Source organism: Vitis vinifera, chromosome 1 (assembly GCF_030704535.1).
Source record: "Vitis vinifera cultivar Pinot Noir 40024 chromosome 1, ASM3070453v1".
NCBI lineage: Eukaryota > Viridiplantae > Streptophyta > Magnoliopsida > Vitales > Vitaceae > Vitis > Vitis vinifera.
The window spans coordinates 21,626,936-21,699,024 of NC_081805.1; the positions used below are offsets into that span (position 1 = coordinate 21,626,936).

General features: G+C 34.8%; 3 protein-coding genes and 1 non-coding gene across 8 annotated transcripts; 2 read left to right on the top strand and 2 right to left on the bottom strand.

The window, feature by feature from the left end:
* Positions 1-9,367: 9,367 nt before the first annotated feature.
* Positions 9,368-12,841, bottom strand: LOC104880195 (uncharacterized). Its single transcript, XR_786524.3, has 3 exons — positions 12,491-12,841; positions 9,668-9,704; positions 9,368-9,551 (listed from the first exon to the last, which is right to left on the bottom strand). It is a non-coding gene; the product is annotated as an uncharacterized LOC104880195 (transcript).
* An 11,618-nt stretch (positions 12,842-24,459) lies between these two features.
* Positions 24,460-39,354, top strand: LOC100249684 (protein S-acyltransferase 11). 2 transcript variants are annotated; one of them, XM_002270335.5, is made up of 4 exons: positions 24,460-24,978; positions 29,274-29,496; positions 34,896-35,194; positions 38,648-39,354. In XM_002270335.5, exons 1-4 carry the CDS (start codon positions 24,973-24,975, stop codon positions 39,128-39,130), a joined length of 1,011 nt encoding a protein of 336 aa, XP_002270371.2. In that variant the 5' UTR covers positions 24,460-24,972; the 3' UTR covers positions 39,131-39,354. The 2 variants fall into 2 exon arrangements, with proteins under 2 accessions (XP_002270371.2, XP_010654355.1); XM_010656053.3 differs by having other exon boundaries at positions 24,478-24,978; positions 29,274-29,412.
* Positions 39,355-39,977: 623 nt separating this feature from the next.
* On the top strand, positions 39,978-42,440 carry LOC100244373 (uncharacterized). 2 transcript variants are annotated; one of them, XM_002271477.4, is made up of 2 exons: positions 39,978-40,413; positions 41,840-42,440. In XM_002271477.4, exons 1-2 carry the CDS (start codon positions 40,279-40,281, stop codon positions 42,326-42,328), a joined length of 624 nt encoding a protein of 207 aa, XP_002271513.1. In that variant the 5' UTR covers positions 39,978-40,278; the 3' UTR covers positions 42,329-42,440. The 2 variants fall into 2 exon arrangements, with proteins under 2 accessions (XP_002271513.1, XP_019076971.1); XM_019221426.2 differs by lacking the exon at positions 39,978-40,413 and adding an exon at positions 40,420-40,593.
* A 382-nt stretch (positions 42,441-42,822) lies between these two features.
* Positions 42,823-52,186, bottom strand: LOC100263292 (anamorsin homolog). Of its 3 annotated transcripts, none has more exons than XM_010656075.3 (9): positions 51,909-52,186; positions 51,720-51,824; positions 47,317-47,464; positions 44,506-44,672; positions 44,332-44,433; positions 43,898-44,057; positions 43,660-43,796; positions 43,219-43,293; positions 42,823-43,132 (listed from the first exon to the last, which is right to left on the bottom strand). In XM_010656075.3, the coding sequence occupies exons 2-9, from the start codon at positions 51,720-51,722 to the stop codon at positions 43,094-43,096; spliced, it is 831 nt and encodes a 276-aa protein (XP_010654377.1). In that variant the 5' UTR covers positions 51,723-51,824; positions 51,909-52,186; the 3' UTR covers positions 42,823-43,093. The 3 variants fall into 3 exon arrangements, with proteins under 3 accessions (XP_010654377.1, NP_001384756.1, NP_001384755.1); NM_001397827.1 differs by lacking the exon at positions 51,909-52,186 and adding an exon at positions 48,879-48,992 and having other exon boundaries at positions 42,825-43,132; positions 51,720-51,817; NM_001397826.1 differs by lacking the exon at positions 51,909-52,186 and having other exon boundaries at positions 42,825-43,132; positions 51,720-51,813.
* Between the last annotated feature and the right edge of the window lie 19,903 nt (positions 52,187-72,089).

Sequence of the window (72,089 nt, forward strand, 5' to 3'; positions counted from 1 at the left end):
CTGAAGAAGAAACCCCAAAGCTCAAATTGAAGCCTCTGCCCGTGGAGCTGAAATATACATACCTTGAAGAAAATAATCAATGTCCTGTTGTTATATCTTCATCTCTTACTAGTCATCAGGAGAAGTCTTTTCTTGAAGTTCTCAAGAGGTGTAAGAAAGCAATAGGATGGCAAATATCTGACTTGAAAGGCATTAGTCCTTTGGTTTGTACACATCACATATATATGGAGGAAGAAGCTAAACCAATTCGTCAACCTCAAAGAAGATTGAATCCTCATTTACAAGAAGTGGTGCGAACTGAGGTACTGAAGCTACTCCAAGCAGGTATTATTTATCCCATATCTGACAGCCCTTGGGTGAGTCCTACTCAAGTGGTACCAAAGAAGTCAGGGATTACTGTGGTTCAGAATGAAAAAGGAGAAGAAATTGCTACACGCCTCACTTCAGGTTGGAGGGTGTGTATTGACTATAGGAAATTGAATGCTGTGACAAGGAAAGATCATTTTCCACTCCCGTTTATTGATCAGGTGCTGGAGAGAGTCTCTGGCCATCCTTTTTATTGTTTCTTGGACGGGTACTCAGGGTATTTCCAAATTGAAATTGATGTTGAAGATCAGGAGAAGACCATTTTCACATGTCCGTTTGGAACATACGCCTACAGAATAATGCCTTTTGGTTTATGCAATGCACCTGCAACATTCCAAAGATGTATGTTGAGTATCTTCAGTGATATGGTGGAGCGAATTATGGAGGTTTTCATGGATGACATCATCGTATATGGAGGTACATTTGAGGAATGCTTAGTCAATTTGGAAGCGGTTCCTAACAGATGCATTGAGAAGGACTTGGTGCTAAACTGGGAGAAATGCCATTTTATGGTACGTCAAGGAATTGTCCTTGGCCATATCATCTCCGAGAAAGGCATTGAAGTTGATAAAACAAAGGTGGAACTTATTGCCAAATTGCCATCCCTAACCACTGTGAAAGGAGTGAGGCAATTTCTTGGCCATGCAGGGTTCTACAGGAGATTTATACAAGACTTCTCTAAGCTTTCAAGGCCTCTTTGTGAACTTTTAGCTAAGGATGCTAAGTTTGTCTGGGATGAGAGATGTCAAAAAAGTTTTGATCAATTGAAGCAATTTTTGACAACCGCTCCAATAGTAAGGGCTCCTAACTGGCAATTACCCTTTGAAGTAATGTGTGATGCCAGTGACTTTGCTATAGGAGTTGTACTTGGCCAAAGAGAAGATGGGAAGCCCTACGTGATCTACTATGCAAGCAAAACATTGAACGAGGCTCAAAGAAACTACACAACTACAGAGAAAGAATTGTTAGATGTGGTGTTTGCTTTAGACAAGTTTCGACCTTATTTGGTAGGGTCTTTCATCATTGTTTTCACTGACTATTTGGCCTTGAAGTATTTATTGACAAAACAAGATGCAAAAGCAAGGTTGATTAGATGGATTCTTTTGTTACAAGAATTTGATCTCCAAATCAGAGACAAGAAATGGGTGGAGAATGTGGTAGCTGACCACCTTTCAAGGTTGGCTATAGCACATAATTCCCATGTATTACCTATTAATGATGACTTTCCTGAGGAATCACTTATGTTGTTAGAGAAAGCTCCTTGGTATGCTCATATTGCTAACTATTTGGTTACTGGTGAAGTTCCAAGTGAGTGGAAAGCGCAACATAGGAAGCACTTCTTTGCAAAGATTCATGCTTATTATTGGGAAGAGTCCTTCCTTTTCAAGTATTGTGCAGATCAAATCATAAGAAAGTGTGTCCCTGAAGAAGAGCAACAAGGGCTCCTCAGCCATTGCCATGAAAATGCATGTGGAGGTCACTTTGCCTCTCAGAAAACAGTCATGAAGGTGTTGCAATCAGGGTTTACTTGGCCATCGCTTTTCAAAGATTCCCACATCATGTGTAGGAGTTGTGATAGATGCCAAAGACTCGAGAAGCTTACAAAAAGAAACCAAATGCCCATGAACCCCATCCTTATAGTTGATCTTTTTTATGTTTGGGGTATTGACTTCATGGGACCTTTCCCAATGTCTTTTGGTAACTCTTATATATTGGTGGGGGTGGACTATGTTTCCAAATGGGTGGAGGCAATCCCTTGTAAACATAATGATCATAGGGTGGTTCTCAAATTTCTTAAAGAGAACATCTTCTCAAGATTTGGGGTGCCCAAGGCCATAATCAGTGATGGAGGTACTCATTTTTGCAACAAACCTTTTGAAACCCTATTAGCCAAGTATGGAGTGAAGCATAAGGTAGCTACACCTTATCATCCTCAAACTTCCGGGCAAGTGGAGCTAGCAAACAGGGAAATAAAAAACATACTGATGAAAGTGGTGATTACAAGCAGAAAAGATTGGTCTATTAAGCTACATGATTCATTATGGGCATATAGAACAGCTTATAAGACTATTCTTGGCATATCCCCCTATCGTCTCGTCTATGGCAAAGCATGCCACCTCCCTATGGAAGTTGAATATAAGGCTTGGTGGGCAATCAAAAGGTTGAACATGGACTTGATCAGAGCTAGGGCAAAGAGGTGCTTAGACCTTAATGAGATGGAGGAATTAAGAAATGATGCTTACATCAATTCCAAAGTTGCAAAACAGAGGATGAAGAAGTGGCATGATCAACTAATCTCCAACAAAGAATTGCGGAACGAACAAAGAGTCCTACTCTATGACTCAAGGCTCCATATCTTTCCAAGGAAGCTCAAGTCAAGGTGGATAGGTCCTTTCATTATTCACCAAGTACATCTCAATGGAGTGGTGGAATTACTTAATTCCAATGGCATAGACACCTTTAGAGTCAATGGTCATCGCCTCAAGCCATTCATTGAGTCGTTCAAGCCAGAAAAGGAGGAAATCAACCTCCTTGAGCCACAAAAAGCCTGATCAGAGAAGGGTTAGATGGACTTGGTTTCACCAAAGTCCATAATTTTGTTAAATATGTTAATTTTTAAGTTTTGTAAATTATTTGATTGTAAATTTGGTCATAAATTATGTTAATTGTAACTAACTTTTTTTTTTTTTTGAATAATTAAAATCAGGAGGAATTGCAAGAAAATCGAAAGAAGATGCTTCGAGCTTATGCCATTCCACTCCTTTTCCCCAGGCTGTTATGCCAGATATTGAAGCATCGGGGATACCCAGTAGAGCCTCAACATGAGCGTAAACGTTTTTGTCGAGAGATTTTCACTCTCGACAAATGGACTAGTATCATAGCTTATGGTGGTGCAGACCAGGGAGCACCAGCTGGACCAGAGCAGCCAGAGCAGATTCTTACCACTCAGGCCCAGCACACTGCCATCCTGAGGCAGATCCAGCATCATCTCGGCATTACATCAGCTCCTGAGCATGTCATTCCCAGCTCATCAGAGCCATCACAGGCCCCTCCTTTTGTTGATCAGCCTATGCCTCATCAGGAGCCTCCTACAGAAGAGGCAGTTAAGCCATCATTTCCACAGCATCACTCCACGTCACTCAGGAGGTACCACTTCCTCCCTATTTTTCAATCGCTTTTGTCACATTGAGGACAATGTTCAGCTTGGTTGGGGTGAGAGTTGAGGAAGGAAGTTTTTGTTATTAATGCTAAGTTATTTTGGTAATTTAGTTACTTTTTGCTTAATTTTAAAAGTTTTTCTCTAATCTCCATGGTTTCTAAGGAAAAATTTTCAATTTAAAATGGGAGAAACTGAATTTTTGTCTTTTTACTTGACTTAGAGTTTGTATTATGCTTACTAAAGTTGATGAATTATTGAAACTTCTATTGAATTCAACTTTAGTTCTTCCACTTTAAGCTATTCACACACTATGCATAATGGTTCTGAGTATAAGATGAAAAACTATTTCCCTCTTGACTTAGGAAAATTTAGACTTGATACCTTTGACCTCATTTAATAGTGTTGGGACACCTTATAAAAGGCCAATGAGCCTTTGAAAAAAAGAGAAAGAAAAATGTTTACTTGCCTTGAAACCCGAGCAAGGTCTGAGGGGTATATGGTGAAAATCTTTAAAACATGGTGCCCTAAGCCTTCATTGGTTGGGAGTCACAGACCTCAATGCTCATTACAAGGGTGAATAGATGGAGTTTAACATACTGTAGGTGCTTGGGTATTAAAATTTCACTCTCTAAAGTCCGGGGTAAAATCCGAGGAGTTAGTGGTTGAAAGATCCTTAAAGCTTGATGCCCTAAACCTTAATTGGTTGGGAGTCATCGATGGACCCCCGTTACATGGACAATTTAGAAAAGAATACCTTTGAGCCTTGTACTCCTACAATGAAAAAAAAAATTGTGAAAAAGGAGGTGCGTTCTTAGCCTATTGGAGGTTGACCAGTTTGCAACTTTGAAAAAGAACTAGGTTTGGGGGAGAGATTAGTTCAACATACTATATTCGGAAACTAATAAATAACACTTAGATTTTTGTGGAAGAGTAAGGTTTGGTCTTTTGGAAGTGGAAATGATTTTAAAGCTTAAATTTGCATAATGCCTTCTCTTTAAGAATTGTGATTAGATAAGTTATTTGATAACTCTTGTTGAAGTTTGAGTTTTATTTCTTTAATGTTCCATGTGAGAGTTAGATCATCATGCCACTTGAAAATTGTTTTTTGATTAGCATGATGTTGTAAATTATAATACTTTTTATTTTTATTTTTCTCTCCTTCATTGCTAAGGGACTAGCAATATGTCGGTTGGGGGGAGTGATTACTACTCAAAAAGTGTTATTTCATAGCTTGTAATTAACTCTTTTAAACACTTTTGAGTAATAGTTATCACCTTTTAACCCAATTAACATATTAAGGACCCTTGCAATCAATTCTAATCAAATTGTGTTAAGTTTTGGTGTTTTGATAGCTTTTTTATCACCAAAGCAATCTGAGATTAAGGAGAGTTCTTTGGAATCCATGGCAAAAGATGTCCGGACAGGACGTCCGGACACACCATCGGAGGGCGGCGGAATATGGGCTGTGGCAGGCTGTCGGAATGACGTAGCAAGGCTTGTGCACTTTAGTCAATGTTTCATATCCGGACAACATATCCGGATAGGATATGCTATCGTCCGGGGTGTGATAGACGCGAGTGCCGTGTGCTTCTCCCTAAGGGAGTCCGGATAGGGGAGCGCGCCACGTGTCCTCTTGGGGAATCCGGATGGAGTTGCTCCGCCGACATTCCACCCGGATGTCTCACATCCGGAATTCTGCTCCGCCAACATTCCACCTAGATGTATCACATCCAGAATTCTTCTCCACCGACATTCCATCCGGATATTTCACATCCGGTGCCTGACGCCGGATGAGAGAGGAAGGCATTTCAACTTCCCCAATCAGACATATCCGGATCCTCTGATAGCGCTTACCCGGAGAGTTTTGCAGCCATTTTGCACAGTGTCGCGGTGTTCTCCTAAAGCTTCCCGATATTTGCGACCGACATTTTGAGATGTTTTGCTTTAGATATTTGATGTCTAAATCCTCAAACTCTCCTTGTAACCCACCAATTATAGGATTCCTTAGTTATTAAGTTTGGAAAAAGGATGAATAACCTTGTATATATTATTATTGTAATTTTCATATAAATATCTCTCGGGAGCCTGTTCTCGGAGGGAGGACGCATCTTTTGTATAGTTTTCAAAGGAAGAAAAATACAGAGCTTTGCTCTGCTTTACCTTCTCATTTTGATTGTATTTTCTTACTAGCCAAACAAGCTCTGAGGATGTTTCCTCATAGAATGAGTGGCTAGACTTTTAGTTCCTTGGAATTAAGGTTGCCGGGAAAGGTTCCAAGTGCAAGAATTAGTAGCTTTGTGGTTTCAGCCATTAATGAAGAGAAAGTGTGATCCTTTAATGATTTCTATGTTTTTAGTTAACTTAAAATACCTTCAATTCACTTGAGCCAACACTTGGTAAGGCAAGTGATCTCCGTCCATGGAGATGCACTAGTTTACCTCTTGCGAGCTTTTGGGAAGTGACTTGAAGGTAGGATTTTCTAGTATTGCCAACACTTGGTAAGCTTTTGGACTCCAATGAGACATCCATTAGTTATCTCTTGCGAGCTTGAAAAGGGAAGTCCAAAGTTAAAGATCACCTTGAATGGCAAATGCTAGGTGAGAGGCAGGAGCCATTGCAAGTTGCATCAGTGGGAGGGAATTAGAGCTGAAATCCATTTAAAGGATACATCTGTACAACACCGGTTAGAGAATTGACTATATGTTAATTCTCTAATGCGAGGAAATGAACCAAATGACCGGAGCTCTGTTTTTGCATAAGGAACCTCCCCTGTGAACCTAAACCTCCAATGAATGTTTTTCTGCATAAGTAATTTCCATTACTTCCTTTGCCGTTAGCTTAAACCTAAACCTTTTTCAATCAAAGTTTGTGTTTTATTTCTTAAGCTAACCTTGAAATGAAAAAACACCAATTCACTTTGAATTGGAATCATTTATGAATTGAAAACCCTTCCCAGTGAACGATCCTAGAGCCACTATGCTATAGTAGCTTTGTCTTTGCTACCCTAGTTCATGGTGTAATAGGTTATAAATTTTGTTGATTACTCCCTCAATCAAGGAGCACCAGCTAGACATGAATCAGCTGATACACCAATTGGGCACGAATCATGGAGAGTTCCTTTATCTCATACAGACACTCCTCATTATGTGTTGGTCCCACACAGAGATGAGTTTGATAGACATCGATCTGATCAGGTTTGGGCTAAATATTAGTATTCTTTAACAAGATTATTAATATTAATATTATAATTTAAACTTTATTAAATACATACTAAGATTTGAATATATCAGGTATTATGGCAATTTTACATAGATGATATACTAGCATTGCTTCCAGACATTTGTTTAGCTTATCAGGATATTTGGCGAATGATGTCACCACTTTTTTTTTTTTTTTTTTTTGTTGAGTGGCATCGTCCTAAGCGTGTATTGCTACAGTTTGGACTCATACAGGGTATTCCTTCGACATTCTATATAGATTCTGACCTTCACTCCATAGATCGACGTGGTTGACCTTAGTTTGATTGGAGGTTGCATCATGAGCACTAAGTGGCATTATGAAAGGCTAGGAGGGACCACATTGTCACTACGAAGCCTACAGAGCCTCATATGGACTACCATACTCCGTACATGACATGGTATCGTCATATTACACATCGTTTTATTGCACCTATGGATAATTTTGGACCTATGTGGTACCAAGCTACTTCCTTATATACTCACTTATTGGTTTGTATTACTTTAATATTAGGTACATACTGTGTATAATATTTATTCCAACAAATAATTATATATCCTTTTATGTGACAAATTGAGACTATGACATCGATCATATCCCGAGTAGGTCATGCATTGGAGGACTCTTATAGTGATGCTTGCCACACTGGTATTGCTGATATTATTCGTATGGCCACTGATGTTATGTGCATTATTCGGGAGGATTATTATATCTCACATGTAGAGCATGGAGGAGGTAGGTCACCAGCTTAGTCTATAGTTGCTCGACTACCACTTGTTCAAGGTCAGTCGACATCTTAAGGGAGAGGTAGATATATTAGTTGTCAGTCCATCACCTCGTCAGTATCAACAACATTACAGCCCCTACCTTTTTATCCTCACGATTAGTACAACCACCCATCTCTTTAGAACTACCATCAATGCAACCTCCTACCTCTTCAAACCTACCATCAGTGCAACCCCTTACCTCTTTGAACCTACCATCAGTACAACCCCCTATTTCTTTAGACTTACCTTCATTTCAGACCCCTATTTCTTCAGACCCACCATCAGCACAACCCTTACCTCTTCAAACCCACCATCAATACAACCATCTACCTCTTTAAACCTACCTCCATTACAACCTCCTATCTCTTCAGACCCACCATTAGTGCAGTTTGACACATCTACTCAACTAGATTTATCGCCAACCATTCCGAAGGGTAGGTGGGACCTACATCGGTCTAGATTGCTACCTCCACCACCACCTCTATTTCCAACTCCATCACAAACAGATGTTCTTCATGTATCACATGCAATACCTGCTACAGTTAGAAATGAGAAACCAAAAAAGAAAAGAGTATCAGTTACACATAGGTTCTCTCCTTGTGGAGGCATGTGAGATTATATATATATATTTTTCCACTATATTAATGTTTCTGGGTATTTTTTGTGACTTTGATTAAACTACTAAAAAATACATTTTCTAGTAGACTTTTTCTAATTAATTTCATTAACTAATTTTGTCAAAAAATCTATATATGGCAACTGCGGCTTAAAAGTATATTATTATTTCGATAAAGATAAATTTTTCATAATGCAGATAATTTAATATCTGAAAAAATAAAAAATTAAATATCTTAAATTAATAAATTATACAATTTTATATATTATTTATATGTTATATAAGTTTATTATTTTAAAATTATTAATTTATTAATAAATAAAATATTCATTTATAAATCTTCTATTTATCAATTTATGTTTGTTGAAATAATATTAAATTCTTAAGTTTAAATATAAATAATTTATTATTTAAGTATATTTTTTTAATTTCAATAATAAATTATAATTTAATAATTTTTAATTAAAAAAATATTTTTTTTATGACATGACTCTACGTGGCACCAAAAAGATCAATTTGAACATAAATTTCATAACGTGGTTAGATCCTATATTTTTTTAATAAATGAGCCATTTTGACCCAAAACTCCCACATAAGACTTGTCACGGTTTGGTCGACCACTTGTTGCTCAAACAAAACTAAGCAAGAAATATTTCATAATTTTTAATTATTTTAATAATAACTTTTAAAATTGAAACCATATAAATTATGTCCTAATAAAATAAGTATCCTTAAAGAATAGGCACTTGAATTCAACAAATGAAAAATTGATCACATTTATTCTAATTTTCCCTTGATTTTAAAGTTAGAATTGATGTTTAGAATTGATGTGAGGGGATAGGGATGACTATATTTCTAGGCGTGTACTCCATGCGAAGCTAATATGAAGTGCATGCATATAAGTTATGCATGAGGATGAAAGACAATTTCGAATCAGCGTCGTATGAACAAGGAAGCTAAGTAATTAATCCTGTCTCAAGATGAACGTTGGCGACATGCTTAAGTTTACCCAAACCCAAAATACATATCCCATCAAAATCTCCTCTACAAATTTGCTCCTTTACTACCCCACACCTTGGACTGCAAGGAAATGAGAATGGAAATCATCTCATCACTGTCTGAAGACCTCCCAAGAAATATTTGATACCTAAGACTAATAGTAGGATTGTAGCACCTGATATACCAAATCATACACAACAATATGAACTCAACACTACAACAAGAGTCTAATGTCTCCAAAGACTTTTATTAATTGTTGAACACTGCATGGTACATTCTCATTGATACAAGTGAGCGAGAGTTTCAGAGAGGGAACTCGGTCTATGTAGTGGTTAACATATTCTTGTAGCAATTGCAGAGAAGTACTGCATTTCAACATTTCATCTATGTACCTCCTTGGAAACACCTGAAACAATTAAATCAGATGCACAGTTATGTTTGCCTTTGAAGGGTGCCAAATCGCATATTCGAAAGCAGGTGAGAATCCACATGAGATTTAATACAAATGTAAAAACACATTACCATTTATTCAACTTAGCATTATAGTCAATATTGATTCCTACAATGACAAACAAGAATATCAAAATTAATAATCATTCACTTATTCCCTTTCACAAATTGGTTTAATGACACAACATGAGATGAACCTAACAATATATCAAATCACGAAGAGATAACTAGAACAGACTAGAACAGCTGTCACAGACATAATGCTGATTTTGCTGGAACTTCCATTTGGACAGCACATTTTGTAGTAAATCTGTAGTGATATCAATAGCCAAGAAATTAGTGTAGAAGAAAGAACAGGGCGTTTTAAAGTTTAACATTCTGCATAATCCATATCATTATATTCTATTACGCCAGTTTTACCATAGGGCTTGCTCCTCACTATTGTATAATTTTAATCTGAGGATCTTAACACATGGGATATTAGGAAATATCACAGGCCATTGGAAATATGAACAACACTAGAATTAGTCTCTTTGGGACTGCAACTACTTGCTTGAGTGATCATCTAAATGATGCAAGCTCCTTCCAGACACTTCATCTTTCTTGGTTCATATTCATGCTGACTTCAAAGTTCAACCCACCCTCTAAAATATAAGTAGAAAGTGTATCAATTTTCTTCTTCCTTAATAGCTTTTACCCAAAATATAAAAGAGGAGACAAAATTCTCAACCATTTTCTTTTATCTTAGAATTCCAAAAGTGACAGTTTGATCCTTCTCCCCAAAAGATTTATCTATCATTTGTCAAATCCTTTTGCAACCATGGAACATCAAACCAACTCAGGATATTGAGACGGCATCTTTTCTTACATCCCTTGAACTGGTGAAGGGAACATGTAGCTAGTGCATATGAATTTCATCTAAATCATAGATGTTGTTTTCTCTAAACTAGAGCAGCAAAGGTTCAGTGACTTATTGAAACTCCTGTGGCCAAAGTCCCCCACCCCCTCATGTGCACAAAAACACTACCCATGAAAAAGCTAAAAGCTCTAGCAAATATAGTTAAAGACCTTTTCAGTTGGTTTAACTTTTGAAAGTTCAGTTTAAACTCTATCATCTTAATGAGGAACAGGTGGGAAAGAAATAAAGAATGATGGGGGAGAGAGCAATATCCTAAAACATTGTTAGAAGGGACATCATTAAATGAATAAAAATGTAAAATAAATAATAGTGGACAGCATGGCTTTTGCCTTCACCTTACATCATTGGCATTTTAAAAATATGTTAACATGACCAGTGGTGGAGCCAGAAAATTAGTTTGCACAAGGGGCATGAGCGGCTCAATAATTTAGGAATTTATTTCAAGTGGAGTGGGGGGAAGGCAAAACTGCTCAGTGTAGCTTAATGGTAACTTATGAGTCCTTTTAGTAGGGTTTCAAATCCCCCATTATGCATATTTCTTATGCCGAATCTTTCCGATCAGACATTTCACTCGGGTGGGTGGAAGTGGCCCTTGGGCCTATCATAACTCTACCACTAAACACAATTGTATTTCATTGGCAAAGTAAGGCATGGCTCGTTACTTGAAATGGAGACCGAGGAGTGGTGAGTTGAATGCGGTCCTTATTTTTGGAATTTTTGCTTGAATTGGCTGCTCTCAAGACCAAAGCTTCCCATTGACAGTTGACAACCTAAATCCTTTACCACTGCACCAGAGAATGGCCCAAGCAAGGCAACTGTAAGTTCATTGTCTCAGTTTACATGTTACCACAGTTCTCTTTTGAAGATTTAAATGATTACTAATTTTGAAGATCCATTAAACTTCCTCAGCATAAGAAGTTCTACCTCTTCCAATAATTTTCCTTTTCTTTTCCAAATTACAATACACAAGCAAAGCACATGCACGATTAGTTGTGGTGCTTTGGGGATGGTCACAGTTAAAGGAGGAAGGACGCGATGACCTGCCACTGTGGTGGTGGTGGTGGTGGTGGTGGAAAATGAGACAAACAGGCGAGGCAATGATATAGGTGAAGCTACTTCGTCAGTCTTGGTGTTGGCCACTGTCATAGTGCAATGGTGGCAAGAGTGACGCTTGGGAGGTGGACGAGAAGGTGTTGGTATTAATGGTGCCAGCTGACAGGAGGCAGTAAATTTTCATGGTTGTCGGTGGCCAGGTAGGTATGATCTTGTGGCAATGGTGCAGTTGTTGATGACCATGGCACTAGAGGTCATGGAACAGGTAGTGTAAATTATCTTCTCCAGGTTAAGTAATCAATGATGTGGATTAGGCTTTACTAAATTTGCAAAGCTGCAGTTTCAATATGTAAGACCAAATTTGACAATAAGACAAGAACTAATCCCTCAAGTGCCTCTTCATCTAGATAGAAAATGTTCAATACACTTGACTTTAATAATATTCTCTGGGAGTTAAAAAATAAATTCATGTCAGTTTGAGTAAACCAAATTTCAGCTATCAAACCCACAAAAATGGACGACAAGAAAATTGAAAAGCCAAAAGAACAAATGAATACAAATAAAAGGTCCAAAGGCTGATCTAACTCAAAAGGGTATCTCCCTAAAAACCAAACTATGATAATAACTCCAGGAAAATGAATCAAGCCTGAATCAATCCACTAACAACTGACAAACCCAGAAAATAAAAACACTTGAAAGTCCAACGACAGAAACACACATTCACAACAGAAATGTTCAATTAATTGAGAAACAAATGCATCGACCTTCAATTTTTCCTAAAACCCACCATGAAAGGCCTCGTGACTCAAGAACCCCATGATAAAATTACTATGGATGCAGCAGTATAATACAATGAAACCAACAAAAAAAAAAAAAAAGCACGATTCTGATATGATTTGGGTAAATTTGAAGAAAGAATATACCTCGGATGCATGGATCAAGAGACCTCCTTGGCATGGTGGAAGAAAGCAGCAGAGCAAAGAATAGAAGCAATGAATGCAAAAATTCCCAAACAAATCATCAAAGAAATCCCTGCTACCACTAAATCAATCAAGCCTTGCACACTAGCAACACCAATCATCATCATCATCTCTCCTTCTATACTTCAAAATTCGAAGAGGAAATACAAAACTCTGAAGTGGGTCTTGTGATTGAAGCTTGGATTGAACATTATAGAAGCAAATGAGATCCTTCTATGGTATAAATATGCAAGGGGCTGAGACAGACAAAGCACAAGGAGGCGAAGGTACAAAAGTTACAACAGATATGTCTTGGGAAGATGAACAGGTAGTCATTTGGTTGCTCCTGGTGGGCCTGGCCCTCCTGCTCCTTAGCCCAATCCTGTGGGCTTATATTCAAAGGGCAGTAAAAGTATAGAATTATGTGTCTTCTTTTAATAATAGGGTTAAAAATAATAATAATAATTAGTTAATAGAGATGAAATACTCCCCACTTTTGTGAATTTATCTACTCCAATATTTTTATTTGAAGAATAACATATTTTGACATAAATGCTCTTTACTATTTCAAATATTTATAATATATATAAAAAAATATTATTTTTACCAAAATAATAATAATAAAGGCATTTTGTCAAAATCGGGTAAAAAATGAAATGTTAGATTTCCAAAATTGGATTTTCAACGAACTTTTTAATCAAATAATCCGAAAGAAGAAAATTTCCATCCTACCTAAAATCTACATTATTGAATTTTTGTATCATCATCCCATTATTTATATATTAGTTATATTATTCCTCTATTAATCATTTTTTTACTCTTGCTAAATTATTTATATCTCATCATATTTTTTATATTATGATTTTTATGCCTTAAATATAATACATCACAATCAATTAGATCGTGTCACATATGCATTTAGGTTTTATTTCTTTAAATTTGTTCTTTTTTATACTCATTTAATTTATTTGTACTTTAATCTCATTTGTTGTATACTATTCCATTTTTTTACGTTAAGTCCATCATTTGTACACCTTTATCAAATGGTTTAGATTTTTTTCTATATTTATTCAACTGTGGAGATTGAGAGTTTAGTATATACTAAATTAGTACTTTGAAATTTGTTTAAGAATTATTTTTCAAAAAAAATGTGTAGACAATTAAGATTTTTTTTAAAAATATATTTTAATTATTTTTACTTTTTTTTTTAAATTAATTATATAAATATAGAGAATAGTAGAAAATAAGGTATTATAATTTGAAGTTAATTTTAAAAATACATAAAATAGATTAGAATATTTCAACTTTTGGATCAAATTTTGTTTTAAAAAATATTATACTATTTTTTTAAAATAATTTGGAAAGAAACAAGTCTATCTCCTCGTTGAAAGTGATTTTATCTCTTCTCAAATGTCCCTATTTCCTTGTGTTTCTTGGGCTTTGCTCACATTTTCTTGTCTAGGGACATGTATCAAGTCTCACAACTCCCAACTTTATCCTTTCTTTTTTCAAAATAATAATAATAATAATTTATTATTATTATAAGATGATATATTTAAATATAATATAATAATATAAGATTATCTTTCCAGTTTCTTTGAATTATTTATATTTTTATAATTAAGTAATTAATTTAATGATATTTGTTTTTTACTTAATCCTAAATAAAATTTAAAACTAAATAATGTTTAATAGTATTAAGTGTTAAGTTGTTTATTTTTATAACATTTTATTTCTATTAAGTATTAAAAAGTAAAGAAATATCAATATATTACTTTTTTTATTAAAAAAAACTAAATATTTTAGATTTTTCTATTCAGCTAAAAATTTATAATAAGTAAAAAAAAATAGAAAAACAAACCATTTAAAATCTTAAAGCAAATTGCTTTAAGTAAAAAGTGAAAAAAAAAAATTAACACCGTAGTTTTTATACTTATCATATATTTATTTTTTTAATCAATTAAACTTTTAATTGTATCACTATTTTATTTAAATTATTTAAAAATTAAAATTTATTATGATAATTTTAGATATAGAAAAAGCATGGCATAATTGGTCGACAGAGCTTCAAAGTTGATTGTCCCACCCTACTCACGGTAGTTCTTTATATCAAAATTTTTATCTGTTTTCAATTTTTAATGTCATAGGTTTCAAGAAAATTGATCAAATAAAAAAAATAAGAAATTATTTTTTCAAAAACTATATATCCAACTTATAAAAGCTTTGAAATTCAAATACACTATATCATAAATACCTGGAAGAGAAAGTTCTCTTATTCCCGGGATCAGGGCATCAACTGCTTCATTTATAAGTTCACACCTCGCGGTCGGAATGGGAGCTGCTCTTTCTCTTGTTAGAATATCCCCTGCGGTTGCCGTTGAAGGAAGAAGGGCTATGTTATGTGAATAGAAGGCAGGAACCCAAGGGCGGGCTGGAAGGCGACAATACCAATAGAGGGGCTGGAAATTCAAATACGAATAAGCCGGTCAAGTAGAAGGAACTCCCATAGTGCGAAGAGATGGTGCTATCGTATACTTTCTCATGCTTGCTCTGAGTCTTCGTTCCCCTTTAGGGTAGGGTGACTTTCACTCGCTTTCGAGAACCTTCATTCATGGTGAAAATGCCCCAACTCTCCTCTTCAGGGCACCCTTATAAACACCAAGTCAATCCTTAATTATCAAATGTTTTTAATATTAAAGAATCAAAGTCACATACTATCATGATTATAAATAAATAAATAAACCAATAATATTGTTCATGTAAATGCTAAAAAACCAACAAACATTCCTACAATTAATAAAATATCAAGCATGATAAAGATCAATTATTATCATGAATGCAAAAAATCAATAATCTTGTTCATATGAACAGTCAATTTAAAGTTAAATTTTGTAAATAATTATTTAATAAATTACTAATAAATTTGTTTTTTATAAACTCCTTTTTCACATAAAATTGATAATAGTTTTTTTTTTTTAATTTCAAAGTGAAAGAAACAAAAAATAATAGATAAATATTATTTATCTTATAAATAAAAAAATATAAAACTAAATTAGTTTTATTAGTTATAATTAATTGAATTAATTTAAAGAAAAAATTGAAGATAATGAACAAAATATTTTTTAAATCAATATCTAATTTAATATAAAAAATTTAAATATCTAATGTTAAACATAATTTATATTTTTATAAATATTATTGTTGATAAATATCTCAATAATTATAATTATTTTTATATATTAAATTTAGTAAATAAAATTAATCAATTTTATAATAATTATTTTATTGTATAAATATATTATTAGTTAAAATATTTTTAGGAAATGGAAAAATGAAATTTGAAAACCATCTCTTAAAAAGACCATTTCTCTTTTTAATGTAGAAATCGTCTCTTTTCTCCTTCTCCCCTTATTTTTTTTCATCCCAAAATTCGACTCTTATTTTAGCTTATAAATTTTTTTTAAAAGGAATTTTAGAAATCATACATTGAAAAAACGATTTTTTTTCTTCAAAGGAAATAAAACGTCTTTTAAAGGGACGATATTAAAATAAATTAATGTTTTTTTTTCTCTTTTGCAAAAACTACGATAAATTTGAAATTATTTTTTTACACTAGGGTAGTTTAAGAATTATTTTTTAAAACTACCATAGTCCAGTAAAATATCCAATGTAATCCCCCAAATCTTGACACCTCATGTCCATAGACTAAGCTTTTATCAATTAATTTTTAGGGTAAACTTTATGACTATGTCTTTTGAATAAATAATCATATAGATATTTGCATACCATTCAAGTGATCAATTTCCCCACTAAATTTTTTGAAGAAGTTTAAACAATCTAAATTGGTTATGTCCATAGTATCAAATCTATTAACCAAATGGATCTCTTCTTCATTCCTTTTATTTTCATTTCTTTTGTTTTTATAGAGGTTTAGTAAAAGTTAATTAAAAGATGCCACCAAAGATGGGTATGCATCCAATGCATTTCATGTCATATATGTAGGAATCACTTTCATGATTCTTAGGTTATTTACTTTGTATACTTTTCCCCATTTGAAACTACTTCTAGTGGTTTAAATGAGATTAATTTACATAAGTGGCAACTTGAAAATAAATAAATAAAAATCATTTTTTAAATTAATTAATTAATTAATTAATCATTTTTAAATAAATAAAAATGTATAATCTCATCGGGTGGACGAGGTACACAAACCCTTTTCCTTCTCTTTTGTTGTATTCTTCATGTGAATACATACGTTAGTTTCAAAATTAGACTTCAGTTAAAATGATGAGATATTTGATTAAAAGAACTTAAATATTCTTAAAATTGAAAAAATGACCTCCCTTCATCATTCTTTAGGAAACTAACCTATTTTAGACATTGTTTTTTAAGAAATGATTCTCCCAATGTATTTATTTCATGGCTCGATCTACTTATGGGATGTTTTTAATGTCCTACTTTTCTATTTTTTTATGTTAATTTTTAGGCACATTCAAAAATGTCTCACATACAAACTTATTAAAAATTATGATAAATAGTCTATTCTCCCTCCAAAAAGAGTGGGGAATGGGAAGCTTGCTATAGGTACAAAAGAAAGATTTCAGTAGGCGATGAGAAAAGATTTGAATTTTAATGACAATCTCCTCGAGATCACCGGTGCATGGAGTTAATATTGAACATTTACAAGCTTTATTGTTGAGGAGTCAACAATTCAAATAATGTTCTCATGTGCATAATGTGCTTCTACATCAAAGTCAAATAAGGAAATGAAGAAGTAATAATCTTGATTAATGCAACAACTAAAATCACATACAAGGACAATTATTTGAAGAGATTTCTAAGGTTGATGGTATGAGTGATGTATCTCATGTGAAAAATATTTCAATCTTTTACGGCTGATGTGAGTGTAAATCAAGTTTTCTGATCTATATTTGATCTACCCGAATTTGCTATTTTTTTTTAATATAAAGTAAGCTTGTATAATAATATTTAATTTAGAATATTTGATTTTTTTTAATTTAAATTAGTGATCTTACTAATAATATTTAATGTATATAACTTTCAAAAGTATTTCAACTTCGTAAATAGATAATGAGTATCATAAACTTTATTTGTATTTGAATTTTATTTAGGAAATGTCGGTAAGTTGGAAATACATGGTCGATTCACTTGAATGTTAGAGCTTGTTTCAAAACATTAAACTTAAAATAGTTTTAGAAGGTATGTCATAATGTTAGTCGTGGAGTATTGATATTTGAGGTCCTTTTCATATTTATTTTTCTTCCCTTTTTTTTCCAAATTAAAGGAAAGAGCATTGTTTAAAAATTTAATTTTCTTTTATTCATCTTTTCTACAAAGAATTTAAAAAGATAAGCCACCCCATAAGAGTCTCTTTCCCATATTCGACTTCTGTGTTTTGCTTCTCAATTCAACCTCTATAATCTCCATACTCCAATGACTACAATACTTTTAGCCATTATAAACTAATCTCCTTTCTTGCTATTGTAGTCCTCTACTATTGCCACTACAGACTCATCTCCCTACTCCAATAACCGTAGTCCTCTACCATTGCCACTGCAAACTAATCTCCTTGCTCCAGTGATTGCAATCCTCTGCTATTGCCACTACTATAGTCCTCCACCTTAGTCCTTGTTGCAGTCCTTTGCCATAGCCACTATTGTAGTCCTTCACCATAGCCATTGTTGCAACCGACCTTCGTATAAAAATCTACAGCCCTTGTTGTTTAACTATATTTCTTCTCCTACTATTCTGAGTTGTATTATACCTTGTCCAAGTAATGCATCTTAAATGAGTCTTTTGGCTATTGAATCTCAGAGGTAGGATACTGGCATCTTGTTACATTGAGATTGATTTCGAAGGATCGTAGATCTACTTTAAGGATAGTGTTTGATCACACTTTAGCCACTCCAATCCATTAAGTGCATAAATTCTTCTTTTTTTTCCCCTCTTTTGCTTGTTAGTTTTGGGCTCGGTTTAGTTCTACATTAGTTCTTACCATCTAGTTTTTTTTTCCCAACACATTCTTTGATCTAAGGTGGTGCAAATGTTGAAAATTGAGGTGGGAGGTGAGGTATCTCCATTCTTTGGACATGCTTCTAAATTTGATATTGTGTATCACATGTTGAGGGAGGGCTCTAATGGCCATATAGATATGTTGGATCTATCATTTTGTCTATATTATAGAATAATTAGATACAAATTCTACTCATAATCTCACATTGATTTTGATTATGTGGCTATGGATTAAAGAAAGATGTATTGAAAATAAACATGAATAATTGCAATAGAAAATGAATGATGACAATTTGTTGAAGAAAAAAAAAAGGAAAAATTAAGTTCCTATTTCATGGTTGTTTTCGAAAACAGTTCTAAAAAATAGTTTTATAGAACTAATGTTTATTTGGAATTTTTTTTAAACTTATTTTCTATACTTTTAAATATGTTCTAAAAATAACTTTTATATAGTGCTTTATTTTTAATTATTTTTCATATTTATATAATTATTTTTTAAAATAATACTCATAAAACAACTAAAAGATGTTTTCTAAAAACATCATTGTGGACCCTATATTTTGGCTCGATGTGTTCCCACTCGATGGTGAAACTCTCTTTTTATTTATTTATGAAAATTTGATTTTTTTAGAAAAAAACTTGAAATCGCCACTTATTTTTGTTTTATTTTTTTAAAGGGAAAACAAAATAAGAAAGAAAAACTCTAAATGTGACTCCTTATTTGGAAAAGCAGGTCTGTGAAAAACCGAGTCGGGGTTCGAAGGTCAGGTTACTTATCAAGAAGGTACGATAAAGATCGTGGTATCCCTCTAAGTCCCTAAAAACAGGTCTCTACTAATAAGATTAAGCAAACATGACAATTGATAAGAAAATCAATGGATACCAAAGTGATCACAAATCAAAAGCAAGTCATGATAATGAATAAATGAACAAAGTGAGAGCAAGAACGTACCTTGGTAGCAGGTAATAAAGCGTCATCACGAAATAGAGTTAGTCCGCAATAACAAATACAAAATATATTGCATGCATGTTAAAGATCAAACAATATTCATTAGGCATAACAATTAACAATCAGAAGAGAAATCTCATATGTAAGGCCTGAACCAAAGCCCAATTTATCTTGCATGAATTGGTCTCACAAATTTCATTATTTTGGAATTATGAAAAACTCATTCTTACTTATGAAAAATCGAAAGAAACAGAAGATTATTTGAAAATAAGAGTAGAATTAAAACTGTTCGAGAAAAAAACTAGATTTTTGAAATTTATTTGGAAATTGGAGTCTCGAGAATTATTTGAAAATTGGGGTCCTGGGAATTAAATTTAAGAATTGGAATTTTGGGAATTAAATTTGAAAGAAATTGGAATTTTTAAAATTATTTGAGAATTGGAACTATGAAAATTAAATTATGAATATTGGAATCTTGTAAATTATTTGAAGATGGAATTTTTAAAAATAAATAAAATAACAATAATAATAATAATAATGAAAATAATGATGATTAAATAAATGAATGTGAAAATTGGAATTTTGGAAATTGGAAATTAAATATAGAAATTGGGAATTAAATTTTGAAATCGAAATTTTGAAAAATTATTTAAAGATGGAATTTTACAAAATAAATAGTAATAATAATAATAATAATAATAATAATAATAATAATAATAATAATAACAAAAATAATAATAATTAAATAAATAAATGTGAAAATTGGACTTTTAGAAATTGGAATTTAAATTTGGAGATAGAAGAATTATTTAAAGATGGAATTTTAAAAATAAATAAATAAATAATGACGAAAGTAATAATGATTAAATAAATAAATGTGAAAAGTAATATTTTGGAAATTAGAAATTAAATTTGAAAATCGGAATTTTGAAGAATTACTTAAAGATGGAATTTTAAATAAATAAACATAATAATAATAATAACAAAAATAATAATTAAATAAATGAATGTGAATATTAGAATTTTTGAAATGAGAAATTAAATTCGGTAGTCGGAACTTTGAAAAATTGTTTAAAAATGGAATTTTAAAATAAATAAATAAATAGAATAATGATAATAACGAAAATAATGATTAAATAAATGAACATGAATACTAGAATTTTTGAAATTGAAAATTAAATTCGGAAATTGGAATTTTGAAAAATCGTTTAAAGATGGAATTTTAAAATAAATAAATAGAATAATAACAATAACGGAAATAATGATTAAATAAATAAACGTGAATATTAGAATTTTTGAAATTGAAAATTAAATTTGGAAGTTGGAACTTTGAAATTTTTTTTAAAGATGGAATTTTAAAATAAATAAAGAAATAAATAAATAGAATAATAATAATAACGAAAATAATTATTAAATAAATGAATGTGAATATTAGAATTTTTGAAATTGAAAATTAAATTCGAAAGTCGGAATTTTGAAAAATCGTTTAAAGATGGAATTTTAAAATAAATAAACAAATAAATAAATAGAATAATAACAATAACGGAAATGTTAGAAAAATTAGGTTAATCCAACCTATGGTAATCACCCTAGAGGGGGGGTGAATAGAGTATGGTCTCTTTTTGCAAATTAAACTATGTGAATGTAAGAGAATTATATGTAAGTATATAATAAACAATATAAAGACAATTGCATATAAATTAAAAGAGTAGGGAAGAAAGAATACAAACACAAGATTTTATAGTGGTTCAGCGCAACTCGACCTACATCCACTCTCCTCTAACTTCAATCCCAAGCTTGAGGTTCCACTAATTCAAGGCTTCCAAACCAAGCCTTCAAGTAATACAATTGGATTATGGTTCCAATCCACCCTCTTAGACTTTTGGCTCCAAGCACCTTTTATAATTCTCAAGAGATATCCCACTCTTGAACAACCCCTTAAGTGATGCCCCACACTTGAGAAATTTCCTCTCAAAGATTTACAAATAAATAATTTCACAAAATCCTAATACAAAAACTTTAAGTTCAAATGATACAAGAAAACTAGGATTGAATGGTGCACTAAAGATATGCAAGTTTTAGAACAATGGTGCACTCAAAAACACTCTTCCAAGGCTCAAATATATTCAAGAAAAGTTTGGGAATGTTAAACTTTTTAAACAATGAAGATTAGAGCCTTTTTATAGAAGAGAAAAACCAAACTAGCCGTTTGGGGGTTCGACCAGTCGAGCTAGGGGTCGACCGGTTGACTAGCCATTAGCATTTAATGCTTGGCAGGTGACCGTTGGGCCTCAACCGGACCTCAACCAGTTGAGGTTCAACCTTGACCGATTGAACAACCGTTCTGAAAGAAAGAGAAAGTTTTTTGCACCCTCAACCGGGGGGTCTTCCCAGACTTCGACCGGTTGAGCTTGCGGTCAACCGATTCCTCATCCGGTTCAACTGGTTGAGCCGTTTTTTGGCTCAACAACCAACTTTTTCAACTTAAAACCTTTTAAAATAAGTTTGAAAAACATTTAACACAAGGTTTTAGTTGAAAACATGAAATCATCCAATTCTTAAAATATTTAAAACAAAATAACTCTTGGATGATTTTGGTGCATAAGTAAAGAATGTAATGCATGAAAAATCTAGTGCACCAACAACCTTACAAAGAGATCTTATGAAGCTTGAGTCTTGAAAAACACTTCTCTTTGAGAAGGTCTTCTTCTTCATGATTTCTCATTGGCTTGATTTGTCTTTATGATTGCCACTTTGGAAATCATCTTGCCTAATCACACTTGAAATATAGTAATTAGTTTTAAACCTTGTTTTGTTATCATCAAAATCAAGATTAATCAAACCTTGGTTTCACAGGAAATAATGATTAAATAAATGAACATGAATATTAGAATTTTTGAAATTGAAAATTAAATTCGGAAGTCGAAATTTTGAAAAATTACTTAAAAGTGGAATTTAAAAAAATGAACTTGAGAATTAGAACTTAAAAAATTTTTTTTTGAGGAATGAGATTTCTTAAAGAATTAAATTTTGAAATTGGAAGTTTTTGGGAAATTATGTGAGATTGGAAGTGAGAATATGATTATTAGAAAGTCCGAAATTATTTAAAAAAGAAACTAACTTGTTAAAACATGTGAGTGTGTAGGATAAAAAAAAAAAAGAATATGGGTATGCTTAGGATTGCGTGCAAAGGTGGCCTGTCCATGTCTTGCCCATGCCCTTGGGCGAAATCCAGGAGGACGTGGTGCTGCAATAATGATAACCTGTATTAGTTGACCATGGAAAGCATTTTTCATGGTAGAGGTTCTACCATCAATAACCTCCTCACGGAAGCGCTTGCCACTGTTGGATGTGTCTTCAAGCTTTAGAAAGTTGCTCCTTCCATGCCCTAACCTCACCCCTAACGGAAACATGGTTCCCTGGTACCCACCGGCGAAGAAGCTGAAGCGCCATAGGAGCGGCCAAATGTGGGTCAACTGCGGAGTAGGTGGGAGATGGAGGTATGGTAGTGAAAGAAGATGGTTTTTGTGGGTATGAAAGATAGGCAATGATGAGCTGAAAGTGGTATGTATGGAAGATGAGAAATGGGTAGTGAGGGGTTCGGTGGGTGTGACGGTGGAGAGATGAGGGTCTGGGTGGTGATGGGCATTGGTGGGTATGAAAGTTGATTAGTTAGATGATTTATGGAGGATGTGTATACGGGTTTGTGCACAATGGGGACGAATGGGTAGGCATGAATATGGGATTTTGATGGAAGCCTTGGACGGACTATAAGAAACAGAGCATGCTCTAAAATTAAACTAAACCCTTTTTCATGATGTACTAAACGGACACAAGCTGGTGGAACAAACAATGAGCACTTGGAGGTTAAACAAACATCAAATTCTAAGAAAACAACCCAATATCCCACTCATTTATAGGAAAAATCGAAGAAACTAAAAAAAAAAAGAACAAAACAGAGCAAGTGTGAAGCAAGCTTAGATTCAACAAGATCTAATCCACAACAAACGATGTTCAAGATCAATAATGGCAAGGAAGGAAAAAAAAAAAAAAACAAGAAATCCCAAAGCAAAGACACCCATAACGGCCATACCTAAGCTCCTCCAGTGAAGCTCCTTCTGTCTCTCCACCTTTAGCTAGTTTTGCTCAAACTGCTCAAAACCTCACTGCCCGAGCTCACCTTTCTTCTGTAACCTCCCAAGCAAACTCAAAAACCAGCAAGCCTCCTTCACTCAGAAAAACCAGCCTACTCCTCTCTTCCTTAGCTCAAAAATCCTCCTTCCTCTTTCTTCATAATACCCCCTCTCCAAAAACCAGTTCTCCAGCTGGTTTTCTTCTCTACCAAGCCTCCAACCGCTCTACTGTGCATCATTCAAAAAATGTGTCACCCTCTCCAACCACCATCATGGGCGAGCTGTTAATGTCCGCCACATGTCCATGCATGGAGTTTCATGGGAGATGTCCCCCACTTCCAATGAAATGCTCTCCAACTCCTTAATAAAAGCAAATAAAAAAACTAAAAACATTTAGTTTGCAAAAATGGGGTCTACAATCATATTTTGTGTTTTTAAAAAATAAAAACCAGTTTTCTATTCTCTATTTCTTAAACGTATATTCTTATCTTTCTGTTCTAAAAAATGAAAAAAAATATTTTCAAAAATAATTACCAAACAAACCTTAAAATACTAGATAAATTGTAAATGATAATAACCGTACCGGCTATAAACACTCTTGCACCAAATATCTGCTGGGAAAGGCTTGTTGTTGGACAAAAAAATCTTATTGAGCTTGGGAAATTTTCTCTCATAGGCTTCCAAGCAGATTCCACAGAAATAGTAAAATATCTTAATTGAAAATAGAAACCAACTAAAATACAATTTCAAAACAAAAATGTTTTCTTTTTCAAAAGTACTTTAAATAAAATAATCAAACAAACATAAAAAGTCGTATTGCATTTAAAAAATAATGTCTCTTATTTCAAAGAAATGGAAAAGACCTCTAACAATTCTAGCGCAAATTGTCAAGAAAAACTGGAGATAGGGTTGTAATTACACAGCAATTTGCCAATTTCATTCCAAACTTGCAATTTATCAAAAAAAAAAAAAAAAATCAAATCAAAAGATTTAAGAATTGCAAAGGGAAGGCAGGAGATACAAGCCGCCCTTATAAATGAGTCTTTTCCTCTGGGTTTTATTTGGTGGGGTTCAGCTCTCTATGAAGAAAACACCCAGAACCTGCAAACTTCAGTTGACCGCAAAACCCAGGTAGAAAAGCTTTAATTGGCAATTGTAGGAAGCCCTGTTCCCCAAACTTGACCCGGGTTGGGTATTTGTGTGAAAAATCAATTAATGGGTGGTTCGCAATTGGGAGTCAAATCTTGGAGATTTGTATGCATTTTTGTAGCTGGATGGAGTTGAAGGGAGCCTTTTGCAGAAATCAATAGAGCCTGATTTAATCGGTCACTATGCAGGTATATGGGGTTTCTTCCTTTTTATTCAAAAGGGGGGGCGGGGGCGGGGGCGGGGGCGGGCGGTGTAAGGCATTGACCAAGAAAATTGGTTGCTGATAGTGTGTTATTGGGAGTGGGAGTTTTATCTTTTAATTTCATCTGCTAACATATTGCCGGATTGCATAGTAGTTTGTAGCTGATTTGTATGTTAATGACTGTAAAGTGGGTGACCTTCATCATCAAAGAACAGGAACTTATCCATCTAAACTCATTAATTTTTTTTTTTCTGTGTTTCTTTGTTCGAAGGTGTGTTACCCCCAAGAAATTACTCTTCTGGGTATTCATTTTTCAATCAAGCTGGCGTTAGTGGGGTTGAATCTAGTTGGGAAAATAGTGTTTCATCAGGGACCTTAGATTGTGTTGGCGGTCAACTCTGCCCCAAAGGTTAAAATAATTCAGGGAACTCCATGCAGCGTCCATAGTCATTCAGATGATATATGGAGATATATACTGTTATTGAGGGCTTTTTATTGAGTAAAATAATTCATGGAACTCCATGCATCAGCCTTAGTCGTTGAACTAAAGGGAGACAATGGCAGGTTCTGGTTTACTCCAACCTTAACCTAACCCCATCACAAGCTTAGTCATATATCTTCATAGATTAAGTGGGGGAGTAGAATAGAATAAGTTCACCTTTACTCTGAGGTGTCTCTTTGCAATATCATTACCCTGTAATTGTTGAGCTCCTTATGAAACTGCTATTTAACTGCACAGCTTACTAACTTTGTGAGTTGTTGAGTACTCTATGCAAATAAGCAAATTTTATATGGATATTTTTTGGTTATCAGCTTCTGATTAGAATTTAGACACGTTTTACCACCTGTAGACTGACTGCCAAAAACTTTGAGGCAGTAATGCTCCACTTATGGCAGCCAAATTGGATTAGTGCAATGGAAGCCAATGATTAAACCTTGAATAATATTATCCACAGTGTTTTTTTCTGGGCCAAGGTCTAGGAAAGGTTATAAGTACCAGTATTTTTTTTGGATGGAAGCCAATTCAGAGATGAAGTAAAGGGGAAGGTATTTAAGGTTAGTGGTTACCAGAGCTGGAGCTGGAGAAACCAAGTCGCAGAAGTTTATGGATAGCCACAACATTTTTGTCTTTAAGGTGCTTAGGTAAAGGCTTAGGGAGGAAATAGGTTTAGGGTTATGAAAGTAGGACTTTTAGGTTAGAAAACTGAAGACAACAATGTCTAGTTGTGAGTAGGAAAAGATGCACATCAATGCAAAAAAAATAGAGAAAAAAGAGGAGTGGGAAGAGTAGTTGGGAGAGCCACGGTTTGGTAATGAAGCTTTGTATGCTTTCTTGGATGTCAAAGGGATTAATGAGGGGGGAAAGCGGAAAGTTGTCAATGCACTGATCAGATTGCAGATAGCTGACTTTGTTTGCTTGCTAAAGGCCAATGTCTAGTAGATGTTGGTGTAAATGGTGAGGAGTTTGGGTGTGGTAGGTTCTTGGAATGAGGTGCTATGGAATCCAAGGGTTAAGCAAGGAAAATTTTGGTTTTTTGGGACAATAGGGTGTTGGGGCTTATTGAAATAGAGGTAATGGTGTTTAATCTCTTGTTAGTTTTAGAGCTATGAGGACAATTTCATGTGGATATTTTCAGGAGTGTATGGGCTGGTTAAAAATTAGGGTGGGGGGAGAGGATTTTTGGGGGGAATTTTGTGATATTGGAGGGCTTTGGAATGACCCTTGGTGTATCAAAGGAGACTTTAATGTAGTTAAGAATGAATCCCTTTAGAAGCATATCATTACAAGGAAGTATGAGGAAGGGGCATGGTGCTCTAGAGGAGTGAGGGAAGGGTACAAGTGAGGCTATGGAAGGTAATCAAGAGCAGTTAGGAGGTTTTTAATTGTAGACTTGGATTGAAGATGGGATACGGTTGCAAGGTAAAATTTTGGAAGGATAGGTGGTGTGGTATGTATCCTTAGGAGAGGCCTTTCCTATGTTGTTCTTAATATGCACCACCAAAGATGCATGGGTAGCCAACATGTGAGATAGGGAGGGAGGGATTAGAACCCTAAGTTCATAAAGACAGATTCATGACTAGGAGATAGACGAGGTAAAGGCCCTTTTTAAGAGAATGCAAGCATAGATGATTAATAGAGTTATAGAGGATAAAATGGTTTGGTTGTATATGAAGTGTGACAAATTCATAATTAAATCATTATATTCTTCTTTATCTAATGAAAGATGGAGGTGTTTTCCTCTTGCATTGTGCGGAATCCATGGATTCCCATGAAGGTTCTTTTTTGCTTGGGAAGCTATATGGGAAAGAAAATTTCCATTGGATCAACTCAGAATGAGGGATTGGAAGATGTTAAGCTGATGCTATCTATGCAAAGGAAAGGAAATGGCTCATTACGTCCCCCTTCATTGCTTGAAAGTGGTCATTCTGTGGCAATTAGTTAATGCTCTCTTCGAAGTATAGTGGGTGATGCTCTCTTTAATTAGAGATTTCCTTTTGAGCAAGCATAGATCTTTTGTTGGGAAGAAGAGGAAGAAATCTTGGAGAGCATCTCTTTTATGCCTATTTTAGACCTTAGAAATAAAATAGTGTTTGAAAATGCCGAAAAATTGATCAAACAATTCTTTATGTATGACTTTTTGGAGTGGGCTAGAGTGTACATAGGAGATCCTCGTTATCTATAACAAACTTTCTTGATTGGCTGACCTCTAAGTAAGACAAAGGGTGTATCCCTCCGCCATTATTTGGCCTTTTGGCGCCTTTGTATGCTATATACCATTTTATTAAGCATTATTAATATATTTTATCTTTGTCTATCAAAAATAAAATAAAATAACATTTATACCTGAGAGCTCAAAGATTAACTAAAAAGCTCTCAGATTTTCATTAACCAAACACCACTTTTTGTTTTGGATCCAAGAGTTATATTCATAGACTTAAAAACTCTTCAATAAGCAAAGAACTTTGAAAACGAGGCTAAGGGACTCAAATTCCCTAATGTCAAAAGTTTTGAAACATGGGTTGGTTTGCTAACCAATAAAATGTCTTTTAATTGAACTCAGAACAGAAACCAAAATAAATAGGGCTCTTGGAAAATAGGTGGTTTCATGAAAAATGGAATTTCTTAGAAATAAGAAACTAGGAAGAAGACTTTCTTAATGTTATATATATTTTACAAAATCCAATTACAATGAATCCTATAGCTAAACTCCAACTATTTCTAATATGGAGACTTAGCAAAATAACCTTATATGAATTATGGCTTTCCAAATATCAAAAAAAAAAAAAAAAAAAAAACACTAAAAAATAAATAAATAACTCAATTTTAATGCTATGTATCAAGATGCCTGGAGAGAACTGTTGGCAGTACTTCAATTGTTTGTAGTGCCTTTAGTAGAGAGTGGCCAAAGGTTTCCAAAGGAGGTAGATGTCCATTAAGGCTCACTCATTGGACAAAGATTCTTTTTCTTTCTAGAGACACTGTCCTCTATGTGGATATCTAGATTGGTCAACTAGTTGGCTGACTGTTTAGTTGAGACAAGTTCTATGTCCTTAGATTGTGGGCCACCCCTTGACTATTTTGAGAGATACAATGGCTGCTTCATGCTTTTTGCTTTCTTCTTTGCCATTTCTATTTTGCCTTTTCAAGAGAGATCTCTATGTTCACATTCTTTTTCTATCTAATTAACAATTTTTATAAAATAATTTTCTTTAATTATCAGGAAATGCTTTTGAACATGTTGCTCCTTCATTCTCAGTGTCTCTACTATAAATCATAGGTGATCTTTATGAGCTTATCCATGAAGCCTGGTGAAACTGTATAAGAAAAATTGCGAATCATAACTTTCTTAGTGATTAAAAAAAACGTAAAAGAAAATATAAAAGAAATTAAAAGAATTGGAAGCTTGATTGTAAACTAATCCCTAGGAACATACATGAATCGATGTTCACTGTTGTTCGGATAGCTACATGGGATGGGATGAGTATTTTGTATGCCATTTACCATGAACATTGTAAATTGAGGTATTTATGTGAGATAACTATTTGTTTTTATTCATTAATTTGCTATTTTGAGTAATTTAGTTTAGATTAGACATTTTGAGACTCTTTAATCATAAATGTTACTTCGGATTCAAAAGCATTGACTCTAGCGTATATGTGGGTGCATCAATAACAAAAAGGAGAATATAGACTATCAGATTATCTTTTTCTTGCATTTTTATTAAATTTTAGATAATTTTGGTTGTTTCATCAGCTGTTCATGCATTTGTTCCCATTTAGGAGAATTTCGTGACAGTTGTCACTGAGGATCATGAAACAACATGTTGGGGTTGTGGGTTGCGCCTTCTTCTTGCATCTTACACTCCCATTTACAAGTGCGGATGGTGTGGAGCTATAACAAACCCAAACACATGCAAGCGTGAGAGCAAGTGCTTTCAATTGAGACGTTTACGAGATCGATCCTTTGTTTGTATTCTCATCATATTTATGCTCTTCGTGATATGTATGTCCCTTCAACTTCTATATTAATTATTAAAGAACTCTTCCTTAAAAAAAATATTAGCAAATTAATAACTATTTTTGGCTATTTCTCGCTCTAGGTTTATGTCAGTCTGATCTCTGTTTATTTCTTTTGATTATCATTTTATTAAAAAGCAGAATTATTAGTTCCACATCAGCAAATTTGTTTTATTTGTCAAAACTTCGACTATATGTTTGCAAAGTTGTGGTATATATGTAATGGAAACTTCTAGACAGCATGCTGTGTGCATTAGAGAAGCTACTCTTAGATGCTTCCCTTACACTAGTTGGACCATATATAATTGCCTTTTTCTTGGTGGGTTAATTACCGGACCTCCCTTGAGGTAAGCTATATCTACATAGATCCCCCCCACTGCTTTGGAATGTTACACTGACCTCCCTTGGGGTCTTGGTCAAACAGGACCATCTCGTGCTGCCTCAAAATGTTAACTGATGTAACCTATCAAAAAAGAAAAATGTTAGCTGATGTAATTTGGCAATCTCATCAAAGCAACTTTTAAAAACCATATTTGGTATCCCTATGTAAAAACTCTCATTCTTACTCTTACATCCAGAGATCCCATTCTTTCCAAATAACTAAAATTAATTTTAAATAATGTTTACTTAAATGTAAAAAAATCTCAAACAAATCACTAATTAATTTTAAATAATGTTTAATTAATGTTAAATAATCTCAAACAAATCAGTAATTAATCATAACTAATTCAAATCAATACACCTTCTTCTTCATCTTCACCAAACCATAATTCTCAATCTATTCATTTCCTAATTTCTCAAGCCTTAAACCTTGCAATGAAAAACCTTAATTCCTTCCCATCTCTTCGACTCTTCACTACTTCCTTTCACCCTTCATAAAAAAACAAGGAATAAAATGGGAAACGTACTGAACTCCATGGGGGCCCATTCCCTTTTCTTTTCCATTTTTCTTCTCCTTCTACTCCCTTTTCTTCAAAAAATTAAATAAATAAATAAAAATAAACAAGCATAAAGCTGCCATGACAAGTAGGTACAAATCCACACCATGGTCACATGGGCAAAACTCCATTGATAGCCCTCCCGTTGCTTATCTTGTTTGTTTTTAGTGGTTTTTTTTTTTTTCCTCCCAAGTTTTTGTTCATTCTCACTGTTTAATATGGACACAAGAAAATCCATGGATGGTGCAAAGAACAAGTGGTAGAGAATAGAGACAAGGATGGGATGTAGAACTTTTTTAAAGAAGCAAAGAAGGAAATTTAGGGTTTCTTTTCATAGGAATGAGATGAACAGTAAAGAAGCAAAAATTGAAAAAATAAATAAGTGAAAAAAGATCTTCAAAAGGACGTCAATTTACATCACTTAAAGAAGTGCATTTTATCTTTCTGCATTTTCGTCAATGGTATCGAGGGGAATAACATTTGATAGGAGAGGTCAATCTCATATTCTTTTTTTTTTTTTTTGATAAGTAAATAAAATTAGTATTCAAAGTGCCAAAAAGGGGTGCATCAAAGTACACACGATGTATACAACAACCGCTAATAAGTGCCAAAAAAAGGAAAGGGAAAACAAAAAATACTCCCTTTCTCAAACCGAACCCAACCAATCAATAAAATCAACTAAGGACATAGATGTTTTGCCTATAAACAAATTGATCCAAGATAACAAGTTGCATAAAAACAAGAATTTCAACCTTTGAATAGATAACTCCATGTTCTAGAAAGATCTTCTATTTCGCTCTTTCCATATGGTCCAGAAAAGGCATAAAGGGGTTGCTCTCCAAACTTTTCTCCAATTTCTTCCAGTAAAAGAGTCATGTCAACCTAAGGGAGTCTCTCTAACCGTGGAATGAATCACCCAATACAGTCCAAACAGGGAGAACAAGAGCTTCCACAACACCCACGCCTTTCCACAATGCAAAAGGATGTGGTCAATTGACTCCTCATGAGAATGACAAAGGAAGCATCTATTGGCCAATGACCAACCCCTCGTTTGTAGTTGGTCTAGTGTCAAAACTTTCCCCCAAGTTGCCTCCCAAACAAACAAGATTGCCTTAGGAGGAACCCACGCTTTCCACACAACACTTGCTAGGAATGGCTTTAGACTTCCTACCTCAAGGATAGAGTAAAGGGATTTAATAGAGAAGGATCCACTCTTTGTCTCCACCCAATACACCTTGTCCTCCCCTCCCACAACAACCACCTTGTCTTGAAGCCTTATCAAAAAGCACTCCACAATATCAATCTCCCAGTCATTTAGAGTCGTAGAGAAGTTAGGAATCCGAACACCCCTCTCAATGTCATATTCTAAAATTGTGAGGTCCGCTTATGGTCTTACCTGAATCGAGGTCTACTTAATTTATCCCTTTTTTCTAGGTCATACACATTGCCTGCACGTGTTAAATATTAAACAAAGATGGAAACTCCAGTGCATGACTGCTTTGCTTTAATATCAGAAAACAATATAGTTTAAAGATAAAAGCTATAATAGATAATGGTTTTTTTAATCTGTCAACTTTTCCTCTAGTTTAGAGCTGGTATATAATTGATTCAATTATTAAATCATGAATTGTCTTTGGTATAGTAGGTCATATAATGTATACCTTTTTCTTTTTTCTATGAATGTGTAGTTGTTTTTCTGAAGACGCTGTATTGAGAATTAACCTCACATTTTATTGTATGGCTGCAACATATTTTATTATATTTATAATTTTATTAATCTAAGTCAAGGTTCTTTTTTACTGAAAAATGTATTGTAGCGATTTTAAACTCTTATATCAGTTGGCCCTACAGTACTGGTTGTTTGTTTCTTGTCCACCTGGTTTTTCGAAGTTGTGGGCCTTCTGACTTCTATTGTGATGTTTGACTTGTTTGGTGCTTGACAATGTTTGGGCTTGTCTCCTTTTTATTGCTTTTCTTAGCTGGATATTCTTTGTTCTTGGCTTGATTTAGAGAAATGGAAGTTAGTCAATATACTTTTGATGTTACCGGGGGTTGCATGGGCTTGGTTAATGCACAAACTAAAAACTGGTATAAGCTGATATCATGAAGTCACATGTTGCTTACCACTTTGCCTGGAAACAATTATCTCCCATGTTTGTACATATGAAAAAGAAGATAATTTAATTAAATGGGAAATTCAAGCAACCAGACTTTGATGAGACCTGTGAAGGTGGCGTACCCTGGTTACGTCATCCAATGCAACCTATAGTCAATTAGAACTTATAGATATGATATTCTTTCAGGGACAGTTGAGGTGGTTTGGGATGCTATAGCTCAGACATATCCAAAAATAGGAATGTTGCTAAGATTTTGTAGCTAAAAGAGATAAGTCTCCGTCTCACCTGAGATCCTTATCAAGAAAATGGGAGGAATGGGACTGTTATTATTAAATTTTGGAATAAACTGTTGTTCAGTTGAATGGGAATTTCAAGGAACCTGACTCTGTCACTCTAGTGAGACTCGTGAGGATAGAGATGTACTGGTTACTCTTCATTGTAACTTAAAGTAAATTATGACTAATGGATAGGATCCTTTTGTTGAGGATGGTTGAGGAGGTTTGGAAGCTTTGACATATTTTAGGATTGATAGTGTTGCTAAAAGTTTTTTGGTTTAAATATCTCTCACCTTAGCTCTTTGCTTTGAAAAGTAGGAGCAATTGGAGAAATATTATTAAATTTTTCAAATAAATTGCCTTGGTGATGTTGCTAGGTTCAGGAAGCTGATACAGGATCAGATATTCTTTGGTTTTTAGTAGGATTGGAACAAACTTTGACCTGGCCTTTGACAAGTTTCTGGTAGAGATACCTCCCTCACTCCCTCAAGAGGATTCTAAGCAGGAGGGGCTGCCAGCCACATAGTAGAGAGGTGTGTAAGTTGAAGGAAAGAGTAGAGCAACTTGAGAGGAGGGAATGATTTGGAAAACTTGACAGTGATAACAATGATCATCTGGCAACTAAGGAGCTTGGAGTTCTCTTTCTAGTGATTTTCAATCATCCTTTGCAATGGAGAATGAAGTTCCCTTTAAATGGACTCAAAATGTAGTTGTTGTCATGAATGCTCTGTTGGATCTGTTGGCATTGAACATGTCCATTGGAAATTGGGGGGCTCTTTCTTTCCTTTCAAACCTACTTAGACAGTTCTAACACATACATGTTCCCTTACCTACTTAGTGAACCTCTACTCTACTTGTGAATCAAGACCATTAACCAATCCCAACTAGTTAGCACTACGAAGGCAGAGCCCAAGGAAGATATATGGAGAGAGAGCCGACTCTTGAATGTTGGAGATTAATTACCTTCAAGGAAGATCCATGGTATTTGTGGTAATAGAGTCAACTGTTCCAATTTTGGAAGTTAATCGGTGATAAAAATGCTCTCTTTACTGCCTCAGCAGGAGAGGGTGATAAAGGTGAAGAATCCTACTTTCACCTTATAGAAGCCATATCATGAGTCAAAGCTCTTCATCCTTTCCTTGGCTTCTGTCATAAGCAGGCATCCATGTCTTGTGGGCAGCTGAGAATAAGGAGTTTATTTGCCTTGTTTATGACAAGTAGTTAATTGTAAGGGTATTATTGTAATTTTACTCCTTTGATAAAAGTTAATATTAGAAAGGAGAGAACCCTAATACCTCCTTGCTGATATGCAGCATTTCTTCTCTTCTGCTTTCCACATCTTTTCTCCCCTCTTATAAGCAAAAACCTATTATAATGAGTTCATGAATGCCCCTGTGCTTTAAATAGGTCTTTTCTGGGTATAATACTCTGCATTTGTTACATTCCTATAGCGTGATAGAGACATATTTGCAGGGTCTGAATAGGATACAACCAACTTCAGCATCAACATACTTTCTTCTTGTATAAAAGCATATCTTCTTGTGATTTCTCATGACTGATTAATAAGAAACATAGATTTCTCGAGAGGGTGCACTGATTTGACCACCACATTGTTCAGGAGATATTGGCTATGATGGATTTTTTTTTCCTAGTTTCTGTACAGTATTAATTATTTGAGATAAGTAGTTTACACAGTGGTTATTGGAGCAGTTATTGCTTGGTGGATCCATAGGTGTAGCTTTGCAACTAACCTCGTTAGTGTAAGCTTTTAAAATCAAAACTCTTGCTGAGGCAAATTTTAGCAATTTAGTCTGATCAGTTAAGATCCCTTATTATATTTATGGATATTGCTGATTTCTTATTATTTTATACCAGTTTAATGAACCATTGTGTTTAAGAATTTTACTGATTCATTTGTTATTGTGATCCTGAATGTTTGCACCCTCATTTTGCATCAATAAGACATCTCTGTGTAAAACTTAATATTTTCCAGTTTGATCGATCTTCCCATAGTCTGTATCTATCTCTTTGTAATACATTTTCTTGTGAGTGCAGGTGGCGGGGTGTTGACTGTGTACCCAGTTGTTTTTTCCATCAGTTACTTTTATGGGATTATCCACTGCACCATAACAATGATCTTGTCTGTGACTACTCTTTCTACATTTAGCCTTGCAGCATTTTGTTGCGCTGGCACACCACCAAACATGACGTGGGGTAGTTATCCAGTTGTGGGGAAAGGGAGCTTGGAGAACTATACCTTTTGTCACTATTGTTCAAAGCCGAAGTCCCCTAGGACCCATCACTGCCGTTCATGTGGAATGTGTATACTGGACATGGATCATCACTGCCCATTTGTAAGTCTAAATTGTCCTTAATTTACCAATTCTTGTTGCACTGAGGGTGTTATTTAGAATATTCTATTTTCCGCTTAGAACATGTTATTATCTATGTTTTGAACTTCCAATTTAGTTCAATAAGTCTGGAGATTGAAGTAGATATCAAGTTAGTGGAAGTGAAACTTTTTCAGCATCAGCTTGCAAATTTTTTCCATCATTTAGAAATTTGTATAGACCTGAAGCAGACTGCCTATATAACCAAAGAAGAGAAAATGAATTGACTACATCGTGGTTTTAGAAGTCTGAAGTCCTTTGAGTTTAATAGAAATGAAACTTTCAAAACCACTCGTTGAATAGTTAATTCTACTTAATAATTGAAATTCTTTACCTTGAAGATAACTCTTCCATAAAAACTTCTGTGTAATTTGAATTGGTGTGCCTCAGCTAGTGGAAAAATATCTGTACTGTAAATTAGCAAGAGTAAAACTGGAGTATGGTCTGAGTTCTTTATATATATTGGGAATATACAGGGAAGTTTAAGACAATTCAAGCCTAGGCAATCACCTTGAAAGTCTCTGTGTCACATGTTGAGGCACTCCAGGAAATTTTTCTGCTTCTTATGAAAGAGATCTTCGAGCATTGAATAGCCTCCCTCCGAATGAATATGCTTGCATGCATCAGTGTGAAGCAATAGATATATGCTACAGGCTTGGGGAGGTTGGGCAAGGATAGATCTGAAACCCTCCTATTCCATCACACTGTACCAAGCTGGGCCATTCTGGCTAATACCCAATCAGGCCAACTGGGTCATGGCCAATTCACCAAAACTTGCAACTCTAAAAATTGTGACATCAACTGGTTCTAATCAAGGCAGAATCTAATTGGATTCAAGATGGTAGACCAGGTTAATATGGGTATGCTTTCACCATCTAAAAATCAATGAGCATTAAGTTGGCACTTTTTTTTTTTTTTTACCAGAAACAGAGATAAATTTTTATTGATAAAAGAAAGAGTGAAGGATGAGGGGTCCTCTCAAAATACAAAACCTGATCAAAGTAAGAGTATACTCCTCCACTATGACAAAATATAGTTGGCACTAACTTCTAAGGTTTCAATATTCGCTGACAAAATATGCTAATTCATCAGGAAGTTGATTAAGTTGACACCCAGTAGCATATTAGTTAGAAACCCTGTCTGTTTTGGTTTAACTTGATAGCTAGTAGCTTATTAGTTAGAAACCCTGTCTGTTCTGGTTCTAACATGCATCTAGCCAACAGCAGATCTTTTCTTGTGAAAAACACAAGTGTCAAGATCTAACCTAAATGGAGTGGGTTTCGCCAAGGCACTATTTGTGATATGATGGTGATTTCCTTCAAGTGTTTTGGGAATTCATTTAGAGGAAGGGCTGTTTGGAGGATAGCTTGTCTCTCTTTGCTATGGATTGTGTGGAAAGAGAGGAATGCTAGGATTTTCAAGAACACTTGGAGGTCATCGGATTCATTGTAGGATTCGCTTCATTTTTTTGTTTCTTTTTGGGCTTACTGTACAAACATTTTTAAACCCTTCCCTTTGAGTGTAATTCAGCTTAGTTGGCTCTTGATTTGTACATGTTAGGGTTGGGTTATAGGGGCTGTTGTTGGTTTACTTGTATAGGCCTTTTTGTTCTTCTTGTATAGCCTTCTTTGTTTTGAGGAGGTTTGCTTGGTTACTTTTGATCAGGTTTGTTTTTCATGAGGAGGACCTCTCATCCTTCTTTTGTTTTTCTATTAATACATTTGTTTGTTTCCGATCAAAAAAAAAAAAAAAAAAGATCTAACCTAAATGTAGTAATAGCGTGATCTAGCTTAGTTTCCCTATTATGGCCTCTTGTACTATTCGATTTTTGGGATTTTATGTTTTTAGTCATTCCTTCTATTGAAATTTGATTGCTACATTAGGATTTCTTATTACATCTTGCAATGTTAATTTAGTGGATATTTTTCTTATATGGTCACTAAGACTATATCCTCACTTGAGTTCATTTAAGGGCCTATATTTAATCACCATGTTCACTATGTTTGGTTAGCAAAGGTGGAGAATGGCAATTTGTAGATGTGGGTGTCTTGTTGTAGTGTAAGCTATCAAAATATGATTTTTGTTTGTAGTGGTAATTTGGCGACAGCAGTGTCTAGTTGTAGCATAAGCTATGCAGATATGTATAGCTTGGTGGTGGACAGACAAGTGGTGACAATTTCATGGGTAAGTGAAGGTGTTCAGGGGATTGGTTTTGAGGGTAATTTGGGTCGCAATTGAAGACCACATTTACAGTGATGAAATCATGGTTGAGTTATACACTTGAAAGGAGCTTGTTGCAGCTATCACTGTTCATGGGTTTGGAATCTCTCTCATGCTTCTTCCTTTTTTCATTACCAAATATGTTTCCACAACTTGTAAAGGAAATATACACATATTGCTTGTTTGCTGTTTATTTATTTGAAATATGCAATGCCAAAGTTGCTGCATGACAGCTTTTAGTCCTAGGGAATATTACACCATAGAAATAGTGCAATCTGACCATTGACAGTTGATCTATCTACTGATGTTTCAGTTATGATTTGTATTCTAACACTAGCTGTTCTAGAAAGGGTTGCACTCCCTATTTAAGAGTTCTTGAGTGATACACATTCTATTACAGAATACTTTTGGAGACTTTTTCTGAAATTGCAGCAAGTCCACCCACCCCTCTTTTTTTCTTCTTTCTTTTTTTTTCCCTCTTTTCTTTTCCTTTCTCCTCTAATAATATCCACACAACAGTTATCAAGAGGCTTGGAATACTGTTTTGGACCATCCCCCTTGTGAAGTTTCCTTATGTTCTCCCCTCTTATATTTCTGCCGTTTCTATGCCATTCAGTCTTGATACCTTAATGCCTTGGCAGAAATTTTGCAATTTTTCTATTAGCTTCATATTGTTCATGTTGTTCGGCTGATTTTAACCCATTTGAGCAGAAAAATAGTTAGCATAAAAGTCATAATCTAGAATCACCTCAGTCTATGGTTGTCTTACGTCTCTTTTGAGATTCATTTGTTTGGTTTCATGGGTAAAAATCATGCTTAGTAACTAGAATCTAGTTTTTTATCAAATCCTCCGCACGGTTCAAGAATTTAGTATAATCCCATGCATTGAGAAAATTTCTTGTTAAATTAAGTGATTATTATTTTCTGCTGAACTGAATTTACACACTTCATTTAGAGTTCAGAGGTTTCTACAGTAGCCTGACAAGAAGCCTAGGCTGCATCATCATTGAGCACAATGCCACAGTAGCATTTCAGGGAAATGGCTTGGCCATGAGCTTCTTGCCTTTTTAAAATGTTAGTGATCATTTTAATGCTTGTAGGACTAGTAGCTTTAGAGGATCCACCCTATTTACTATTGTCTAGAATGTAGCACTAGGATTTTCAGCTCATGACTTACACTAGATATTCTGGATGCAGATTGGGAACTGTGTTGGAGCTGCGAACCACCGACACTTTATTGCCTTCCTCATTTCAGCTGTCATCAGTACGACTTATGTTGCAATCATGTCTGTATACGCAGGGTTCCACATCTGGCCACCGTTAACTTACAGATCTCTTGGCCGTTTGAATGGATCTGGTGCAGATTCAGGTTTCATAGCCATGAAGGAGATTATTATTGCCTTTTTTAGCTCAGCTGTCCATCTATCCCTGCGAGGGCTTGTCCTAGTTTATTTGTTTGTTTCAAGTGTTTCTGTGGAGATTGGTTTAAGTGTGCTGTTGTGGCAGCAACTCAGCTTCATCTATGAGGGGAAGACTTACTTGACACAGTTAAGTTCACAAGGAGATGATGCAGTTGGAGACAGGGATTGCCGGAATCTCCTCCGTTTCTTTGGCTGCCCATATTCTGCTTCCAGATATTTGACGAGTTTTTCAAATTCTATAAAGAGACACGATAAGTAAAATCTGACAGCAGAACTATAATTCCTCTTTTCTTTTTGCCCCCACCCCTGTTATAGTGTACACAGACGGGAAAAACAGACCACTTCCTTTGTTGTTTGTGTCCTTTTTTCTTGCCAATTGAATGGAGAAAGGGAAGGTGAAGTCTGGAATTGGAGTTAGAATACTGCCTGTAAAATATTAATTCTTTTTCCCAATCAAATTAAATATTATACTCTGTGTTTAAATCTTGAGAATTCACAGGAGAAAAGAAATAAAAGTGGGAAACACTTTTCACAGGTTGGTAGGAAAGCACTAACCAAATCATTTAGTCAGTAATGGTGAGGCAGCTGGTGGATAGGTCTTGCTTGAACTAGATAAAAAGGAGGAAATCATACTAGATACCAAATTGGAATGGATGTTTGTTATTAAGTACAGTAATGCCTTGAGCATATTGCATGCAAATTAAAATCTCATACTATGACACAGATTTGTAGATTGCTAATCTCACTTGAATCTTAATGTTGTCTAGGTTTCTAGACTCAAGTTTTTGTTTTAGCTCTAATGCTGGCATGGTTTTGCTTGGATGGGGCCTTGTAGGCAATGAAAAAATGAAGTGGAACAGATCTAGATTGTACTTCTGGCTGTGTGTTTTCAATAGAAGTGTGATGGAAATCATTGAGGTATGCATTAGTTTTTTGCTGAAGCTGTGTCTTTGCTTCACTCTCCAGTTCACTTAAAGGCTCTTTTTGAAAATGGAAGATGGCTAATATTTGTGTTTGGCTGATCTTAAGAAGGCATTTTTGAAAGCCTTTACTAACTCAGAACTACTTCATAATTAGTCATGATTTCAATTCTACTTGTAGTTGAAGTTGAACCCTAAATGGTAATTGCATATGGCTTAAGCATTAAATACCTCCCATGCTGGGTTGTATTGTATCTCAAAATCCAAACAAACTCAACTTTGGACCCTAAAATGAGGCTGAGCCCAACACAATGGCAGCCCAACCCAAAGTACAGCCATAGTCCAGTGCAAAGTAGGGGTTTAGGAGTGCCCAAAACCCAAAAGAAAAAATGTCAGCATTCACCAACCAGAATTTGAAGATAAGGTCATAACAGCAAACATCCCAACTCAGTCTATTACTTCATTGTTGGGAGAGAGAGAGAGAGAGATGGGAAAAGCAATAGGTGGGTATGTGGTATCTGCAAGAGAGATAAACCCGGTTCCCAGTACAGCACCAGCAGCTAAGCTTCTCAACCTTCTCAACTTCAGTGCTGCTTCAAAAACAGGAAATGGTTTCCCACTGGTAATCTGACTACTACTCTTCCCATTTCAGACTTCTGTGTTTTTCTCTTCTTTTCCCTTTGATATGTTTCTTGCTTTCCCTAGCTGTAATTCGCTCTCATGCTTATTACACATATTCTATTATCAATTTCACGCATTTCCACCACCATCGTCATCTGCAACAACAACAAACAAGAAGTTGGTATGACCTTACCCTTTACTCAGCAATTTTGTTATTGGGTTTCTTTGGCATGGTCCCATTATGCAAAAGAAAAGAAAAGAAAAGAAGATGTTGCCAGACATTTATGTGTTGTGCATAGATAAGTCTCCAACCTTTTAGTTTTAGCTCTTAAAAGTAGTAGAAATCAGATTACTGAGAAGGCATCCCACAACTTTCTCGCTCATATTTGGAAATCTGAATGATTTTGGACAGAAATTAGAGAGTTATCGGAGTAAAACGAGCTTAAATTATGCACTTTTGAAATTAATAAAGGGCTCAAAATTTCAATGAGAACAAAGAATTTTCAGTCAAGTGTCTCTCTCTCTCAGTCGTGGTTAATACTTTCTGAAATGTTTGAATCAGTGGTTTAGAGTTTATGAATTCTTGCAATACTGATATAGCACCAAAATCTGGAGAACTTGGACCAACTCTTTTGGAAGTGTAGCAAAGCTGATGACCCAGTGCTGTTGGAGCATTTGAACTGAAAAGAAAGAAAAATGAAACAGAAAAGAAAAAGGTTGTTCTCCTCAGTTATTTTTTAATGAATTAAAGGGGTTTGTGTAAAGAAGTTCACCAAGTATCCTTCCTTTGGAATTATTAAGAACTTGTCTGCATCCCCCTTACTGTTTACTCCCAAATACAAAATAAGATGTTAGGGTTCTGCAGTGTGGACATGCTTACTGGATTTTGCCCCTGGGAGTAGTTGGATCTGCAAGTGGAGAGACCATCAACAGTTTTCCATGACTATAAATATGAAGTTAAGCTCTAACCATAACCATGAGTATTCGAGTAGATTCAATTGGCTGTGAGAATGTACCAAACCAGTCAACCAAGTTGCTTTAGGTTTCAAACATCCTAATGAATTTCCCCTACTTGAGACCTTCAATGACAAAAATTTCCCCCAACAAGGCTGCTAGAAGATTAGCTTCTTCTCTCAGTTGAAGAACACCGCTTCTTCTCTCAGTGGAAGAACACTGCTTCTTCTCCTTTCGAAGCGAAGGTTGATGAAAGGAATCCAGGAAAAAGTTTTTCCTTTTGGTCTAGGACTCTAATTGTCTGGTTTATCACATGGATGTGCATCTAACACACCTTAAGGAGCATATGATGCATACATGCAATTTGCTTTAGTCCTCAATATGAGGCAAGTTTTGGGGTGTGGAAGACGACCCCTTCTTCAGTTTTGCTGTCCATGCCTCACATTTTGAACCCTGTTTTGTTGGTTTTGCAGGAAAGCTTAAAGTATTCAAACAGAAGAAGCCGGGCATGGGGCTCTGGGACTGCCACAAAATTCAGCACATGCTACTTCCTGGGAATTAATGTTACTCCAAGCACTGGACTCACACCACCACATGCAAACATTGCAGAGGATGCTTATGGCTCTGGTTTCATGCATAGTTTAGATTTAGCAGAGTTGGAATTGGACCCTGCAACAGCAAAGCTAGCAATCGGATTTCTAGGACCTTTTCTCTCAGCATTCGCCTTCCTCTTCGTTATCAGAATAGTAATGTCCTGGTACCCAAAACTTCCAGTGGGAAAGTTCCCTTATGTGATCGCTTATGCTCCCACTGAACCACTTCTCGTCCCAACCAGAAAGCTCATCCCACCGCTAGGCGGTGTGGATGTAACGCCTGTGGTGTGGTTTGGATTGCTCAGTTTCCTCAATGAAATACTGGTCGGCCCACAAGGCCTTCTTGTCCTCATCTCTCAGCAGGTTTAGCTGAGAGGCTCACCCTTACCCAACTTTATTATTTCACGCTTCCCGATACTCCATCCATTCCAGCATGTTCCGAGTTTTCAGTTCCTATTACTTGCATTCCAATTTTCAGTAATTTCCTCTTCTCATTTATTTACCCAGTTTGATGCCACTGTTAAAGTTCATTACTCACAAATAAAAGGAAGAAAAAATCAAGTAAATTTCAACCTGACCCAAGCATGGACAAATGATTAAAGCCAAAGCAAGAGTAACTCTCAAGATTATTTTACAGTCAAAAGCAAGAGTTGCTCTCTGCTTCTTCACGGTGAAGGGGCAACCTCTTACCGTCATCTCACACTAAGAGACTTCACATTGTGATGGGGTGAGTTGACAAACATATGTTCCATTTTCATTTGGTCCCAAAAAAAAAGACTAAATAAACAAATTAGTAATAATAGCATCTTAATCTCATACAAGGTAAGATAAGATAAAAGGGGAGCAACCAACCAAACCTCGAGTACTCCAAAATAGAAGTCTTTCATTCATCATCAAATCCTTCCGGATTCAGAGGCCACATACTTTAGCAAAATTCCTTTTCCCTTCATTGGGCAGTGTTTGACACAAACACCACACTGCATCTTGTGTTTGTTTTTCATCAGAATCTAATTGAAATGTTCATGACATCCAACAAACCAAAATAAACACGAACAACATAACTTCTGTTAATCGTCCAGTAACCAGAATTCAATTATTATTATGGTGACAAAGCCAGCTTTTCCCTCAATGTTTTTAAATGTCAGCCACAAGAAAGTTTCCTGATAGTGACACCTGACAAACAAAGAAAAATGGTTTAGTTTCTATGTTTCATTCCTGACTGATTAATTATGTAAAATATAAAACCCTGCCTTCATTACCTTATCCCCCAGTTTGAATGGAGGAAGACCCTTGTAAGGGCATGTACCGCACCGGAAGGCATCTCCTAATCCACACTGCAGGATGTAAAATAAAACATTTAGAACTTTTTTTTTTTTTTTAATTAGAATAGAACATTTAGAACACGGTTAAGGGAAAAAATGATTTGATAAATCCATAGCTAAATTGTATAGAAAAACAAGCAAAAGAATATGCACTTTGTAATGCCAATGTAGAGCAGCCTGCCAAGGCAAAAGGCGACCTCCAGATATTGCCTACTATACAGCAGAAGTCAAACAAAACACTATACTAAATGGGATCAGGTCATTCCTTTACATTGCTATCTATCTTATCAAATTGCCAACCAATTCAAACATGATCCAAACACTCAAAAAGAGAATCAGTATTTATCTACAGAGAACACAAGTTATGATCGGACATACACTTCCACATGCTGACTGAGGATTGTTCAATTGATCCATAGTCAGACCTAATTTCTCCACTTTCTCCTCTTCCTCGGCCCTCCCACAAGTGCAATTTTTGCAAGCTTTCCTTGTGCTTCCAACTTCACAATCACCATCTGCAAAAGCATCTTTGTTTAATCTATGATGCACAACAGCCAATAAATGCAAAACAGAAGGTTCATATAAAAAAAATGGTTTTGGGATCCTGTTATCTTACCAACTGGCAGCTGAGGTTTCTTCAAGTCTTCTTCAGTTAGGAGGCTATCTTCATCAATCAGATCCATATCATCCTCAATTTGAAACTTAGGTAAACTTTTTTCAGCCTTCTTGATTGAAAATGATGAACCAATCTTCCAGGAAGGCTTCTTAGCCTTAATCTATACAAAATAGAAGCAAAAGGAGGAGGGAAAAAACACACATTCAATTGTGTATTTCAAACATCACATAGTGGTATTTAAAACAAAATAGGATGACAATATTCACATGATCCAAAAAGTATAACACTTCAACAGAGACCAAAAGGTTCAACCCAAAATGTTTACTGCACAAATTTGAATCATTCATAAAGCTTCCTCATTTTAACCTATCCTAAAATAAACAGTAGGTCAAAATTAGGAAAGTGAATAATTACTAATCAAGACTAGAACTTACCCCAAAAGACTGAGCACCTTCAGATGGGACAACTGGTTTCAGCTGAATAGCTTGTGCTTCTAAAAACCCTGCCATCAATAATTTGCGCTCAAGAGAGGTTTCCTGCAAGAAGACCGAGTTAAGTCTCTTACTACAACAGAGATTTCACCAACTTGCAAATTGTACAATTATTACCCCATCCTTTATCCCTGCAACAGATTGCGAAGTTTTCTGAATTAATACTGTCCCACCAGGCTTCAAAACTCTTGAGATTTCTGCCAGCAACTTATCACAAGGAAATTCAAGTGATCTACAAATAGAGATGACAATATCCAAGGAAGATGACTCCACTGGCAGCTGACCTGTGGTTAGAGCAACATTAAAAAGACTCACAAGCATAGGCACAAGCATACAGCTGAAAATAAAAAACTGCAGATTGCTGTTTTAGATGTTAGCAAGCAAACAAATCTTATCATGAAAATTGACTAAAGATTTTTCTAAGCACAAGGCTTCTAATGACCAAATTTAATGCATAAGTCCTCATTTTTTTGGTTAGTACACAAACAGCTAATAATGATTACTAAACTAAGATGAATGATCATTTACCTTAAAAATTAATAATCGAAATGATTTGGACCAACTGTTCATGCTTTGAAAAGATTTTTTTTTTTTTTTGATAGGTGAATATGCTTTGAAAAGATGAGACCACAAATAGTGTCTTTCAGCAATTAGAATGACAAATAACTAAATCGTTACAGAATGGTATACCATTGAAAGCAACAGCATACATTTACGATCTCCTAGACAATTAACAAGAATGTCTCAACTATTTCCCTCAAATCTTACTGAAAAATAAAAGCAAAATGCTGCCAAGTGGCTACAGCAAGAATGCTGAAGAAGAAAGTGGTGGTGCCACATCTGTGCCAGTTCCCATGCCAGATTGGGCATTGCCTGCTTCGTTTGATTCTGATAATCCCACCCACAGGTATTGTTATCTTGATTCCTCCTATTAGTGGCTTGTGAGATCTATTCTAGAAACTCATGGTTGGGATCTTGGTCGGTTATGAAGGCATAAATGTAGAAAGAATGCTTTGAGACATGATACCCATATCTTTTTCATGCCAGATTACAAAGGATGAGAAGGATGTCAGTCTCCGAATGAAAATATATGGTTCAGTAAAGCATGGAGAAGGGCAAAGCAACTCCAGTGGGCTTTGATATGCAGACAGTTGGTATGGACATCCATATGGTCTATGCAGCAAGACCAGGTTTAGTAACTTATAGGAAAAATAAGGCGACAGCTGGTAATAGTTAGATTAAAACTTAAAAGGCAAATTGATTGTTAACAGAAAAGTGAATTTTTGTAAGAATATTTAGAGATTAAAGGGAAAAGATAAGAGCTTTTAAAAAGGATATGTTCACTTCCAATTTATTTTTAATTGAATTTTCATTTATTATGTTGTATCCCAATACCCATGCCCACTTTTTGGATCCATGTTAGCCAAGTCCCCATATACTAAAATTTGAGTTGTGAAGGATCAAATGCCTAGATATGTACCCACAGCCGTCACTCATACCTAAACCCATGCAACATAGACTATTGGTGTCATTATGGTCTGCAGTGATCTTGCCTATGGTGGTAGTTTGGAAGCCACCCTAAGGGAAAAAGGTCATCCTCTAGGTCGTTCATTATCAACTCCTTCGCTCTCTAACATAGATTGGCATGGAGATTTTTCTATTCAATGATCCCTGTTGGAAGGTTCACAAACATGATTGGACATGTCAAATTTGAATAACAGGGGGGCAGGACAAGCCAATGTCTGCTTGAAAAAATAGCTCAAAACTGCTTCAGATAACTTTAATTGGTCCCATTCCTCTACTAAGAAAGCAAGCTACCTGGTTATCCTCAAGAAGGACAGTTTGAGCAATGATGAAAATTAGGTTAGATATGCTTCAACACCTGTGTTGTAATTGGAGAAAACTTCTAAAGAAGCCATCTCTGCATGGCCTGCAACAAATGTGAGTGAAATGAAGCTGCAGTTTTCCCCTTTTTCACATCCCAGCCATTTCTTAGATACAGTCATTAGGTGTTAAATATTTGCATTTTGTAGTTTCAGTTCTCTTAGAAGCTAAATGGTTAATGCTAAACCAAATATTGCTTGTTATTCAGAAAGAAAGAAGAAAAAAAAATTAAGTATGAACATTGTGTGGAGAGAGAAACAGAGAGAATAAAAAAAAACAGGTCAATTTATATGTATAAAATACCAAAAAAAAGTGTAGACTTGAGCGAAAAGATCAATTACATGCATAAAATACCCAAAAAAAAACAGGATGAGTAAAGGTACTAAGCATAAACTTGTGTGAAAATATGCAACAGCTTCCAACTTAATTTGATGGCAACTAGAGCATATAGAAGGAACAGTGAAGAAAAACAGCGAATCTAATTACTATCCATTTCAAATTTAGGCAACACAGCAACCATATGACAGCTATGAATAAATATATACATATATATTTTGATGGCAACTGGCAACAACATGTATTAGAAGGAAGAATGATGAAAAATAGCAAGTCTGATACTATTCCATTTCAAACATCTCTTTAGCATATTACTTAGGAAGTAAACTGCTAGGGTGCTTCCTCTGAAACCTTTAGTTTGGAGGTGCATGCAGAAAACGGGTCAAGTTTAGTACTTCCCCACACCAGGGCTTCCACCATGTAACATATTAACTAAAATTTCATGACATAGGTAAGATTGAAAAGATTCAAAATGAATGTGGTTCTTCATTTTTTTATTTTATGGTGTATAATCATTTATTTCATTATTTTGCTTATCACCATCTAGCAATATAAACGCAGAGGTTTCATATGACATCATTAAGATTGAAAAGATTCAAAATGTGTAATTTTCCTTTTTTTCATAGGCAAATTAAGAGTATATATGGAATAAGGCACCCAGTAAAAGCATGGAAGGATGAAATCAAAATGAAAGGAAGATGAAGTTACTTAGGGAAGATGCTTGAGTAATAATTAGTGGATCACACTGATCAACCCCTGCATTATCAAGCTTCCTCACTGCATCTAAAACTGTACTAATGGACAAAACTTCATGATCTGTGAGGGCCAATGTGCTATTTTGCAACATTTTGGTATCCTACAACAATGCCAAACAGAACAATTCAGATGGCATCCATCAAAATATTAAATTATTTTTCATGTAAAATGTATCCATGTAAACAAGAAAGCAAGGCATGCTTATTCTTTGTCATGCAAAATTTATCTACATAAACAAGAAAGCATGGTATTGTCATACATAGTGCAGACATTGTGGCATACAAAATGGATAATTGATACAAGATGGCCAAAGACGAAGCAGAAGAACGCATGATGCATACACCTTGTGATATACAAAATGGATAATTCAAATTGTATTATTCCATATTAATTAGGATTGCCACATCAATTTGCTAACTTTCCTTGACCTCTCCTCTCAACTACAAATCCTCTTGTGTTTTTCAATTCTTTGATCCCTCATAACTAAAAATCATAATGCTTTGGTTTATAAGAGATTATGGTGTTGTTCTTGATGAATTTAATTGATTTGCAGATCCCATGTATGCTTGATTCCCAGAATATTATTTGAACATGATAGAATTAAAGCTAGCTACTAACCAGAATATGGCTCCTTTTCATGCAAAGGCAGAATATTGGGCAATAAAAAATACAACATATGAGCTGACTTGGTCAAAATCCTTTTTGTAAAAAATTGGCAAACCAGATTCGACTCCGCTCTATTATAACTTTTTTTTTCCTGATAAGTAATCAAACAACCATACATATTGCTAGTAATTCTGCTTTTTCATGACAGGAAAAATTATGTTGGAGTAGATTGTTATTTCATTCACTCACAAATAGAGTTGAAGGAAATTGTTACTTTATTTTTTGATGGATAAGAACCAACTGACTGATATCTGTACCAAAGCCTTCCAAAAGAAGCCTTTGATTCTATTTGCAACAAGTTGAGAATTGTTAATATCTAATCTCCAGTTTTAGGGGGAGTGTTGAGATTGTAGGAGAGATTATAAGATAGTATTGCAGGAAAAAGTGCAGAAGAAATTGCAGGAATGTTTTGATATATTTCCTGTTTTTCATACTATTATAGGCTTATAAATATTCTTGTAATTTCATTCAAAATAGACAAAATATGAGATGAATCTACTGCCAATAGGAAATAATGGGAACAGTAGTTAATGCTCCTTCCATGAATCCTACAATGATCAAAGCATCTTTGCAGATCATTTACCTTCATCTTCAGTGGCCCAATGATCATTGAATTACATAGCATTTTCCCAGAAGAATCTTCCATTTGATACCCATCAACCAGTGTATCATAGACTCAACTAGAGCAGCAACTTGAGGCTGGTTTGTGTTAGAAACTAACAGTGGCACTGCCGTAAGGGTGGAACAATGGGTTTGTGCAGGTCGTTTAATGTTGGTATGGTTGTGCTAGGATATGTATACTTAGTAGCAGTCGGTACTAGTAGTTAGTAGTTGGGCTTGAGGTTTACCTTGAGTTTGGTTGGATTTTAACCCATCCACAAAACATTCCTGCTCTACTGCTGATCTAAGCTGCACCTCTCAATTGATCTCCCCCTTCATTTGAATGTGTTTACATCTCGCTTCTGTAGAAACATTTGCCTATAATGATGGAATACATGCCTAAAAAAACATATTTTTTTATCCCTTGTAGATAAGGAGCTCAACATAATTGAAATGACTGTTTATGGGGATGTGATTTGCCCAGGGATCCAGGACCGTTGTAGAACAATTGCTGAGATGCTTGGGCAATAGAAGTCCAAAGATCGCATGGCAGCTTGCAAGTTGCCATGTAATGACGAGTCTCTATAGCAGACAATAATTGAACTTTTCCCACATATTTACTTTGGACGAAATTGAACCAGGATTCCATTGAATTTGTCATTTCTGACTTATGGACACACAAGATATCTTGAATTGCATTTTTTAATTGAGAAGTACATTTTGATGCATTTGATTTGCATTATTGTAATTGAAATTTCATCAAATACCTTTCATATCCTTTTCATTTGTTAATTTCACTCACCTCCCTTTCGACTAAAAATAAAGAAGGTGTTTGATGAAATTTCAAACTAATGGTAACTAAATATATTTAACCCGAACCTCAGGGGAGGTGAGTGAAATCAACCCAAATTCAATTGCTTGCGAAAATTTAGTTGACAGCTACAGAAATTTATTCTGTGAAGAATTATGTGTCATGACTTGCCAATTGCTTACTTCATAAGCACCCTATTCTCATTAGTTCCATGGCGAGAGAATGAGTAATGCCATAAAGGGAACCCCATTGCTAAGTTCCATGGATCCAAGTAGAATGTACCTATCCTCGCCTATGCCCATCTCAATAACATGACTCCCATCTGAAACACATCAACTTTCATTTCCTACTCATCTAGATTTTGGGCTTGCTTCTCATCTGGTCCAACCCCTCACCTTAGGTCATGGTCAAAGAACCTTAGTTCATCTCTGAAATACTATTTTGGCAGAGATAAGCTAATGGGTTACAACCAAGTATCAAGAAAAATGAGCAAATGGGAGACAACCATGAAAGCAGTCCATGGTATGTTGTGTTCTACATGCTACTCTGTTTAGATCCCTTTTTTGTCCTAGGAAAATAAAGGAAAGAGACATGAAATTGAAATACTGCATCTCAGTTTTTCATTATATGAGACCAAATAAAATGAGCATGCCTAATGTAACTATTTGGTTCAGTTTAAGCAAGCTCTTTCCCACTCATTTGTTGGGGAAAACCAGCATGTTTAGAAAATTAACACAGAAACTTCAATTTTTTTATCCATTTTCTCAACATCCAACTGGAGGGTTATTGCTTCTCTAATTTAGTTCATTTATTCCTCCTGATACTGATTACTGGTATGAATCGACCTTTAAAAGAAGTCACTAAGTGAGAAATAAATCATATCAAATTCAAAACCTTAAGTACCCTGTAGGCTTTTGTCCATAAGCACAAATTATCCAACAATCCAAAATATTCCTATGCTTGGAAATATGGATTGTTTGATTTTGATAGGAACTATTATCAACCTCGAGCATGTAAACTTTGATTGAATGATTCAAATAGAAAGTTAAATACAGACATTTATGTAAAAGCTAGAAAACATTAAAGCTGATTTCATTACAACAAAGGAGAAAAAATGGAGCCTCTGAGTTTACTTTAGAATTCCTTGATTGGATGAACATTTTTTATGGGATGTGTTTTTGTTACTCTCTCCTACACATTGCTATTTTGGCACCTTTGTAAAACCCTTATGTACTTTGGTGTGTCTTCTTTTTCATTTGGCGCTACTAATAAATGACCTTTTACCTTGATATTTTGGTGTTCATATAGGCACATACATCTAATGACTAAAAATTCTTTAATATTCTCTAAAACACATTAAAACATTCCAAAACATAAACATCCAACAGTTTCAAAATGCAAACCATCTAAGCTACCTAGTAATCGGGGCCAAGACTGCAGCATTGATAGGCTTGTGTGGTTTCAAAATTGATAAATTCATGAGAGTGCAGTTTCTCCACATATATTGAATAAATTTCAAGCTACATTAGTATAGAGTTATGCAAGAACAAATAGCAAACAAAACAAAGAGATAAGGCTTGGAATGCAAGTAGAATATGATTTAATCTCAAATTCTAAGGGTACGTTAGAGAAAAATAGCATAGGCAAGCCATAAAGATAATCCAGAATATGATGATGAGTTTCCAACATCACTTGGATCAGGTTATGACAAAAAGCTCAATTGTTTTCAGTCCTGTGAAGGGTTTCCCATTCTAAATTAACAAAAAAAAAAAAAAAGGAAAAAACTGGGGAGATGAACAGAAATAACACAAAAAATAAATAAAGAAAGAAAAGTAATACAAAGATGAAAGATCGTAAAAATTGAAGCCTCAAGATTCAGTCACTCCTAAAATTGATGGAAATACTTTAAAACCATTTTCAATTGCAAGAACCCAATTCAGAATCTCGATTTTACGCTACATAATGGTGATAGGCTCAGAATTCATGAAATTCAAGGTTGGCTTCGAATTCCAGTCCCACAACCAAAATATTCTAATCTCATGAAATCAAAATTTTAAATGATTTGAGCTTCAAATACCAGATGAGCGTAGCAAAATTTGCTTCATAAAAATCATCATTTTTGTCCAAAACATTAAATACGAAAGAAAACAACAAAATGGTATAATGTAGGGTTTTAATTTCTTTCCACTTACAATAATTTCTCAGGAACCAAACGGAACAAAACGAAAACCCAAATCCCATTGGAAAAGAAACAGATCGATCCAAGAACTTGACTCACCATGTGGATCAAAAACCCTAGTGTTCGTTCGATCTTCGAAGAAACTAACAGAAAACCCCCCGAGCTCTGTAGCCGACTCTCTTTCTCTCTCTTTAGTCTTTTCACCTGTAAACAATACATATATATAAATATAAAAAAAATAGAAACGTACGCGGGATGACGTGGACGAAGTGAATGCCAGGACGGCACCAGAAGGACCAAAAATTTGGTTACGTGGACACTAAAGTTAAAGGACGACTCGTGGCGATTTAGTGATCTGTGTAAGCTTCGCCGTGTTGCACATTAGGAGACCCCGTGAGAGTGGTCCAAAATGACACGTGACATGCAAGATGGTGACGAGAAACTACCGGACCTTGGCCGGAGTGGTGGGCGCGTAGCCACGTGGAGGTGGCGACAGGTTGCACTTTGCGGGAAAAAAAAAAATTCAAGAGGAAGAAAATTCCTATTCAAATATAAAAGATTGTAATTTCCCACTTTTTTCTCAACATCCAAACGATGAAGTCGATTGATTGAATTGGGAATAGAGATTGGAACATAACGTGGAACACACAGATTGACCGAAACGCAGCGTTTGGAAAAGGAATGGTTGAACATTGTTGTGTCAACAGAGACCCGGGCTTCTTCCGCTGCAAGTAAACCCTAAGGTGGTGTGAGTTGAGTCAGGTGGCAAAGGGCTGAGACTGGGCCGGCCCAATTTTTTTAACCATTGGGCTGCAACTGCGTTGATCTCTCATCTTAAGCCGGCACAATCTTTGCCTTTCTCATTATGTTCTCAGTTTCTTTGAAGGATATAAATGTCATGTAACCTATTTAAACCATCTTATTTAATAATTAGGTTAAGTTAAGTCTTATGCATGTCTATATGATTAATGTCTCAATCAAAAATATCTATGACTCAATTGACTTATTTAAAAACAAATTTAAAATAAGTCAAATATGGGTTAACTAGTTTAAAAATATAATTAAGTTAATAGTGAGATTATTATATGGATCAATTTGGATTAAATTCGTATTATGCAGATTGACTCAAAAATTACCTATTTATTAAATGAGTTATACAGATCGACACGAATTTGATTCAAACTCATTTATACTTAATCCAAACCCGTGAGAAGCATATCTTAGTTCATGTCGTGTTTGCAAATCGTATCAAACTTTATCACCCCTAAATGAAACCCCTAACAATGATTTAAACCCAACTTCCTTTATGTTTATAAGGGTTCTTCTTTCTTCTTTTACTTTCCTTTTTTTCCTCTTTTGAGATTTATGTTTGGTTCACAAGTGGTGGTGGTGGGTGTTAGTGAAATTGATGGTGGAGAGTTATTATGTTTGGTTCACAATGGTGGAGAATGGCAATTTGTAGATGTCAGTGTAAGCTATCAAAATATGATTTGTGTTTGTGGTGAACAGACGAGTAGCGACAATTTCCTGAGGAAGTGAAGGTGTTGAGGGGATTGGTTTTGAGGGTAATTTTGGTCACAATTGAAGACCAGAGTTACAGTGATGAAATCATGGTTGTGAGTTATACAAGTAAGGAGCATGGGTTTGGAATCTCTCTTATGCTTCTTCCTTTTTCCATTACCAAATATGTTTCCAAAGCTTTAAGCTTGTGAAGGAAATAGAAACATATTGCTTGTTTGCTGTTTATTTATTAAGTTGCTGCATGACAGCTTTTGATGTTAGTGATTATTTTAAGGGTCTTGCTACGGTGCCATACCCACTTTTTTGGGCTAATAGGGTAGAGACACATGGCATTTAAAAAAAAAACCTCTTCTTCAAGTCACCCAACCGGTTGCCATGGGAAATAATCCCATGCAACACACATTGTTACATTTATTACATTAACCAATTATAATTTTGTTTAATGTAATTATTTTGTTTAGGAAATTTTTTTTATGAAACAGAAAAATAAAGAAAATTTTGAAAAAATAAATTATAGTTTATTTATTTTTTTACTATATAGTGATTAAACCCCACATAAAAATTAAATTTAAAAAAAATTATAAAGAATTTGGTGATATAATTTAGAAATTAAGGAAAAGTAAATTTAATTTATTTTAACATCAAATAATAAATAAAGAAAATTTTGAAAAAATAAATTACAATTTATTTATTTTTGTACTATAAAGTGATTAAACCCCACATAAAAATTAAATTTAAATTAAATAAAAAAAATTATAAAGAATTTGGTGATATAATTTAGAAATTAAGGAAAAGTAAATTTAATTTATTTTCACATCAAATAATAAATAAAGAAAATTTTGAAAAAATAAATTACAATTTATTTATTTTTATACTATAAAGTGATTAAACCCCACATAAAAATTAAATTTAAATTAAATAAAAAAAATTATAAAGAATTTGGTGATATAATTTAGAAATTAAGGAAAAGTAAATTTAATTTATTTTAACATCAAATAATAAATAAAGAAAATTTTGAAAAAGTAAATTACAGTTTATTTATTTTTGTACTATAAAGTGATTAAACCCCACATAAAAATTAAATTTAAAATAAATAAAAAAATTATAAAGAATTTGGTGATATAATTTAGAAATTAAGGAAAAGTAAATTTAATTTATTTTAACATCAAATAATTTGTTGACAAAATTTTGAGGAATATTTGAAGTGTGAAAAGCAATATAATTGGTTTATGAAGTTAAAAAAATAGGAAAACTAGAACTAAATTTTATAAAATATATATTAAATTAAAATTAAATTAGTTGTGTACTAATTATTAATTGAGAATTTATGATTAAATTATTTCTTAGCTTTTCAAAGAAATCGGTTGAAATATTGAAAATACGAAAAAGGTATAATTACTAACAATATGGAAATCCAAACCCCTCACATATTTTTTCAGTAAACTTCCATTTTGATTTTTTCGATCCATTTCACACCCTCAAAATGTACTGAATTTTTGAGTATTTTTGGATTTGGATTTTTCCGTAAATCATTTGACCACCTCCTAAATGTAATGAACTTATTTAAACAATATCCAAGTCATATTAAGTTCCAAAAAAGTTTAAAAACTTCAAACAAGTGGAGAATCTGGAGGGTACGAAGCATATGAGAATTCCTCATATTCTTCGTACCCTTGGGAATTTTTTAGTATTTTTGGATTTGGATTTTTCTGGATATCATTTGATCACCTACCAAGTGTAACAAACTAATTTAAACAACATCCAAACCATATGATGCCCCAAAAAATTTTAAAAACTCCAAAGAAGTGGAGAATTTGGAGGGTACGAATAATGTGAGGATTCCTCACATTCTTCGTACCCTTGGGAATTTTTTAGTATTTTTGGATTCCGATTTTTTCGGATATCATTTGACCACCGTCTAAGTGTAACGAACCTATTTAAACAACATACAAGCCATATGATGCCCCAAAAAATTTTAAAAAGTCCAAAGAAGTGGACAATTGGGAGGGTACAAAGAATGTGAGGATTCCTCACATTCTTCGTACCCTTGGGAATTTTTTAGTATTTTTGGATTCCGATTTTTCCGAATATCATTTGACCACCTTCTAAGTATAACGAACCTATCTAAACAACATCCAAGCCATATCATGCCCCAAAAAATTTTAAAAACTCCAAACAACTGGAGAATTTGGAGGGTACGAACAATGTGAGGATTCCTCAAATTCTTCATACCCTTGGGAATTTTATAGTATTTTTGGATTCTGATTTTTCTGGATATCATTTGACCACCTTCTAAGTGTAACGGACCTATATAAACAACATGCAAGCCATATGATGCCCCAAAAAATTTTAAAAAGTCCAAAGAAGTGGAGAATTGGGAGGGTACGAATAATGTGAGGATTCCTCACATTCTTCGTACCCTTGGGAATTTTTTTAGTATTTTTGGATTCCGATTTTTTCGGATATTATTTGACCACCTTCTAAGTGTAACAGACCTATTTAAACAACATCCAAGCCATATGATGCCCCAAAATTTTTTAAAAACTCCAAACAAGTGGAGAATTTGGAGGGTACGAAAAATGCGAGGATTCCTCACATTCTTCGTACCCTCGGGAATTTTTTAGTATTTTTGGATTCCGATTTTTCCGAATATCATTTGACCACCTTCTAAGTATAACAAACCTATTTAAACAACATCCAAGCCATATCATGCCCCAAAAAATTTTAAAAACTCCAAACAAGTGGAGAATTTGGAGGGTACGAACAATGTGAGGATTCCTCAAATTCTTCGTACCCTTGGGAATTTCATAGTATTTTTGGATTCCAATTTTTCCGGATATCATTTGACCACCTTCTAAGTGTAACGGACCTACTTAAACAACATGCAAGCCATATGATGCCCCAAAAAATTTTAAAAAGTCAAAGAAGTAGAGAATTGGGAGGGTACGAAGAATGTGAGGATTCCTAACATTCTTCGTACCCTAGGGAATTTTTTAGTATTTTTGGATTCCGATTTTTCCGGATATCATTTGACTACCTTCTAAGTGTAACGGACCTATTTAAACAACATATAAGCCATATGATGCCCCAAAAAATTTTAAAAAGTCCAAAGAAGTGGAGAATTTGGAGGGTACGAACAATGTGAAGATTCTTCACATTCTTCGTACCCTTGGGAATTTTATAGTATTTTTAGATTCCAATTTTTTTGGATATCATTTGACCACCTTCTAAGTGTAACGAACCTATTTAAACAACATCCAAGCCATATGATGCCCCAAAAAATTTTAAAAACTCCAAACAAGTGGAGAATTTGGAGGGTACGAACAATGTGAGGATTCCTCACATTCTTCGTACCCTTGGGAATTTTTTAGTATTTTTGGATTCAGAATTTTTCGGATATCATTTGACCACCTTCTAAGTGTAACGAACCTATTTAAACAACATCCAAGCCAAATTATGCCCCAAAAAATTTTAAAAACTCCAAACAAGCGGACAATTGGGAGGGTACGAAGAATGTGAGGAATCCTCACATTCTTCGTACCCTAGGGAATTTTTTAGTATTTTTGGATTCCGATTTTTTCGGATATCATTTGACCACCTTCTAAGTGTAACGGACCTATTTAAACAACATCCAAGTCATATGATGCCCCAAAAAATTTTAAAAACTCCAAACAAGTGGAGAATTTGGAGGGTACGAACAATGTGAGGATTTCTCACAATCTTCGTACACTTGGGAATTTTTTAGTATTTTCGGATTCTGATTTTTCCGGATATGATTTCACCACCTTTTAAGTGTAACGAACCTATTTAAACAACATACAAGCCATATGATGCCCCAAAAAATTTTAAAACCTACAAAGAAGTGGAGAATTGGGAGGGTACGTAGAATGTGAGTATTCCTTACATTCTTCGTACCCTTGGGAATTTTTTAGTATTTTTGGATTTTGATTTTTCTGGATACCATTTGACCACCTTCTAAGTGTAACGGACCTATTTAAACAACATCCAAGCCATATGATGCCCCAAAAAATTTTAAAAACTCCAAACAAGTGGAGAATTTGGAGGGTACGAACAATGTCAGGATTTCTCACAATCTTCGTACACTTGGGAATTTTTTAGTATTTTCGGATTCTGATTTTTCCGGATATGATTTCACCACCTTTTAAGTGTAACGAACCTATTTAAACAACATACAAGCCATATGATGCCCCAAAAAATTTTAAAACCTACAAAGAAGTGGAGAATTGGGAGGGTACGTAGAATGTGAGTATTCCTTACATTCTTCGTACCCTTGGGAATTTTTTAGTATTTTTGGATTTCGATTTTTCTGGATACCATTTGACCACCTTCTAAGTGTAACAGACCTATTTCACAAACATACAAGCCATATGATGCCCCAAAAAATTTTAAAAAGTCCAAAGAAGTGGAGAATTTGGAGGGTACGAACAATGTGAGGATTCCTCACATTCTTCGCACCCTTGGGAATTTTATAGTATTTTTAGATTTCGATTTTTTCGGATATCATTTGACCACCTTCTAAGTGTAATGAACCTATTTAAACAACATCCAAGCCATATGATGGTGCAAAAAATTTTAAAAATTCCAAACAAGTGGAGAATTTGGAGGGTACGAACAATGTGAGGATACCTCACATTCTTCGTACCCTTGGGAATTTTTTAGTATTTTTGGATTTCGATTTTTTAGTATTTTTGGATTCAGATTTTTTCGGATATCATTTGACCACCTTCTAAGTGTAACGAACCTATTTAAACAACATCCAAGCCATATTATGCCCCAAAAAATTTTAAAAACTCCAAACAAGCGGACAATTGGGAGGGTACGAAAAATGTGAGGATTCCTCGCATTCTTCATACCCTGGGGAATTTTTTAGTATTTTTGGATTCCGATTTTTCCGGATATCATTTGACCACCTTCTAAGTGTAACGAACCTATTTAAACAACATCCAAGCCATATGATGCCCCAAAAAATTTTAAACACTCCAAACAAGTGGAGAATTTTGAGGGTACGAAGAATGTGAGGATTCCTCAAATTCTTCGTACCCTTGGGAATGTTTTAGTATTTTCGGATTCCGATTTTTCTGGATATCATTTGACCACCTTCTAAGTGTAACGAACTTATTTAAACAACATAGAAGCCATATGATGCCCCAAAAAATTTTAAAAAGTCCAAAGAAGTGTAGAATTGGGAGGGTACGAAGAATGTGAGGATTTCTCACATTCTTCGTACCCTTGAGAATTTTTTAGTATTTTTGGATTCTGATTTTTTCGAATATCATTTGACCACCTTCTAAGCGTAACGAACCTATTTAAACAACATCCAAGCCATATGATGCCCCAAAAAATTTTAACAATTCCAAACAAGTGGAGAATTAGGAGGGTACGAACAATGTGAGGATTCCTCACATTCTTTGTACCATTGGGAATTTTTTAGTATTTTTGGATTCCGATTTTTCCGGATATCCTTTGACCACCTTCTAAGTGTAACGAACCTATTTAAACAACATACAAGCCATATGATGCCCCAAAAAATTAAAAAAAGTCCAAAGAAGTGGAGAATTGGGAGGATACGAAGAATGTGAGGAATCCTCACATTCTTCGTACCCCTAGAAATTTTTTAGTATTTTTGGATTCCGATTTTTCCGGATATCATTTGACCACCTTCTAAGTGTAACGAACCTATTTAAACAACATACAAGTCATATGACGCTCCAAAAATGTTTAAAAAGTCGAAAGAAGTGGAGAATTGGGAGGGTACGAAGAATGTGAGGATTTTTTACATTCTTCGTACCCTGGGAATTTTTTAGTATTTTTGGATTCCGATTTTTCCCGATATCATTTTACCACCTTCTAAGTGTAACGGACCTATTTTAACAACATCCAAGCCATATGATGCCGCAAAAAATTTTAAAAACACCAAACAAGTGGAGAATTTGGAGGGTACGAACAATGTGAGGATTCCTCACAATCTTCGTACACTTGGGAATTTTTTAGTATTTTCGGATTTCGATTTTTCCGGATATGATTTGACCACCTTTTAAGTGTAACGAACCTATTTAAACAACATACAAGCCATATGATGCCCCAAAAAATTTTAAAACCTACAAACAAGTGGAGAATTGGGAGGGTACGTAGAATGTGAGGATTCCTTACATTCTTCGTACCCTTGGGAATTTTTTAGTATTTTTGGATTCCGATTTTTCCGGTTACCATTTCACCACCTTCTAAGTGTAACGGACCTATTTCACAAACATACAAGCCATATGATGCCCCAAAAAATTTTAAAAAGTCCAAAGAAGCGGACAATTGGGAGGGTACGAAGAATGTGAGGATTCCTCGCATTCTTCATACCCTGGGGAATTTTTTAGTATTTTTGGATTCCGATTTTTCCGGATATCATTTGACCACCTTCTAAGTGTAACGACCCTATTTAAACAACATACAAGCCATATGATGCCCCAAAAAATTTTAAACACTCCAAACAAGTGGAGAATTTTGAAGGTACGAAGAATGTGAGGATTCCTCAAATTCTTCGTACCCTTAGGAATGTTTTAGTATTTTCGGATTCCGATTTTTCTGGATATCATTTGACCACCTTCTAAGTGTAACGAACATATTCAAACAACATAGAAGCCATATGATGCCCCAAAAAATTTTAAAAAGTCCAAAGAAGTGTAGAATTGGGAGGATACGAAGAATGTGAGGATTTCTCACATTCTTCGTACCCTTGAGAATTTTTTAGTATTTTTGGATTCCGATTTTTTCGAATATCATTTGACCACCTTCTAAGTGTAACGAACCTATTTAAACAACATCCAAGCCATATGATGCCCCAAAAAATTTTAACAACTCCAAACAAGTGGAGAATTTGGAGGATACGAAGAATGTGAGGATTCCTCACATTCTTCGTACACTTGAGAATTTTTTAGTATTTTTGAATTCCGATATTTCCGGATAGCATTTGACCACCTTCTAAGTGTAACGAACCTATTTAAACAACATACAAGCCATATGATGCCCCAAAAAATTTTAAAAAGTCCAAAGAAGTGGAGAATTGGGAGGGTACGAAGAATGTGAGGATTCCTCACATTCTTCGTACCCTTGGGAATTTTTTACTATTTTTGGATTCCGAGTTTTTCGGATATCATTTGACCACCTTCTAAGTGTAACAGACCTATTTAAACAACATCCAAGCCATATGATGCCCCAAAAAATTTCAAAAACTCCAAACAAGTGGAGAATTTGGAGGGTACGAAGAATGTGAGGATTCCTCACATTCTTCGTACCCTTGGTAATTTTTTAGTATTTTGGGATTCCGATTTTTCCAGATATCATTTGACCACCTTCTAAGTGTAACGAACCTATTTAAACAACATACAAGTCATATGAGGCTCCAAAAAATTTTAAAAACTCCAAACAAGTGGAGAATTTGGAGGGTACGAAGAATGTGAGGATTCCTCACATTCTTTGTACCCTTGGGAATTTTTTAGTATTTTTGGATTCCGATTTTTCATGATATCATTTGACTGCCTTCTAAGTGTAATGAACCTATTTAAACAACATCCAAGTCATATGATGCCCCAAAAAATTTTAAAAAGTCCAAAGAAGTTGAGAATTGGGAGAATACGAAGAATGTGAGGAATCTTCACATTCTTCGTACCCTTGGGAATTTTTTAGTATTTTTGGATTCCGATTTTTCTGGATATCATTTGACCACCTTCTAAGTGTAACGAACCTATTTAAACAACATCCAAGCCATATGATGCCCCAAAAAATTTTAAAAACTCCAAACAAGAGGAAGATTTGGAGGGTACGAACAATGTGAGGATTCCTCACATTCTTCGTATCCTTGGGAATTTTTTAGTATTTTTGGATTCCGATTTTTCCGAATATCATTTGACCACCTTCTAAGTGTAACGAACCTATTTAAACAACATACAAGTCATATGATGCCCCAAAAAATTTTAAAAAGTCCAAAGAGGTGGAGAATTGAGAGGGTACGAAGAATATGAGCATTCCTCACATTCTTCGTACCATTGGGAATTTTTCATTATTTTTGGATTCCGGTTTTTTCGGATATCATTTGACCACCTTCTAAGTGTAACGAACCTATTTAAACAACATACAAGCCATATGATGCGCTAAAAATTTTTAAAAACTCAAAAAAAGTGGAGAATTGGGAGGATATGACGAATGTGAGGATTCCTCACATTTTTCGTACCCTTGGGTATTTTTTAGTATTTTTGGATTCCGATTTTTCCGGATATCATTTGACCACCTTCTAAGTGTAACGAACCTATTTAAACAACATCGAAGCCATTTGATGCCCCAAAAAATTTGAAAAACTCCAAACAAGTGGAGAATTTGGAGGGGACGAACAATGTGAGGATTCCTCACATTCTTCGTACCCCTGGGAATTTTTTAGTATTTTTTAATTCCGATTTTTCCGGATATCATTTAACCACCTTCTAAGTGTAACGAACCTATTTAAACAACATACAAGCCATATGATGCCCCAAAAAATTTTAAAAAGTCCAAAGAAGTTGAGAATTGGGAGAATACGAAGAATGTGAGGAATCTTCACATTCTTCGTACCCTTGGGAATTTTTTAGTATTTTTGGATTCCGATTTTTCCAGATATCATTTGACCACCTTCGACGTGTAACGAACCTATTTAAAAAACATACAAGCCATATGATGTCAAAAAAAATTTTATAAACTCCAAACAAGTGGAGAATTTGGAGGGTACGAAGAATGTGAGGATTCCTCACATTCTTCGTACCCTTGGGAATTTTTTACTATTTTTTAATTCCGATTTTTTCCGATATCATTTGACCACCTTCCAAGTGTAATAGACTAATTAAAACAACATCCAAGCCATATGATGCCCCAAAAAATTTTCAAAACTCCAAACAAGTGGAGAATTTGGAGGGTACGAAGAATGTGAGGACTCCTCACATTCTTCGTACCCTTGGTAATTTTTTAGTATTTTTGGATTCCGATTTTTCCGGATATCATTTGACCACCTTCTAAGTGTAACGAACCTATTTAAACAAAATACAAGTCATATGAGGCTCCAAAAAATTTTAAAAACTCCAAACAAGTGTAGAATTTGGAGGGTACGAAGAATGTGAGGATTCCTCACATTCTTCGTACCCTAGGGAATTTTTTAGTATTTTTGGATTCCGATTTTTCATGATATCATTTGACCGCCTTCTAAGTGTCACGAACCTACTTAAACAACATCCAAGTCATATGATGCCGCAAAAAATTTTAAAAAGTCCAAAGAAGTTGAGAATTGGGAGAATACGAAGAATGTGAGGAATCTTCACATTCTTCGTACCCTTGGGAATTTGTTAGTATTTTTGGATTCCGATTTTTCCGGATATCATTTGACCACCTTCTAAGTGTAACGAACCTATTTAAACAACATCCGAGCCATATGATGCCCCAAAAAATTTTAAAAACTCCAAACAAGAGGAAGATTTGGAGGGTACGAACAATGTGAGGATTCCTCACATTCTTCGTACCCTTGGGAATTTTTTAGTATTTTTTGATTCCGATTTTTTCGGATATCATTTGACCACCTTCTACGTGTAACGAACCTATTTAAACAACATACAAGCCATATGATGTCCAAAAAAATTTTATAAACTCCAAACAAGTGGAGAATTTGGAGGGTACGAAGAATGTGAGGATTCCTCACATTTTTCGTACCCTTGGGAATTTTTTACTATTTTTTAATTCCGATTTTTTCGGATATCATTTGACCACCTTCTAAGTGTAATAGACCGATTTAAACAACATCCAAGCCATATGATGCCCCAAAAAATTTTAGAAACTTCAAACAAGTGGAGAATTTGGAGGGTACGAAGAATGTGAGGCTCACATTCTTCGTACCCTTGGTAATTTTTTAGTATTTTTGGATTCCGATTTTTCCGGATATCATTTGACCACCTTCTAAGTGTAACGAACCTATTTAAACAACATACAAGCCATATGATTTCCAAAAAAATTTTATAAACTCCAAACAAGTGGAGAATTTGGAGGGTACGAAGACTGTGAGGATTCCTCAGATTCTTCGTACCCTTGGGAGTTTTTTACTATTTTTTAATTCCGATTTTTTCCGATATCATTTGACCACCTTCTAAGTGTAATAGACTGATTAAAACAACATCTAAGCCATATGATGCCCCAAAAAATTTTAAATACTCCAAACAAGTGGAGAATTTGGAGGGTACGAAGAATGTGACGATTCCTCACATTCTTCGTACCCTTGCTAATTTTTTAGTATTTTTGGATTCCGATTTTTCCGGATATCATTTGACCACCTTCTAAGTGTAACGAACCTATTTAAACAACATACAAGTCATATGAGTCTCCAAAAAATTTTAAAAACTCCAAACAAGTGGAGAATTTGGAGGGTACGAAGAATGTGAGGATTCCTCACATTCTTCGTACCCTTGGAAATTTTTTAGTATTTTTGGATTCCGATTTTTCATGATATCATTTGACCGCCTTCTAAGTGTAACGAACCTACTTAAACAACATCCAAGTCATATGATTCCAAAAAAATTTTAAAAAGTCCAAAGAAGTTGAGAATTGGGAGAATACGAAGAATGTGAGGAATCTTCACATTCTTCGTACCCTTGGGAATTTTTTAGTATTTTTGGATTCCGATTTTTCCGGATATCATTTGACCACCTTCTACGTGTAACGAACCTATTTAAAAAACATACAAGCCATATGATGTCCAAAAAAATTTTATAAACTCCAAACAAGTGGAGAATTTGGAGGGTACGAAGAATGTGAGGATTCCTCACATTCTTCGTACCCTTGGGAATTTTTTACTATTTTTTAATTCCGATTTTTTCCGATATCATTTGACCATCTTCCAAGTGTAATAGACTGATTAAAACAACATCCAAGCCATATGATGCCCCAAAAAATTTTAAAAACTCCAAACAAGTGGAGAATTTGGAGGGTACGAAGAATGTGAGGACTCCTCACATTCTTCGTACCCTTGGTAATTTTTTAGTATTTTTGGATTCCGATTTTTCCGGATATCATTTGACCACCTTCTAAGTGTAACGAACCTATTTAAACAACATACAAGTCATATGAGGCTCCAAAAAATTTTAAAAACTCCAAACAGGTGTAGAATTTGGAGGGTACGAAGAATGTGAGGAATCCTCACATTCTTCGTACCCTAGGGAATTTTTTAGTATTTTTGGATTCCGATTTTTCATGATATCATTTGACCGCCTTCTAAGTGTAACGAACCTACTTAAACAACATCCAAGTCATATGATGCCCCAAAAAATTTTAAAAAGTCCAAAGAAGTTGAGAATTGGGAGAATACGAAGAATGTGAGGAATCTTCACATTCTTCGTACCCTTGGGAATTTGTTAGTATTTTTGGATTCCGATTTTTCCGGATATCATTTGACCACCTTCTAAGTGTAACGAACCTATTTAAACAACATCCAAGCCATATGATGCCCCAAAAAATTTTAAAAACTCCAAACAAGAGGAGGATTTGGAGGGTACGAACAATGTGTGGATTCCTCACATTCTTCGTACCCTTGGGAATTTTTTAGTATTTTTCGATTCCGCTTTTTCCGGATATCATTTGACCACCTTCTACGTGTAACTAACCTATTTAAACAACATACAAGTCATATGATGTCCAAAAAAATTTTATAAACTCCAAACAAGTGGAGAATTTGGAGGGTACGAAGAATGTGAGGATTCCTCACATTCTTCGTACCCTTAGAAATTTTTTACTATTTTTTAATACCGATTTTTTCCGATATCATTTGACCACTTTCTAAGTGTAATAGACTGATTAAAACAACATCCAAGCCATATGATGCCCCAAAAAATTTTAAAAACTCCAAACAAGTGGATAATTTGGAATGTACGAAGAATGTGAGGATTCCTCACATTCTTCGTACCCTTGGTAATTTTTTAGTATTTTTGGATTCCGATTTTTCCAGATATCAATTGACCACCTTCTAAGTGTAACGAACCTATTTAAACAACATACAAGTCATATGAGGCTCCAAAAAATTTGAAAAACTACAAACAAGTGGAGAATTTGGAGGGTACGAAGAATGTGAGGATTCCTCACATTCTTCGTACCCTTGGGAATTTTTTAGTATTTTTGGATTCCGATTTTTCATGATATCATTTGACCGCCTTCTAAGTGTAACGAACCTAATTAAACAACATCCAAGTCATATGATGCCCCAAAAAATTTTAAAAAGTCCAAAGAAGTTGAGAATTGGGTGAATACGAAGAATGTGAGGAATCTTCACATTCTTCGTACCCTTGGGAATTTTTTAGTATTTTTGGATTCCAATTTTTCTGGATATCATTTGACCACCTTCTAAGTGTAACGAACCTATTTAAACAACATCCAATTCATATGATGCCCCAAAAAATTTTAAAAACTCCAAACAAGAGGAAGATTTGGAGCTTACGAACAATGTGAGGATTCCTCACATTCTTCGTACCCTTGGGAATTCTTTAGTATTTTTGGATTCCGATTTTTCCGGATATCATTTGACCACCTTCTAAGTGTAACGAACCTATTTAAACAACATACAAGTCATATGATGCCCCAAAAAATTTTAAAAAGTCCAAAGAAGTGGAGAATTGAGAGGGTACGAAGAATATGAGCATTCCTCACATTCTTCGTACCATTGGGAATTTTTTTATTATTTTTGGATTCCGGATTTTTCGGATATCATTTGACCACCTTCTAAGTGTAACGAACCTATTTAAACAACATACAAGCCATATGATGCGCTAAAAAATTTAAAAAACTCCAAAAAAGTGGAGAATTGGGAGGGTATGACGAATGTGAGGATTCCTCACATTTTTCGTATCCTTGGGAATTTTTTAGTATTTTTGGATTCCGATTTTTCCGGATATCATTTGACCACTTTCTAAGTGTAACGAACCAATTTAAACAACATCCAAGCCATATGATGCCCCAAAAAATTTGAAAAACTCCAAACAAGTGGAGAATTTGGAGGGTACGAAGAATGTGAGGATTCCTCACATTCTTCGTACCCTTGGGAATTTTTTAGTATTTTTGGATTCCGATTTTTCATGATATCATTTGACCGCCTTCTAAGTGTAACGAACCTATTTAAACAACATCCTAGTCATATGATGCCCCAAAAAATTTTAGAAAGTCCAAAGAAGTGGAGAATTGGGAGGGTACGAAGAATGTGAGGAATCCTCACATTCTTCGTACCCTTGGAAAATTTTTAGTATTTTTGGATTCCGATTTTTCCGGATATCATTTGACCACCTTCTAAGTGTAACGAACCTATTTAAACAACATACAAGCCATATGATGTCCAAAAAAATTTTAAAAAATCCAAAGAAGTGGAGAATTGGGAGGGTACGAAGAATGTGTGGATTCCTCACATTCTTCGTACCCTTGGGAATTTTTTAGTATTTTTGATTCCGATTTTTCCGGATATCATTTGACCACCTTCTAAGTGTAACAGACCTATTTAAACAACATCCAAGCCATATGATGCCCCAAAAAATTTTAAAAACTCCAAACAAGTGGAGAATTTGGAGGGTACGAAGAATGTGAGGATTCCTCACATTCTTCGTACCCTTGGGAATTTTTTACTATTTTTGGATTCCGATTTTTTCGGATATCATTTGACCACCTTCTAAGTGTAACAGACCTATTTAAACAACATCCAAGCCATATGATGCCCCAAAAAATTTTAAAAACTCCAAACAAGTGGAGAATTTTGAGAGTACGAACATTGTGAGGATTCCTCACATTCTTCGTACCCTTTGAAATTTTTTAGTATTTTGTGATTCCGATTTTTCCGGATATCATTTGACCACCTTCTAAGTGTAACGAACCTATTTAAACAACATCCCAGCCGTATGATGCCCAAAAAATTTAAAACACTCCAACCAAGTGGAGAATTGAGAGGGTACGAAGAATGTGAGGATTCCTCAAATTCTTCGTACACTTGGGAGTTTTTTAGTATTTTCGGATTCCGATTTTTCTGGATATCATTTGACCACCTTCTAAGTGTAACGAACTTATTTAAACAACATAGAAGCCATATGATGCCCCAAAAAATTTGAAAAAGTCCAAAGAAGTGTAGAATTGGGAGGGTACGAACAATGTGAGGATTCCTCACATTCTTCGTACCCTTGGGAATTTTTTAGTATTTTTGGATTCCGATTTTTCCGGATTTCATTTGACCACCTTATAAGTGTAACGAACCTATTTAAACAACATACAAGTCATATGATGCCCCAAAAAATTTTAACAAGTCCAAAGAGGTGGAGAATTGAGAGGGTACGAAGAATATGAGCATTCCTCACATTCTTCGTACCATTGGGAATTTTTTATTATTTTTGGATTCCGGTTTTTCCGGATATCATTTAACCACCTTCTAAGTGTAACGAACCTATTTAAACATCATACAAGCCATATGATGCGCTAAAAATTTTTAAAAACTCCATAAAAGTGGAGAATTGGGGGAGTATGTCGAATGTGAGGATTCCTCACATTTTTCGTACCCTTGGGAATTTTTTAGTATTTTTGGATTCCGATTTTTCCGGATAACATTTGACCACCTTCTAAGTGTAACGAACCTATTTAAACAGCATCCAAGCCATATGATGTCCCAAAAAATTTTAAATACTCCAAACAGGTGGAGAATTTGGAGTGTGCGAACAATGTGAGGATTCCTCACATTCTTCATACCCGTGGGAATTTTTTAGTATTTTTGGACTCCGATTTTTCCAGATATCATTTGACCACCGTCTAAGTTTAACGAACCTATTCAAACAACATACAAGTCATATGATGCCCCAAAAAATTTTAAAAAGTCCAAAGAAGTGGAGAATTGGGAGGATACGAAGAATGTGAGGAATCTTCACATTCTTCGTACCCTTGGGAATTTTTTAGTATTTTTGGATTCCGATTTTTCCTGTTATCATTTGACCACCTTCTAAGTGTAACGAACCTATTTAAACAACATCCAAGCCATATGATGCCCCAAAAAATTTTAAAAACTCCAAACAAGTGGAGAATTTGGAGGGTACGAAGAATGTGAGGATTCCTCACATTCTTCGTACCCTTGGGAATTTTTTAGTATTTTTGGATTCCGATATTTCTGGATATCATTTGACCACCTTCTAAGTGTAACGAACCTATTTAAACAACATCCAAGTCATATGATGCCCCAAAAAATTTTAAAAAGTCCAAAGAAGTTGAGAATTGGGAGGGTACGAAGAATGTGAGGAATCTTCACATTCTTCGTACCCTTGGGAATTTTTTAGTATTTTTGGATCCCGATTTTTTCGGATATCATTTGACCACCTTCTAAGTGTAACAAACCTATTTAAACAACATCCAAGCCATATGATGCCAGAAGAAATTTTAAAAACTCCAAACAAGTGGAGAATTTTGAGGGTACGAAGAATGTGAGGATTCCTCACATTCTTCGTACCCTTGGTAATTTTTTAGTATTTTTGGATTCCGATTTTTCTGGATATCATTTGACCACCTTCTAAGTGTAACGAACCTATTTAAACAACATCCAAGCCATATGATGCCCCAAAAAATTTTAAAAAGTCCAAAGAAGTGGAGAATTGGGAGGATACGAAGAATGTAAGGAATCTTCTCATTCTTCGTACCCTTGGGAATTTTTTAGTATTTTTGGATTCCGATTTTTTGCGGATATCATTTGACCTTCTTCTAAGTGTAACAAACCTATTTAAACAACATACCGGCCATATGATGCCCCAAAAAATTTTAAAAAGTGCAAAGAAGTGGAGAATTGGGATAGTACGAAGAATGTGAGGATTTCTCACATTCTTCGTACTCTTGGGAATTTTTTCGTATTTTTGGATTCCGATTTTTCCGGATATTATTTGACCACCTTCTAAGTGTAAGAAACCTATATAAACAACATCCAAGCTATATGATGCCACAAAAAATTTTAAAAACTCCAAACAAGTGGAGAATTTGGAGGGTACGAAGAATGTGAGGAATCCTTGGGAATTTTTTAGTATTTTTGGATTTCGATTTTTCCGGATATCATTTGACCACCTTCTAAGTGTAACGAACCTATTTAAACAACATACAGGCCATATGATGCCCCAAAAAATTTTAAAAACTCCAAACAAGTGGAGAATTGGGAGGGTACGAAGAATGTGAGGATTCCTCACATTCTTCATACCCTTGGGAATTTTTTAGTATTTTTGGATTCCGATTTTTCCGAATATCATTTGACCACCTTCTAAGTGTAACGAACCTATTTAAACAATATCCAAGCGATATGATGCCCCAAAAAATTTTATAAACTCCACACAAGTGGAGTATTTGGAGGGTATAAAGAATGTGAGGATTCCTCAAATTCTTCATACCCTTGGGAATTTTTTAGTATTTTTGGATTCCTATTTTTTCGGATATGATTTGACGACCTTCTAAGTGTAACGGACCTATTTAAACAACATCCAAGCTATATGATGCCCCAGAAAATTTTAAAAACTCCAAACAAGTGCAGAATTTGGAGGGTACGAACAATGTGAGGATTCCTCACATTGTTCGTACCCTTTGAAATTTTTTAGTATTTTGTGATTCTGATTTTTTCGGATATCATTTGACCACCTTCTATGTGTAACGAACCTATTTAAACAACATCCAAGCCATATGATGCCCCAAAAAGTTTTAAACACTCCAAACAAGTGGAGAATTTTGAGGGTACGAAGAATGTGAGGATTCCTCAAATTCTTCGTACACTTGGGAATTATTTAGTATTTTCGAATTCCGATTTTTCTGGATATCATTTGACCACCTTCTAAATGTAACGAACCTTTTTAAACAACATCCAAGCCATATGATGCCCCAAAAAATTTTAAAAAATCCAAAAAAGTGGAGAATTGGGAGGGTACGAAGAATGTGTGGATTCCTCACTTTCTTCGTACCCTTGGGAATTTTTTAGTATTTTTGGATTCCGATTTTTCCGGATATCATTTTACCACCTTCTAAGTGTAACAAACCTATTTAAACAACATCCAAGCCATATGATGCCCCAAAAAATTTTAAAAACTCCAAACAAGTGGAGAATTTGGAAGGTACGAAGAATGTGAGGATTCCTCACATTCTTTGTACCCTTTTGAATTTTTTAGTATTTTTGGATTCCGATTTTTCCCGATATCATTTGACCACCTTCTAAGTGTAACGGACTTATTTAAACAACATCCAAGTCATATGATGCCCCAAAAAATTTTGAAAACTCCAAACAAGTAGAGAATTTGGAGGGTATAAACAATGTGGGGATTCAAAATCCAATTTAATATTTTTATAATATTTATAGTTTAAATTATTTATATTCAATTCGACCTTTATTATTAACGCACCTTCTCATAAAATATATAACCGCTTGCACGCAACTAAAGGTTGGTTTATATGTATGTTCGTTTACCACAATGATGTCCCTTCAAAGAAAGAGCAATTACATGTAGCAAAATACCAAATAGCCTATGAATACACAAATCTATGGAGGAATCCAAACAAATTACAACTTATACAAGGAAATGTTAACCGGACGGCCGGTTATCTTCTACCGGTTTCCTACTGATCTCAACCGGTAGCCACTGCCCATTTGAGAATCCAGCAACCAAAAGGGCCAGTGGCTACCGGTTGAGGATGTTTTTTACTAGTGGCAACCGGATGAGAAATTTTCTCAACCGGTTGAGACTAGGCAAAAAATTCCTCAACCGGTTGAGGAATTTCCTCAACCGGTTGATACCAGGCGGTCAACCGATTTTCAGTTTGTTAAAAATACCCGTAACCGGTTGAGCAAATTCCTCAACCGGTTGATACCCATCTTCACCCGCTTGCCACTGGTTAAAAAACCATCAACCGGTTGAGAAAATGGCTCAACCAGTTTGCTATATTTGTCAACCGGTTCCCACTGATCAAATCATTCATCAACCGATTCAGACAATTTCTTCATTGATCAACCACTTTCCACAACTCAAAAAATTGCTCACTCCCTTTAGAAAAATCTTCAATCACTCAATTGAACGCTGACACCGGGTGATTCTGCATCCAAAATTGGTTGAGGTGGTTGGGACAAATCCATCAACGAGTTCACACTGCAGTCGTAGGGTCATTATCCATATGAGGAATGTTCTCAACCGATTGGCATAATGCGTATGCCTATGAAAAGTGGACTTAGCTAAATCGGTGGATTGGTTCTTACCGGTTGAACGTCATTCATCAACCGGTCTACTAATGTACTAACTATATATTGTTAGCATAGATAAATGAATATTTACAAATCTGATTAGGTTAAAGATCGTACAAAATCACACACGTCGAACATGAATGATACCAATATATTACAATTTCATTTTGCCTACCATATTGAAAGAAGAGTATTTGGATATTCAAATAAAATGGACTTAATCATTAATAATGTATGGTCATCGAATCTCACAACTTCCCAATAAACAAGACGATATGTGGAGATGGAAATAATAAATATTAGAAAAATAACAAATATCATAATAATAATTTTTTCATTGCTCGTGTCGACGTCTTTGTACAAACAATAGCCACAATGGTTTGTTTTTCTCTATTTCCCTCGTGTAAAACTAAATCACATGCTATTTCTCGACGTATTTTAATAGAATTACAAAAGTCGGAGCTCGTCATCGAATCACCATTTTTGAATCTCTGCATATGTCTAATGACATGCACTCCATAGTCCCACCTAAGAAAGAGAAAAGAAAAGCAAAACAACTTATTGAATGGTTGTCTAATTATACCTCAGAAAAAGAATAGTAATGTGAGTTATGTATTCGTACTAACCCATTCTCTTGGGTCGGAATCAAAGGAGCCCAATCAATGGAGAATTGG

Bases quoted from the DNA above. Each gene is read 5' to 3' on its own strand.
- LOC100244373 (XM_002271477.4), top strand. From the start codon at position 40,279: ATGGGAAAAGCAATAGGTGGGTATGTGGTATCTGCAAGAGAGATAAAC. The intron at 40,414-41,839 runs GTAATCTGACTA...TTGGTTTTGCAG, and splicing joins CAGGAAATGGTTTCCCACTG to GAAAGCTTAAAGTATTCAAA.
- LOC100263292 (XM_010656075.3), bottom strand. The intron at 44,673-47,316 runs GTAACTTCATCT...CTCTAACCACAG, and splicing joins TACTCAAGCATCTTCCCTAA to GTCAGCTGCCAGTGGAGTCA. The intron at 43,797-43,897 runs GTAAGATAACAG...ATGCTTTTGCAG, and splicing joins GAAACCTCAGCTGCCAGTTG to ATGGTGATTGTGAAGTTGGA.
- LOC100249684 (XM_002270335.5), top strand. The intron at 29,497-34,895 runs GTATGTCCCTTC...TTGTGAGTGCAG, and splicing joins ATTTATGCTCTTCGTGATAT to GTGGCGGGGTGTTGACTGTG. The intron at 35,195-38,647 runs GTAAGTCTAAAT...TTCTGGATGCAG, and splicing joins TGGATCATCACTGCCCATTT to ATTGGGAACTGTGTTGGAGC.